Source organism: Rattus norvegicus, chromosome 19 (assembly GCF_036323735.1).
Source record: "Rattus norvegicus strain BN/NHsdMcwi chromosome 19, GRCr8, whole genome shotgun sequence".
Lineage (NCBI taxonomy): Eukaryota > Metazoa > Chordata > Mammalia > Rodentia > Muridae > Rattus > Rattus norvegicus.
Window position 1 is genome coordinate 42301876 of NC_086037.1, and position 72089 is coordinate 42373964.

The following is a 72089-nucleotide window of genomic DNA, read 5'->3' on the forward strand; positions in this document are numbered from 1 at the left end:
CAGGGCTGTGTGTATGCTAACCTTATCCCCCACTAAATGAGCTACACTGCAAACACCAGAGAGGATTTTAAAAATCATTTAAAAATGTAAAAATCATCTTCAGCTCATGGGACAATGGGAGCGAATGGTAGCCACCAACTCTTTGGAGACCTTTGTTGTAATCCTAGACCCCAACACTAGAAGACAAACTAAAGTAGCCCACAGTTGAAAAAGGAATGTTCTAGGCACACAGCACGTGTTTATGGCTTCAACTTTTCTTGACATTATATATTTTCAGAAATATTAGCATATGCCTACACATGATCATACCTATCATATTGAAAACTAGGTGTGTGAGCCTCATGTGCTGCACAGGAACCTGGCACCTATGGCATGAATATAGCCTTAGATACACACAGGGTCACATAGGACAGATGATTGCACACATAGGTGGTTTGATTGCATAGGCCAGTGTTTCTCCCTGCAGGACACTTAGTACCCGGGATAAATGTCTTGCTTAAATAGGTGAGTCTCTGGGTTGTTTGTATAGTTTAGGATGAGCTAAAGAGAATTCTCTAGAGGGAGTTACTGGCTGCCTGCCAGTGCGGTTATATTGATTCAAGCCAACCATATTTATAATAGGTGCTGATGAATAATGTCACATCTGTTATGCTTAAGCTATTTCTTTAGTCCCCAAGAACCTCATAGCATGGCATACCCTGAGAGCTTAGTAAATAATTGGTGAGTTTGCATAAACATAAGCCACTGTCCCTTGACCAATATTTTGTTAAGAATTTATTGATTTTTTTCTCATATGTTTATTATGTGTGGATGTAGGACTGTGACTGTTGGAGGGACAGAGGATAACTTGCAGGAGTTAGTTCCCTCTTCCCAGCATTGATATTCTAAGGATTGAACTCAGGTTCTCAGGCTTAGTGGCAAGTGCCTTTACCCACTGAACTCTCTCTCTCTCTCTCTAGCCCCTTATTCAGAACTTTGAGGTTGAAAGGAAAGGATCGAACATTGAACAATGATATCTAGGCATGGCACTGCAGGTCAGGTCCTGGATTGTCTGCATTTTTCTTTCCTGGAAGGTAGCTCTCTTCATTTGCAAATTGATAAGTTACCCACCCAGTGCCTTATAAGGGCTGATGGGAAGCACCAAAGCCCAGAGCCGATGCTTGCCCAAGCTCAATGAGTACCGCCTTCACCACATACACAGGAGTGGGGGAGGGGGGAAAGAGAGAAAGAAGGAGAGAAGGAGAGATGGAGGGACAGGGAGGGAGAAGGGGATGGAAGAGGAGAGGGGGGGGAGAGAGAGAGAGAGAGAGACAGAGACAGAGACAGAGACAGAGACAGAGAGAGAGAGAGGGCTGGGGGAGAAGAGTTCTACACAGACTGCACATGTACACAGAAGGGGCACCATCATAGGTCCTGGCAGGGACCTGGCACAAATGTTTTAATGCACTGCCCATATTCAGGACTTTCCAACTCATCCCCAGTCCATGTTAAGGAAATGGAAGGACACCATGAAGAATACCTCAAAGAAATCATACAACTCTAATGATAACTAATTAGTATAGACAGATGGCTGACACAGTTCCAACTTGCTTAAGAACATTTAGAGGAGTTCCTTCTGTAGCCTGTGAGGGCATCGCTGGTGGCAGGAGCTAGCCATCATCACTTCGCGTGTGTCTAATAGTCTGAGGTAGAGAAGAAGGGGCGCTGACATTTGATTTTGTCATTTTCTTATTAAGGTGCCACGCATACCTTTTAAGAGCAGGCTTTAAAGGTTTCAAAGGACACTTATCAGCTCTCATCTCTGAGCTGCTGGCACCTTCAGTCTGAGTACAGCAAGGTGCCACGTCTTGATCCACTGATGGCTCCGTGGAAGGAAGGATGCTGTCCTTTACAGAGGATATTTAGGGTGAAATGTGGATCTTGCTTGTGTTTTCTAAAAGGAGAGAGCTGAGGTTATGTTGCCTAATTTATAAACCAAGGCCCAAGGGAGCAGGCCCAGCTGTGTAACTCGCACAGCAGCAGGAGCCAAAGTAATTTCTTGGTAAATTGTTTTCCTATTAGAAAAAAGAATTCTGGGAAATGCTTCAGTGTCAAGGAAAAGAAAAGTATTGGGTGGAAGGAAATTCTGGAAGAAGCTGGCTAAGTTCTGAAGGTCTCACCAGTACATCCTATGGTGCTTTTGTTATTGAGGACTTTTACAAACACATGTGGGGAAGACGTTTATTTAAAGACAAATATAAGGAACAAAGATGAAGAATGGGGAACAAGAAACCGAATAAGAGTAACTTAGAGTTGTAACTAAAATAATCTTAAGGGGGAAATTAATCTCCCACATATATAAGTACCTGACAGGCTGAGAGAACAGGTAGGTTGGGTTTGCTGACAAAAGGCCAAGATGAGACGGTAAATTTAGGAGGAAAATATTCTGAGAATAAGTCCTCAAGGAGGAACTGGCAAGCTCCAACTTAATATTAATGGTGCAGAAGACCTGAAATCAAGAAGAATAGATGCCTAGAGCATACTTTTGTGGGTCCTTTTCTACTAAGGAAGAGGTGTCAACAACAGGAGGGCTGCTTTGAAGTTAACATCTGAGAAGAACCAAACAGCCCATCTGACCCCACTTTCTGCTAGCACTAAGTGCTTTGACTTATACATATGTTCACAGTTTCTGAGACACAAACGCTCCATTTCAGGAGATATTATAGAACTCCAAGTTAGAAAGTAGTAGAAAATAAAGTCACAAGTGCACACTTTCAAATTGTATGTCTAAATTCAGGATCACATATTTCTGATAAGATATAAACAGTGGTTTTCAACTTAATAAATGGGATACTTCTTTAAATAGCAAGGATAGTATACAAACCATTTATTGAAATAAAGCATTTGAAAAATCATAGGAATCAATCCAGAAATATATCTTATCTCCTAGAACTAGGGTAAACCACAGGTTACTATGTATGTATATATGTATGTATGTATGTATGTATGTATGTATGTATGTATCCATCCACCCACCTACCCATCCATCCAGCTATCTATCTATCTATCTATCTATCTATCTATCTATCTATCTATCTATCTATCTATCTATCTATCTCTGTGTACATGTGTATGTATGTATATATGTGTAAACTGTGGCACATTTGTGTGTATGTGTGCATATGTGTACATACCACACACGTGTCTGGAGGTTAGAGGACAAGTTGAAGTTGGTTCTTTCCTTCTACCTTGTGGGTCTCTGGGGTCATTCTCAGGTCACCAGGCTTCATGACAGGCACTTACCTGCTAAACCACATTCATGACCCAGATTATTTTTTCTGAGCTTCAAACATGTTCCTTGTGCCTGATTTTTCAATTAAAGTTATGTTTTGCTTAGCATTCTATCTAAGCATTCATTTCTTCTCTTTAGCCAAATCATTAAGTGACACTCTAATAATTTATTTTCATAATCTTATGTGGATGAAATAATAGAAACTAAAAGCCGGAATGTGAAATCCATCTTTATCAATGGTATCCTTCTTAATGCAGTCTGGCTAAAGTTATATGCAATATGAAATGATACAGTATTTAGGCACATTCAATAAGATAATATGTAGAGAGGGTTTCTGTTGCAAAGAACCTTGGGATTCACCTGCCCTCAGTTCTTTATCTACCAGCTCAGCCCTACTCAATGAGAGCTGACCAACTCCAGATTGTTACTGGAATGACCCAACCCTGGAAAATGAAACAGTTAATATGATTAATTCTTTTTTTTTCAATAGTACATTTTTTATTGGATTCTTTTATTTATTTACATTTCAGATGTTATCCCCTTACCTGGTTTCCTATCCATAAACCTCCTATCCCATCCCCCCCTGCTTCTATAAGGGTGTTCCCTTACCCATCAACCCACCCCTTCCTGCCTTCCCACCCTGGCATTCCCCTACACTGGGGGGGGGGCGGGGGTGTCAAGCCTTGGCAGGACCAAGGGCTTCTCCTCCCATTGACACCCAACAAGGCTATCCTCTGCTACAAAAGCAGCTGGAGCCATGGGTCAGTTCATGTGTGGTCTTTGAGTAGTGGTTTAGTCCCTGGGAGCTCTGGTTAGTAGGTATTGTTGTTTTTATGGGGTTGCAAACCCCTTCAGTTCCTTCAGTCCTTTTCTTAACTCCTCCAATGGGCTAGAAAGATGGCAAAGACAAGTTCTCAAAACCCAAGGAATGAGAAGACAAAATGTAGCTTTTGAATTAAAAAGAGAGTCGAAAATTCTATAATGGGAAAAGAAGAGACCAAGTAGCAGAAAACCTCGAGGATGAGTTTGTTTACTTCTGAGAATTAGAAACTTTTGAAAAAATTGATGCAAAAGAGATTTGTACATGAAACTTCCAAATGCTTGTCCAATTTCTAAGAACGTTGGCATTGTTTCCTATTCCTCCCTTGGTGTTACACTTCATATTTGCAAGTTCCTTATCTCTTAGAATTCCTGAAGGCAAAAGTTGCTCTCCGTGGACAGCCCCTCCATGTATACAGCGTTCATGGTATCTCTGGACACATAGTCAACTCAGTAAATATTTCATGAATGAATACAGAAATGAATAAAAGAAGGCAGAGGTTGGGGAGAATGAAAGTCTGTGTTTGGCTATGTTGTGCATCTTTTACCTAATCAGAGATGCCCATAGAAGTTGATTATGCAAATGCAGACCTCGGAGAATGGAAAACACAAGAAATAAATTTTAAAATACTCTCAGAAATTCTTGGGACATAGAGAGAGAGAAATGAAAGAATTGAAGGAATAATTCAGACAATATTTAACAAGTGCCATGACATGTCAGAAAACTTTCTACAAGCCAAGGCTCGTCCCTTGGATTTTAACTGGATCTCTCTTCTCATTTTCTTTTTTTTTTTAAATTACAAATATATTTTATTGTAGTGTTTACATCAAGTGCATAATTTTGCATAAATATGATATAATCCTAATCCTGTCAGTTAGCTAAAATATGTATGAATGTACTTTATAATTTCAATATAATTTGTATATGGGAAGTCAAATGCAGAGGGATTATTAAATAGCAGTGCAACCCTTAAATCCATCAAATTAAATACACTGTATGAGAAGGGTAACATTCTTTATCAAACTCCAAAACCCGTGGTGGAAGCTTGCTAGTGAAAAAAAAAAAAAACAAATTGCTTTGAGATTACCAAAGAGTTTTAGTAGCTCTTGACCACGTAGACTGAAAGAGGACTATCAGGTGCAGTGCAGGATAAACCATCCTGAATTATAGCTGCGAGGAAGAATACAGCAAGGAAGAATGGTTTGGAGCAAGAAAGGAATTCTTTGGAATTCACCTAATTGCTCACTTGGAGCATCTTCTTAATTAGATACACTTGCAGGCTGTCAATTTATTGGTGAACCCAACTTCTTTTTTTTTTCCTTATTTAGAGAATACTTTATTAGTTTTTGTAATCAAACCCACGTATATAAGACCTTACATAGTTAATACAGTGTGTTACCCCTGTACAAATGGAAAAAACTTAAGTTCAACATTTCTAGACCAATATGGCTGTTAATTTCTGTACAGTGCCAACTCAACACAGTAAACGGGGATACTTTTTTCGAAAGTTGACAGCACAGGTAAAGTTTCAAAAAATTCAAATTATATATCTGTATATATATATTTATATTTATATAAAAAGACCAATAATAGCAGTGTGTTATGCATCAACAGCAGCAACAGCTTTTCCAGGTTCTGCAGTCATCTGAACAAAACTGTAGAGACATCCAGCACACTCCATTAAAAAAAAAAAGTAAAAAAAACAAAACCCGAGGAAACAGCACAGTTCTGTTACTCTTGTGGTACCTGGCACCATTTTTTTTTTAAATTAGCTTCTCAATCATCATCTGGAAAGAAAACATTCTGAGCAACATCATTAAAAACAGCTCTGATAAAGCACGGTCACTACTACGTATCATAAAGCAGGTACAAGCTATTTTACATCCACAGAGGTATGATACAGTACTGTCCTACATCTATAATACTAGAGGATACAATTTAAAAGGCATTATTTGAGACTTGATTCTACTTTTCCAGCAGAGGGCCCAAAGGATGGTGTGACACAGCTTTGTAAAGAAACATACTCTAGACAGGATTTCCTTTCACTAGTGGCACAGTTCTAAGGATTCATTCTCTCCATGAATGTCAGCTAAAACCGTTATTAAAAAATGAAATATCCCGAGAACAAAACCGTATAACCACCAGATTCACATGAAGATGACCTAGTGGAGACAAGCTGGACCTCACCTTACCAACAAGCTATCAAATCTGTTATGTTTAAACAGTGAGACCTCCAAGGAAAGGAGATGCCAAGTAGTGCTTCAAAGCTTCGGACCACAATCAAACACAGCATCCTTTTCAACAGAAGCAGAAGCTCATCTGAATATGCTCATGGATGCTGACATCAACATTTAATCATCTCCTCACTCATCCAGGAAGAGGGGGAGATCAGTTACTACTGTACTTTATTGTGTTCAACCAAATCACCATGTTACAAAAATAGCAAGCTGCCATAATAAAAAATAAGGCTCCTCTATCCAGCACCAGATAGCATCATTTTACTTTCAAGCCTAGAAATTGCACACTTGTACATAAACCAATCGAAGATGAGGATTGAGAGTTCATCTTGGTGGATTTTTCCTTTGATGAATATGAAGTGTCCTTCCTTATCTTTTTTGATGACTTTTAATTGAAAATTGATTTTATTTGATATTAGAATGGCTACTCCAGCTTGCTTCTTCTGACCATTTGCTTGGAAAGTTGTTTTCCAGCCTTTCACTCTGAGGTAGTGTCTGTCTTTGTCTCTGAGGTGTGTTTCCTGTAGGCAGCAGAATGCAGGGTCCTCATTGCGTATCCAGTTTGTTAATCTATGTCTTTTTATTGGGGAGTTGAGGCCATTGATGTTGAGAGATATTAAGGAATAGTGATTATTGCTTCCTGTTATATTCATATTTGGATGTGAGGTTATGTTTGTGTGCTTTCATTCTCTTTGTTTTGTTGCCAAGATGATTAGTTTCTTGCTTCTTCTAGGGTATAGCTTGCCTCCTTATGTTGGGCTTTACCCTTTATTATCCTTTGTAGTGCTGGATTTGTAGAAAGATATTGTGTAAATTTGGTTTTGTCATGGAATATCTTGGTTTCTCCATCTATGTTAATTGAGAGTTTTTTAGGATACAGTAACCTGGGCTGGCATTTGTGTTCTCTTAGGGTCTGTATGACATCTGTCCAGGATCTTCTGGCCTTCATAGTTTCTGGCGAAAAGTCTGGTGTGATTCTGATAGGTCTGCCTTTATATGTTACTTGACCTTTTTCCCTTACTGCTTTTAATATTCTTTCTTTATTTTGTGCGTTTGGTGTTTTGACTATTATGTGACGGGAGGTGTTTCTTTCTGGTCCAATCTATTTGGAGTTCTGTAGGCTTCTTGTATGCCTATGGGTATCTCTTTTTTTAGGTTAGGGAAGTTTTCTTCTATGATTTTGTTGAAGATATTTACTGGTCCTTTGAGCTGGGAGTCTTCACTCTCTTCTATACCTATTATCCTTAGGTTTGATCTTCTCATTGAGTCCTGGATTTCCTGTATGTTTTGGACCAGTAGCTTTTTCTGCTTTACATTATCTTTGACAGTTGAGTCAATGATTTCTATGGAATCTTCTGCTCCCGAGATTCTCTCTTCCATCTCTTGTATTCTGTTGGTGAAGCTTGTATCTACAGCTCCTTGTCTTTTCTTTTGATTTTCTATGTCCAGGGTTGTTTCCATGTGTTCTTTCTTGATTGCTTCTATTTCCATTTTTAATTCCTTCAACTGTTTGATTGTGTTTTCCTGGAATTCTTTCAGGGATTTTTGCGATTCCTCTCTGTAGGCTTCTACTTGTTCTCTAAGGGAGTTCTTTATGTCTTTCTTGAAGTCCTCCAGCATCATGATCAAATATGATTTTGAAACTAGATCTTGCTTTTCTGGTGTGTTTGGATATTCCGTGTTTGCTTTGGTGGGAGAATTGGGCTCCGATGATGCCATGTAGTCTTGGTTTCTGTTGCTTGGGTTCCTGCGCTTGCCTCTCGCCATCAGATTATCTCTAGTGTTACTTTGTTCTGCTATTTCTGACCGTGGCTAGACTGTCCTATAAGCCTGTGTGTCAGGAGTGCTGTAGACCTGTTTTCCTGTTTTCTTTCAGCCAGTAATGGGGACAGAGTGTTCTGCTTTCGGGCGTGTAGTTTTTCCTCTCTACAGGTCTTCAGCTGTTCCTGTGGGCCTGTGTCTTGAGTTCACCAGGCAGGTTTCTTGCAGGGGAAAAGTTGGTCCTACCTGTGGTTCCAAGGCTCAAGTTTGCTCGTGGGGTACTGCCTAAGTCCTCTCCGCGGCGGCAGCAACTGGGAAGATCTGCGCCGCTCTTTCCGGGAGCCTCCGTGCACCAGGGTTCCAGATGGCGTTTGGTGTTTTCCTCTGGCATCTGGATGTGCACAGAGTGCAGTCTCTTCTGGTTTCCCAGGCGTGTCCGCCTCTCTGAAGGTTTAGCTCTCCCTCCCACGGGATTTGGGTGCAGAGAACTCAAAGTCGTTGTTTTTGATAGCTGAGTAATATTCCATTGTGTAGATGTACCACATTTTCTGTTTCCATTCCTCTGTTGAAGGGCATCTGGGTTCTTTCCAGCTTCTGGCTATTATAAATAAGGCTGCAATGAACATAGTGGAGCACGTGTCTTTTTTATATATTGGGGCATCTTTTGGGTATATGCCCAAGAGAGGTATAGCTGGATCCTCAGGCAGTTCAATGTCCAATTTTCTGAGGATCCTCCAGACTGATTTCTAGAATGGTTGTACCAGTTTGCAATCCCACCAACAATGGAGGAGTGTTCCTCTTTCTCCACATCCTTGCCAGCATCTGTTGTCCCCTGAGTTTTTGATCATAGCCATTCTCACTGGTGTGAGGTGAAATCTCAGGGTTGTTTTGATTTGCATTTCCCTTAAGACTAACGATGTTGAACATTTCTTTAGGTGTTTCTCAGCCATTTGGCATTCCTCAGCTGTGAATTCTTTGTTTAGCTCTGAACCCCATTTTTAATAGGGTTATTTGTATCCCTGCGATCTAACTTCTTGAGTTCTTTGTATATTTTGGATATAAGGCCTCTATCTGTTGTAGGATTGGTAAAGATCTTTTCCCAATCTGTTGGTTACCGTTTTGTCCTAACCACAGTGTCCTTTGCCTTACAGAAGCTTTGCAGTTTTATGAGATCCCATTTGTCGATTCTTGATCTTAGAGCGTAAGCCATTGGTGTTTTGTTTAGGAAATTTTTTCCAGTGCCCATGTGTTCCAGATGCTTCCCTAGTTTTTCTTCTATTAGTTTGAGTGTGTCTGGTTTGATGAGTCCTTGATCCACTTGGACTTAAGCTTTGTACAGGGTGATAAGCATGGATCGATCTGCATTCTTCTACATGTTGCCCTCCAGTTGAACCAGCACCATTTGCTGAAAATGCTATCTTTTTTCCATTGGATGGTTTTGGCTCCTTTGTCAAAAATCAAGTGACCATAGGTGTGTGGGTTCATTTCTGGGTCTTCAATTCTATTCCATTGGTCTATCTGTCTGTCTCTGTACCAATACCATGCAGTTTTTATCACTATTGCTCTGTAATACTGCTTGAGTTCAGGGATAGTGATTCCCCCTGAAGTCCTTTTATTGTTGAGGATAGCTTTAGCTATCCTGGGTTTTTTGTTATTCCAGATGAATTTGCAAATTGTTCTGTCTAACTATTTGAAGAATTGGATTGATATTTTGATGGGGATTGCATTGAATCTGTAGATTGCTTTTGGTAAAATGGCCATTTTTACTATATTAATCCTGCCAATCCATGAGCATGGGAGATCTTTCCATCTTCTGAGGTCTTCTTCAATTTCTTTCCTCAGTGTCTTGAAGTTCTTATTGTACAGATCTTTTACTTGCTTGGATAAAGTCACACCGAGGTACTTTATATTATTTGGGTCTATTATGAAGGGTGTCGTTTCCCTAATTTCTTTCTCGGCTTGTTTCTCTTTTGTATAGAGGAAGGCAACTGATTTATTTGAGTTAATTTTATACCCAGCCACTTTGCTGAAGTTGTCTATCAGCTTTAGTAGTTCTCTGGTGGAACGTTTGGGATCACTTAAATATACTATCATATCATCTGCAAATAGTGATATTTTGACTTCTTCTTTTCCGATCTGTATCCCCTTGACCTCCTTTTGTTGTCTGATTGCTCTGGCTAGAACTTCAAGAACTATATTGAATAAGTAGGGAGAGAGTGGGCAGCCTTGTCTAGTCCCTGATTTTAGTGAGATTGCTTCAAGTTTCTCTCCATTTAGTTTAATGTTAGCAACTGGTTTGCTGTATATGGCTTTTACTATGTTCAGGTATGGGCCTTGAATTCCTATTCTTTCCAGGACTTTTATCATGAAGGCGTGTTGAATTTTGTCAAATGCTTTCTCAGCATCTAATGAAATGATCATGTGGTTCTGTTCTTTCAGTTTGTTTATATAATGGATCACGTTGATGTTTTTCCGTATATTAAACCATCCCTGCATGCCTGGGATGAAGCCTACATGGTCATGGTGGATGATTGTTTTGATGTGCTCTTGGATTCAGTTTGCCAGAATTTTATTGAGTATTTTTGCGTCGATATTCATAAGGGAAATTGGTCTGAAGTTCTCTTTCTTTGTTGGGTCTTTGTGTGGTTTAGGTATAAGAGTAATTGTGGCTTCATAGAAGGAATTCGGTAGGGCTCCATCTGTTTCAATTTTGTGGAATAGTTTGGATAATATTGGTATCAGGTCTTCTATGAAAGTTTGATAGAATTCTGCACTAAACCCGTCTGGACCTGGGCTCTTTTTGGTTGGGAGACCTTTAATGACTGCTTCTATTTCCTTAGGAGTTATTGGGTTGTTTAACTGGTTTATCTGTTCCTGATTTAACTTCGGTACCTGGTATCTGTCTAGGAAATTGTCCATTTCCTGAAGATTTTCAAGTTTTGTTGAATATAGGTTTTTATAGTAAGATCTGATGATTTTTTGAATTTCCTCTGAATCTGTAGTTATGTCTCCCTTTTCATTTCTGATTTTGTTAATTTGGACGCACTCTCTGTGTCCTCTTGTTAGTCTGGCTAAGGGTTTATCTATCTTGTTGATTTTCTCATAGAACCAACTTTTGGTTCTGTTGATTCCTTCTACGGTCCTTTTTGTTTCTACTTGGTTGATTTCAGCTCTGAGTTTGATTATTTCCTGCCTTCTACTCCTCCTGGGTGTATTTGCTTCTTTTTGTTCTAGAGCTTTTAGGTGTGCTGTCAAGCTGGTGACATATGCTCTTTCCTGTTTCTTTCTGCAGGCACTCAGCGCTATGAGTTTTCCTCTTAGCACAGCTTTCATTGTGTCCCATAAGTTTGGGTATGTTGTACCTTCATTTTCATTAAATTCTAAAAAGTTTTTAATTTCTTTCTTTATTTCTTCCTTGACCAGGTTATCATTGAGTAGAGCATTGTTCAATTTCCACGTATATGTGGGCATTCTTCCCTTATTGTTATTGAAGACCAGTTTTAGGCCGTGGTGGTCCGATAGTACGCATGGGATTATTTCTATCTTTCTGTACCTGTTGAGGCTCGTTTTTTGACCAATTATATGGTCAATTTTGGAGAAAGTACCATGAGGAGGTGAGAAGAAGGTATATCCTTTTGCTTTAGGATAGAATGTTCTATAAATATCCGTTAAGTCCATTTGGCTCATGACTTCTCTTATTCTGTCTACGTCTCTGTTTAATTTCTGTTTCCATGATCTGTCCATTGATGAGAGTGGGCTGTTGAAATCTCCTACTATTATTGTGTGAGGTGCAATGTGTGTTTTGAGCTTTAGTAAGGTTTCTTTTACGTATGTAGGTGCCCTTGTATTTGGGGCATATATATTTAGGATTGAGAGTTCATCTTGGTGGATTTTTCCTTTGATGAATATGAAGTGTCCTTCCTTATCTTTTTTGATGACTTTTAGTTGGAAATTGATTTTATTTGATATTAGAATGGCTACTCCAGCTTGCTTCTTCTGACCATTTGCTTGGAAAGTTGTTTTCCAGCCTTTCACTCTGAGGTAGTGTCTGTCTTTGTCTCTGAGGTGTGTTTCCTGTAGGCAGCAGAATGCAGGGTCCTCGTTGCGTATCCAGTTTGTTAATCTATGTCTTTTTATTGGGGAGTTGAGGCCATTGATGTTGAGAGATATTAAGGAATAGTGATTATTGCTTCCCGTTATATTCATATTTGGATGTGAGGTTATGTTTGTGTGCTTTCATTCTCTTTGTTTTGTTGCCAAGATGATTAGTTTCTTGCTTCTTCTAGGGTATAGCTTGCCTCCTTATGTTGGGCTTTACCATTTATTATCCTTTGTAGTGCTGGATTTGTAGAAAGATATTGTGTAAATTTGGTTTTGTCATGGAATATCTTGGTTTCTCCATCTATGTTAATTGAGAGTTTTGCAGGATACAGTAACCTGGGCTGGCATTTGTGTTCTCTTAGGGTCTGTATGACATCTGTCCAGGATCTTCTGGCCTTCATAGTTTCTGGCGAGAAGTCTGGTGTGATTCTGATAGGTCTGCCTTTACATGTTACTTGACCTTTTTCCCTTACTGCTTTTAATATTCTTTCTTTATTTTGTGCGTTTGGTGTTTTGACAATTATGTGATGGGAGGTGTTTCTTTTCTGGTCCAATCTATTTGGAGTTCTGTAGGCTTCTTGTATGTCTATGGGTATCTCTTTTTTTAGGTTAGGGAAGCTTTCTTCTATGATTTTGTTGAAGATATTTACTGGTCCTTTGAGGTGGGAGTCTTCACTCTCTTCTATACCTATTATCCTTAGGTTTGATCTTCTCATTGAGTCCTGGATTTCCTGTATGTTTTGGACCAGTAGCTTTTTCTGCTTTACATTATCTTTGACAGTTGAGTCAATGATTTCTATGGAATCTTCTGCTCCTGAGATTCTCTCTTCCATCTCTTGTATTCTGTTGGTGAAGCTTGTATCTACAGCTCTTTGTCTCTTCTTTTGGTTTTCTATATCCAGGGTTGTTTCCATGTGTTCTTTCTTGATTGCTTCTATTTCCATTTTTAATTCCTTCAACTGTTTGATTGTGTTTTCCTGGAATTCTTTTAGGGATTTTTGTGTCTCCTCTCTATGGGCTTCTACTTGTTTATTTATGTTTTCCTGGAATTCTTTCAGGCATTTTTGTGATTCCTCTCTGTAGGCTTCTACTTGTTCTCTAAGGGAGTTCTTCACGTCTTTCTCGAAGTCCTCCAGCATCATGATCAAAAATGATTTTGAAACTAGATCTTGCTTTTCTGGTGTGTTTGGATATTCCATGTTTGTTTTGATGGGAGAATTGGGGTCCGATGGTGCCATGTAGTCTTGGTTTCTGTTGCTTGGGTTCCTGCGCTTGCCTCTCGCCATCAGATTATCTCTAGTGTTACTTTGTTCTGCTATTTCTGACAGTGGCTAGACTGTCCTATAAGCCTGTGTGTTAGGAGTGCTGTAGACCTGTTTTCCTCTCTTTCAGTCAGTTATGGGGACAGAGTGTTCTGCTTTCGGGCGTGTAGTTTTTCCTCTCTACAGGTCTTCAGCTGTTCCTGTGGGCCTGTGTCTTGAGTTCACCAGGCAGCTTTCTTGCAGCAGAAAATTTGGTCTTACCTGTGCCCCGAGGCTCAAGTTCGCTCGTGGGGTGCTGCCCACGGGCTTTCTGCAGCGGCAGCAACCAGGAAGACCTGTGCTGCCCCTTCTGGGAGCTTCAGTGCACCAGGGTTCCAGATGGTCTTTGGCTTTTTCCTCTGGCGTCCGAGATGTGTGTGCAGAGAGCAGTCTCTTCTGGTTTCCCAGGCTTGTCTGCCTCTCTGAAGGTTCAGCTCTCCCTCCCACGGGATTTGGGTGCAGAGAACTGTTTATCCGGTCTGTTTCCTTCAGGTTCCAGCGGTGTCTCAGGCAGGGGTCCTGCCGCTCCTGGGCCCTCCCCCACGGGAGCCCCGAGGCCTTATACAGTTTCCTCTTGGCCAGGGATGTGGGCAGGGGTGAGCAGTGTTGGTGGTCTCTTCTGCTCTGCAGCCTCAGGAGTGCCCACCTGACCAGGCGGTTGGGTCTCTCTCTCACGGGGTCTCTCGATTTCTTATCTTTATCTCTAAGTGTGTGTGAGTACATGGTAACTAATAATGATTTATACTAACACATGTTCCTCTGAATTCTAGAACATTCTCCAAGTGATACTCTATAAATCTTCCAAGCAGCCTTTGACATAAATAGGAAAATGAATGTGCTTTCTAAGACCCATAAACAGCATGAATGCACTTAATAAACTCAATTTCATTGAAATTGTATTGGTGACTCCTCAACACTGGCAAAGCCAGAGAAATGAGTTCACACTGAGGCAAGTAGAATGCAAAGAGAAAACTTAATGCATGTAAACTTCCTACCTGGTGCCTCCTAACCATATTTACACATACATGGTTACCTTAAACATATATATATATATATATCATATTTATATCACAGAATAACTCATGCATATGAGTAATTCTTATTTCTATGAAAATTCTGTCTTAACACTAAAAATTCTTATAAAAGAAATATACTGTGCATTATTATACATTTAAAACGGACTTATGTGTCTAAAATATACTATGAAAACCTCTCCCAAGATCACTCATTTTCATCCCCTAGAAGTAACGACTGTTAACACATTGTATATACTTTCTTTTTTTTAAAATATCCCAGAAATTTATTTGATATTTGCTTGAATACATTTTATATAGACATATTGGAATTGTTTGTGTTTGGAGCCCCTGGTAAATCTCTAAACCATAAGGGTGCCAATCCAGAGACATCAGAAATGAAAGCCGCAAGCCCAATTTTAGGACTGCTGTTTGTCAAATCAAGCCACTCCCTTAAAAATGCTTGAGGTGTTAGAGCCACTATGTGAAAGCAACTGACATGAAGGAGGGCATTTAGATTCTGGCTTGTCGAATACTTAAATACTTGGAAATAAAAATATTCAGCTTTAATGTTTTCAATACTGGAAAACTTTCAAGTCTAGGGTTTACAGCCAGAAAGGGCTGCTTCATACTGCTTCAATTGGACTGTTTTCCAAAAGGTTAATCTTCAGCTTTGGCTTCCATTTCTTCTGCATCATCATCTCCATCCACCTCTGCATTTTCTCTCTCAAGCCGTTCCTGCTGCCTTGCAAGTTCAGTCTCATCTGTCTGTGACCACTTTGGGCTCCATCTGAACATTGAATACTCCCCTCTTCTCCTCAATCTTCTCTTTGATGACTGCCATAGCCTGATTGGAGGACAGAGAGTCCTTCTGTCCTCTCTAGGGTCGTTGTCATCACATACCTGGGTGGAGCTATTAGATTAATCTTGATGGGTGTGGTTTCTGTAGAATAATTCAAACCTGCTCTCAGGGCTTCTTTTACGGTATCAATGCCTTTGTAACCATAGCAAGCTACTTTAATATCTGCTCAAATCTTGACAGCTTGTGGGGTCGAACGCCTATTAATATTGTTAATGAGTACTTCTCTGTCATCTTCATTCAAATCTAAACTATCCAAGATAGATGGGTCCGAGACTGCATGCTTAAAGGCATCATAGGCACCATATCCAGGTCTCTTGTACTTGTCATCAAAGACCCAGGCAGTCTTCTGGAATAGGCTTTCCAGCTGCTCATCCTTGGTATACTCTAATACCTCAGCAACATGGCGAAGAATGTTATAAACAGTTTTGGACTTTGTGAATTTGTCTTCACATATGATTTCTTCCTCTGGAGAAACTCTTCTTTTTGACAAATCTATATATCCTTTTTCTTTATCCACTCTAATGACAACTACACATTCATTTCTGCCAATTCGGATCAGTTTGTTTATAGAATGGATATATCGTCTGGATAGTTCACTAAGAAGAATCATGCCTTCAATGTTATTATATTCCAACAAGCTCACATAGGCCCCCATTTCAGCAATGGATCTTACATTCACCATCACTACATCTTTCACCTCAGGAAATTTGTGTTGATAAAATCTACAACTTAGACCCGGTATTCTGAAGTGTATGTGTGAATCCCGAAATAGGGTCCCACGCCGGGCTCCTTAATGGCAATGATGAGACTCGGAACATCGACACCGGACTCTCTGTATATACTTTCATACATTATTTCTACACCCAGGTATATTTACAACAGATAAATGTCTGTATGTTAGTGTGTGGCTCTTTTATATCATGTAGTGAGACAGGTTGTGGTAATATAAAATTGTAAAACAAACTCATGATATTTAATTGCTACATTTTTAGCTCTAAAGGTTTTTGACTCATCTTTCATTGATGATGATTTTTATGGTTTCCAATTATTTTCTTATTGTGAACAGTGACACAATAAATATTCCCATGAGTAGGAATGTCATGATATATATTTTTGTAGAATTGTTCACAATTAGGTAAGTGCTATGGCTTTTCTTGGGCAAGGTAAGCATGTCTTTAATACAAATCCCTAAAGAAGAATTACTTTTCAGATGGCAATTTCACATATCAGTTCTGTAGGACAGCTTTAGAAAATCACGTATCCGTAGGATGACATGTTGTTTTCAGACTTAGCTATACTGAATAACATTTTTTTTTATGTGTGAGGTCATAGAAAATGTCAGCAATATGATAGGTCTAAGCTCCCCACAAGTTTAATGAGGGTTCACAGGAAGCTCTCCTTGAGTGTGTTCATGAGGTGAGATGCAGGTTATAGAGAGGAAGTGAAAACATGCAAATGTCCCACCTCAAGTCAAGTCTGCTACTACTTCCATAGTGAAAAGCAGCTATAAGGTAAGTCTAGACTGGTGGGGAAATAGTAGCCAAATGCGAATTAGGATAACCTGTGTCATCAATCAACATCTATATCTTAAAGAGACCAAGGGGTGGCTCGGTGGGAAATGTGCCCTGAAGTGGGAAAAGTACAAACATGAAGACCTGCATTGAATCCCAGGATCCCTGTAAAAGCAGGGCATGGCATAAGCTATGTACTGGCTAGTTTTAAGTCAACTTGACACAAGCTAGTGTCATTAAAAAGGAGGGAGAAGTTGAGAAAATTACTCCAAAAGATATAGCTGTGAGACATTTTCTTTCTTTCTTTTCTCCATCTTTATTAAATTGGGTATTTCTTATTTACAGTTCAAATGTTATCCCCTTTCCCGTTTTCCAGGCCAACATCCCCCTAACCTCTTCCCCTCCCTTTCTATGTGGGTGTTTCCCTCCCCATCCTCCCCCCATTACCGCCCTCCCCACAACAATCCCGTTCACTGGGGGTCCAACCTTGGCAACTAGTGATGCATGGGTGAGGGCCCAGCCCTGGTCTAGTGGTCCTGAATTCTATAAGAAAGCAGGCTGAGCAAGCCAAGAAGAGCAAGCCAGTAAGCAGTGATCCTCTGTGGCCTCTGCATCAGCTCCTGCATCCAGGTTCCTGCCCTGTGTGAGTTCCTGTCCTGATTGATTTTTTTTTTTTTTATGATGAACAATGGTGTGGAATTGTAAGCCAAATAAACCTCTTTTATCCCCCAGGTTGCCTTGGTCATGGTGTTTCATCATGGTAATTGTAACCTTAACTAAGACAGCCTAAAAGCATAGTTGGGGATTTGCCCTTGCCAGAAGACTAGTCAAAACAAAAGTGGGCTCCAGGTTCAGCAGGAGACCATTGTTGTGGTTTGCCCTGAGGCTACTGTATTTTGATGCTAATTCCACTGCTCCAAGGACAGCTGCCTAGTCAAGGACTCAGAACTCAGGTGACTTCACCAGAACCACCTCTTCATTGAATTTGTAAAGTACTGGTGGGGGGGGGCAGGTAAAGGATAGAAGGAGGCCTGTCATTGGAGGAGAAGGAAGGATGGGCGGAAGAGAAGTTTGAAGGAAGAGGAGACTAAGGGAGAGAGGAAGAGACTGGAGGGAGAGAGGGGCAGAGGAGCTGTGGCAGGACAAGATGGCAGGTGATGTTAAGATTCTGCTCTGTGTATTTACAGGTGTTATTAATGTTCTCAAGGGATGGATGGTACTGGGCTTTGTATGTTTAAGTGGGCAATTATATCTTACCAATTGGGTCAAAGATGAAGACATTATGTACGTTAATACTTCTAACACTTCTTGGGGCCAGGACTGACAGGCCATAAAGATAAAGAAAAGGAATACAGGAACCAGCCCAGGCTTCTAAAATCCTGAACGCCCCAGTCAGCACGTACTCTTCTGCTGTGCTGTAATCTCACTGCTATGTTTGAATGAGTCAATCACTTATAGCCGCGTCAACTCTCCCCCTCCCCCTGTTCCTCACCCTATAAAAACCCCTTGCTTCTAAAAGTCCGGGTCGACACCTCTGTCTCCTGCGTGGGATACGTGTCGGTCTGGAGATCACCGTAATAGATCTCTGTAATAAACCTCGCCTTTGCTTATTACATCCAAAATGGTCTCTCTGTGTCTGGGGTCCGCGATTTCCCGAGACTTGAGTAAAGGTCTCTCTCTGACTGGGATCTTTCATTTGGGGGCTCGTCCGGGATCGGTGTTTCCTGGGGCGCCCCATCCTGAGACTCGAGCTAGGATCTTTCAGTTGTGTGTTCTTTTATGTGAGGGTTTGAGTGTAGGAAAGTGTGCGGTTGGGATGTGTTTCCACCAAGATATCTATCTTGGGGCACCGCAGTGCAGACCAAGTGGGGTAAAAGACACCGTTACTTTTTTTATTTTTATATTTTTACAACAACAGGCCATGACAAAACCAAGAGAAAATACATGAAGAAATGATTCAAGAAGATATTCTGATATTAATCTCTAATCTATACATGCACCTGCATGGATTAACAAACTGTGTGAACTACAAACACATATGTACATACATGATCAGCTACACAATTAAAAAATAATGGAGTGTCTGTTACTTGGATCTTAACTGTTGTCCCAAGATCTTAATACTTAAAGCTTGGTCATCATCTGATAGCTCTTACTGATGTGGATGGAACCTCCAGGATATGGGGACTGCTGGAGGGAACTGAGGTTCCCAGGGATGTGACCTTGGATGTGGTGTTGGGACTTTGACATTCTCGTCTCTGTCATGGAAACTGTGAAGTAGTTTCTGCGATTGCAGTCTCTGATGATTTGCCTTACAACAGGTCCAAAGCAATGGGATCAACCAGCTTTGATCTGAAAGGTCCACGACTGACTGTGAAGAAGACAAATCCTCCTTTGGAGCTATCATACAAGTGTGTCTGCATATCAGCAACATTAACACATCGCTAAGTTGCTCTGTCATGGGATAAGGAACACTGGTTGTATCAGTGCCTTACAAATGGATTTCAGAAACAGAACCCAATTTCCTAGTGTGAGAAGTTAAGAGCACAGCCCAGTATTACTGCTGTGACCTTTGTCATTTCCTTCTTATTTTTGCCATTATGCTCTAAGACTCATGGCCAGTTTCATTATGTTTGTCATTTGGGGATTGTATAATTTTCTCAACTATTCATAACACTTGGGTTCTTTTTATAACTTTAATTAAAGCAACTTTAGTAGTTTGTGTGTGTGTGTGTGTGTGTGTGTGTGTGTGTGTGTGTGTATACTTACTGTAATCATATTTTGTGATTTATGTCTACTGATTTAGTCCATGAGTTAAAGATATATAGTTTTGGGGCTTTGTCTTATATTTGCCCATATTTATCCATTATCTCTCTCCTCTAATTGAATGCTGCTATTGAGAGCTTTGAGGGAGATAATCTTATTCCTCATCCATTCATTTAAATAGTTTAGAGCTTCTGTACCAGGTAGCAGGAATACAGAAGCAAATAATAATGTATACCCAAATACTCCTTCTTGGGTTTGAATTTGGTGGGAGGCCATCACTAACCCACACAGAGTTGGTGGATGTGGTGTGGTCTTCAGAAGACAGTCTTGCAGAAGATGGCTTCATCACAACAACACTGGGAATCCACAAGTGCTGGGTTTGCCAACCATGAGAGTGAGCCTCAAGCATCCCAAGGCTGTGAGGGTATAGAAGATGGTGGTTTGGGAATAGTGTATGAAGCAGGACCAGAACATGAGATTCACCGGATGTTTTCAGATGTGATGTGAGAACTGTGTTGGCTTGGTAGAACTAAGTATTTATATGGCTAAGTCCAGTTATAAATTACTTGGTATGAGGGCAGTTAGTCATCTGCTGAGTGTTCACATGGCAGAACGTGAGGCAGCCTGGGTGGGAGAGAAGAGCAAACTCACCATCACAAGCACTGCTCTCAGAATTGCACTTCTGAGCGCCTAAATCACAGAGTGAAATCCAAGAGAGCAACTTCTCAGAAGTCTAAATCAAAAATATGCCAACCCCAAGAGAGCAAACCCTCAATAGAGACATTCTAGAATCTTAACTTCTTGGAAACCACAGTTCTACTCCCTGCCCCCTCCTTCGTTTGAAAGGTTACACAGGAGGATTAGGAATCTGAATTCTGGGGAAGGGGCTGGTAGATTTTTGGTTTTTATATGATGATGACATTATGTTAAGTAGAAGGATTGCCTGAGAAGCTGGGATGGGTGTTATTGAGGATGGGCCTGAGGTTTTTGCTAGAAGGTATTAATGTGTGGTGGGATGGGTGGGGATGATCCTGTTTAGTGTGGGTGCCACCACACAACAGGTCTGGGCCTGTAGATTTGCAGGGATCTATTTTCTTCTCTCATTATGTATGATTGGCGCCTTCAGATGTAGATTGTCAGGGTCAGCAGCAAAGATTTTTACTTGCTGAGCCATCTCACTGGCCCATACTGTAGGGTTATATGTTGCTGTCTTTGACATAGGAAGTCCTGGCCTTTATTCTCCAAAACATACATCAGTGGCTTGGGGGGACCTCAGACAGTCAGTGTCAGATTGAGAGGGATATGGTTAGTTCTTAGTTTCTAATGGAAACACATCCTTAAAGACTGCAGATTAAACCACTCTTCAAGTGAAGCTGCAGTCGCTCAAGGTCCAAGAAAAGGAAAGGCTGACTAAGAACTTCTCTGTCCTTCTCTGCCTTTTGTTGTTACCCCAAGCAGTATCTTCTGCTTTCTTTTGCCCCTTTCCTGTACAATCAGACCTCTTCCTCCCCTCTCATAGCTCCCTTCGTACTTTATGTGTGTGTATAATTTATATATATATAAATTATATATTATATATATATATATATATATATATATATATATATATATTGTGTGTTCATGTGGCTGAATTTGTGGGTTGTTTAAATTTGGTTTCTGTCTTATAGTATCTTGTTTTCTCCATCTATGGTGATTGAGAGTTTTGCTGGGTATAGTAGTCTAGGTTGGTATCTGAGCTTTCTTAGATGCTGTAAGACACCTGTCCAGGCCCTTCTGGCTTTCATAGTCTCTGAGGAGAAGTTGGGTGTAATTCTGATAGGTATGCTTTTGTATGTTACTTGGCCTTTCCCCCTTGCAGCTTTTAATATTCTTTCTCTGTCGTGTAGATTTTGTGTTTTGATTATGATTTTTATGTGGAAGGAGGATTTTTCTTGTAAAATCTAATTGGTGTTCTGTAAGCTTCTTGTATGCTTACAGGTATCTCTTTCTTTTAGGTTGAGGACTTTTTTTTCTATGATTTTGTTGAACATATTTTCTGGTCTTTGGATCTGAGTCTCTTTACCTTCTTCTATTCCTATTGTGCTTAGGTTAGGTCTTTTCATGGAATCCTAAATTTCCTGGATTTTTTGTGTCAAGAATATTTTAGATTTAACATTTTCTTTGACTGATGTATCTGTTTCTTCTGTTATATCTTTTACTCTTGAGATTCTCTCTTCCATTTCTTGTATTCTGTTGATGATGCTGGGGTTGGTGGTTTCTCTTCTCTTTCCTAAGGTTTTCATCTTCAGAATTCCCTCAGATTATGTTTTCTTTATTGCTTCTATTCCAATTTTCAGGTCTTGAACTGTTCTATTCATTTTCCTCACCTGTTTGATTTATTGTATTCTCCTGAATTTCTGAGAGATTTATCCATTTCTTCTTTAAGGGCACCAATCATCTCTAGAAGGTGGAATTTAAGGTCATACCCCAAACAATACAGAGGTATGCACAGAGCAAATTATTTCTACCTTATTTCTTTTTTTATTAGATATTTCCTGGTTTCCTGTCCCTAACTTCCTGAACCCATACCCCATACCCCTTCTTCTATGAGGGTGTTCCTCCTCCCCAACCGCCCAACCCTTCCTGCCTCCCCACCCTGACATTTGCCTACACTGGGAGTCTACCCTTGGAAGGACCAAGGGCTTCTCCCCCTGTGCATGCCCACAAGGCCATCATCTGCCATATATGCAGCTACAGCCATGGATCTGTCCATGTGTAGTCTTTGGGTAGTGGTTAAAGTACCTAGGAGCTCTGGTTGGTGGCACTGTTGTTGTTAAGGGGTTGAAGCCCCTTCAGATCTTTCAATCCTTTCTCTAATTCCTCCAATTGGGACCCCATTCTCAGTTCAGTGGTTTGCTGCTAGCATTTGCCTCTGTATTTGCTATGCTGTAGCTGAGGATCTCAGGAGACAGCTCTATCAGGCTCCTGGAAGCATGCACTTCTTGGCTTCATCAATATTGTCTAGGTTTTGTGATTGTATGTATATGGGCTGGATCCCCAGGTGGGGCAGGCTCTGAATGGTCATTCCTTCAGTCTCTGCTCCAAACTTTGCCTGCATATCTCCTCCTATGAATATTTTTGTTCCCTCTTTTAAGAAGAACTGAAGCACACACACTTTGTTCATCCTTCTTGAGCTTCATGTGGTCTGAGGATTATATCATGGGTAATTTGAGCTTTGGGGCTAATATCTACTTATCAGTGAGTGTAGACCATGTTTTTTTTTTTTTTTTTTTTTTTTTTTTTTTTTGTGATTGGGTTACCTAACACAGGATGATATTTTCTAGTTCCATTCATTTGCCTATGAATTTCATGATGTCATTGTTTTTAATAATTGAGTAGTACTCCATTGCATAGATGTACCATATTTTCTGTATCCATTTCTCTGTTGAAGCACATCTGGGTTCTTTCCAACTTCTGGCTATTATAAATAAGGGTGCTATGAATATAGTGGATCATGGGTCCTTGTTATATGTTGGAGCATCTTTTGGGTATATGCCCAGGAGTGGTATAGTTAGGTCCTCAAGTAGTACTATGTCCAATTTTCTGAGGAACCCCCAGACTGATTTTCAGAGTGGTTGTACCAGCTTGCAATCCCATCAGCAATGGAGGAGTGTTCCTCTTTCTCCACATCCTTGCCAGCATCTGTTGTCACTTGAGGTTTTGATCTTAGTCATTTTGACTGATGTGAGGTGGAATCTCAGGGTTCTTTTGATTTGCATTTCCCTGATGACTAAGGATGTTGAACATTTCTTTAGGTACTTCTCAGCCATTTGATATTCTTCAGCTGATAATTCTTTGTATAGCTCTGCATCCCATTTTTTTATAGAGTAAAATGATTTTTATTTGCTCAACAAGTCTGATTTTAGGTTTCTTTAGCATATTTCAATTATTAAAAGCAAAGGCCAATTAGTCCTCAGACTCTGAACCATCTTCATCTTGACTAATTTGGAAATAATGAAGTTCGTAAGTCTCCTTGTCAGATGCGACCACATGAAGCCAATCACAGAGATTATTCTTCCTAAGGTATTTCTTGGTAAGATATTTCAAATACCTTTTCGAGAGCTGTTTCTCAGAAACAACTGTGATTTTATTCTTCAGGCATTCAATGTGAACAACATTTCCAAGATTTCCAGTTTTTCCATTGACTTTAACCTTCTCCTGTAGAAACTGTTCAAAATTTTCAGAATCAAAAATTTCATCTTCTACTGGATGTGTAAGGTCCAAATGAAACCTCCAGGTTGACTTCTTAGGCTTCTTGTCTTTCCGTGGTGCCATGTTGAGCAGCAGCCGTGGGAAGAGCTGTATCTTATTTTTAATTGGGTTATTTGATTCTCTGGAGTCTAACTTCTTGAGTTCTTTGTATCTATTGTATATTAGTTCTCTATCAGATGTAGGATTGGTAAAGAGCTTTTTCCAATCTGTTGGTTGCTGTTTTGTCCTAATGACAGTGTCCTTTGCCTTACAGATCCTTTGCAATTTTATGAGGTAGTGTTTGTCCTTGTCACTGAGGCTTGTTTCCTGTTTGCAGCAAAATGCTGGGTCCTCTTTACATATCCAGTCTGTTAGTCTATGTGTTTTTATTGGGGAATTGAGTCTGTTGATGTTAAGAGATATTAAGGAATAGTGATTGTTGTTTCCTGTTGTTTTTGTTGTTAGAGATGAAATTATGTTTATGTGGCTGTCTTCTTTTGGTTTAGTTTCAAGGAGATTACTTTCTTGCTTTTTCTAGGGTATAGTTTCCTTCCTTTTCTTTGAGTTTTCCATCTATTATCCTTTGTAGGACTGGATTTGTGGAAAGATATTGTGTAAATTTGTTTTTGTCATGGAATATCTTGGTTTCTCCTTCTATGTTAATTGAGAGTTTTGATATAGTAGCCTGGGCTGGCATTTGTATTCTCTTAGGGTTTGTATGGTATCTGCCGTGGATCTTCTGGCTTTCATAGTCTTTGGAGAGAAGTTTGGCCAATTCTATTAGGTCTGCCTTGTATGTTACTTGACCTTTGCCTCTTACTGCTTTTATTACTCCTGCTTTTGTTTTGTGCATTTGGTGTTTTGAGTATTATGTGACAGGAGGAATTTATCTTCTGGTCCAATCTATTTGGATTCCTGTAGGCTTTTTGTACGTTTATGGGCATCTCTTTCTTTAGGTTAGGAAAGTTTTCTTCTAGAATTTTGTTGAATATGTTTACTGGCCCTTTAATGTTGGTGTCTTTGCTCTCCTCTATACCTATTATCTTTAGGTATTATCCTTAGGTAGTCTGATGATGCCAGGTAGTCTTGTTTCCTGTTGCTTAGGTTCCTGTGCTTGCCTCTTGCCATCAGGTTGTCTCTGGTGTTGGCTGGTCTTGCTGTCTCTGACAGTGGCTTGACCCTCCTGTAGGCCTGTGTGTCAACACTCCTGTAGATCTGTTTTCTCCCAGTTGGATCTGGGTACAGAGAACTGTGGGACTGGGTTGGTTCTAGGTGCAGGCAGAAACTGGAAGGATCCTCTTCCTGACTTCTCCTAGGTTCCTGTGTCCAGAGAGCTCTAGGCATGTTCCTCTTGACCAGGAATGTAAGCAGAAGTAGTGGTCTAACCTGAGCTCTCAGGATTGTCAGTATTTCTGAGAATCTAGCTCTCTCCCCCACGGGATTTGGGTACAGAGAGTTGTGGGCCTGGGTCAGCCCTTGGTGCAGGCAGAAACTGGAAGTGTCCTGTCCCAGACTCCTCCTGGGTTTGTGTATCTTGAGGGCTCCAGGCAGGTCGATTGGAGCAGAAGAGTTGGTCTTACCTATGCTCCCAGGTGTGTCAGTGCTCCCGGCATCTGGCTTTCTGATCTGGGCTTAGACAGAGACTGGAAGGATCCTCTCCCTGAGTGCGAAGAGCAAATTTTTAATAGTGCTTATGTTGTGATCAATGAATGATAGAAGAATTTCATAAGTATAGCCTGTGTAGAAAATGAGGGTGAATATGTTCTCCAGGAAGAAACGGATGTGTCTAAGATGACACAGGTAGGAATCCATCTTGATGTAGGACTTTGCATGTGGTAAGTGGCTGTGAACTGCATGTCCCATTTCACCCGCTGCGTTTTCATATGCTTTTATATACAGCTGATATTGAACACAGGCTGGACTACAGCCCCAGCCTTGGTTGTGTGGTTAAGTCGGGTTCTTGCTCCTTGAGCTTTTAATCCTTCTGCATCAGCCTTCCAAGTAGCTCTGATTATGCTCTTGGCCAACAGGCCTGGCGGCATCTTCTTTTACTTTTTTCTACTATTTTAAATGGTCAACATTTTGTCATGATTCATCTTTTGAATAAATGACATAAAAATCTTTCCATCACTCTATTATGTTCTATGCAGTTTGGAAACGTGGTTATGTCAAGTGATTTTACAAAGCCCACTCAGTTCATTGGTGTTTGGCTTACATAAAAAACTCTGAAACTTACTAAAGGAAGGATGTCCCTTTTATACTTCCACATTTGTGAGACTTAAAGATGTCTGATTTCTGTCCTATTCTTTGAGCACCAGAGCATGGGATACTGACCTAGCAGTGTGTGATCTATTTCCTCGATGGGTCTTGGCTGTCTTCCATTGTATTTCACATGGCTATAGTCACAAAGCTGGTCATATAGGATTATCATTCACTATGATTTGTGTTAAAGCATGCATGCATGTGTGTGTGTGTGTGTGTGTGTGTGTGTGTGTGTGTGTGTGTTGTATGGGTTGAACTCAAAGCCTTGGCGATGTGGGGCAAACACTCTGTCAGTGAGATATATCTTCAGCCCAACATTTTACCTTTTGTTATTTTGTCTTTTTTTTTTTCAGAGCTGAGGACTGAACCCAGGGCCTTGCGCTTCCTAGGCAAGCGCTCTACCACTGAGCTAAATCCCCAACCCCAACATTTTAACTTTTAATGTATATTCTGCAAGTGTGTTTTGGATTTTTGATTCATGGTCTTGCTGTGTTCCCTAGGCTGGCTTCTGGTCCTGTATCCTCCTGCCTCTGCCTCCAGACTGCTGGGATTATAAACATATGCCACATTGTCTGGTGATACACATGACTATATAAAAATATTTCTCAAACTCTCTTCATTTATCTATTAAATATATTATCAGTTTTGAGTAATTATAATTACCTACTTTACTATGTAGAGTGGTCCAAATTTCCTTTTAAAAATATAAATAAGTGTTCGTGATGAAAAAATAATATTTACATAGTGCAGATAGAGACACACATAAGGATGACAAGAAAAGTGAGCAGTGACAGATGAGGGTCAACTTAAGTTGACTTGTCAGGAAATACTGCACGAGAAGGTGGCATGTAAGTAGACCCCTAAGTAGGGCTTGCAGATATTTGGGACTAGAGCTTCCAGTCATGGAAAAAATCAAGTATAAAGGCCCCTGGAAGAGGACATGGCAGGTACATGTGGAAAGGAACAAAGAGCAAAGGGAAGCTGGCAGATGAGTCTAGTAGAACAAGGGACGGCAAGATGTGGTGGGACCTTGTGGGTCAACTTAAGATGCTGGTGTCCCTTGGATGAAGGCGATCTGGCTGGAGCTTAATAATTTAGTGTCTTAATATAGCTATTCTGGTTCCTTACTGGAGCCTTTTTGTTTTTCCTCCATGGATCCTTGGATGTTTAGGCACTCTCCTCTCATTGGCACTTGAAACCACAGATTCTAGTGTGGAGAACAAGATAGACTTCTGTGACTCATGGCTCGTGCTTGGAGTTCTTCGCAAAGCTCCACAGCTCCTGAGAGAATCCTATCTAAAAGAGGAATTAATTTAATTTTTTTTACTCAGTCCATTCACCTAAATGATTTGACTCTATTTGGGAGAATGAAGATTATTGTCCATTAGTTAAATGAGAGCTTCTTACTCACTTGAACCTCAGAAACCTCTTGGGAGAAGTTATGACCCACACGCTAGCTGCTTTCTGACTTTGAACTGGCTTCCACTGTTTGGCTGAGATTTGAGTATTAGAATGAAACACTGATGTGCTAGTTGGGTTTTTTATTCAGTGATTGGAAGGAATCAAGTGGGCAGTGGTGGGACACCCTTGTTTGTACTTTAGAAGGAGAAAAAAATAGAGGCTCAGGCACGAACTCTAGGTTGCTAAGGAAATTGTTCTCTATTGAATAGAGGAGAAACTCTCCACTCCTGTTGACATGCTACAGGTTGATACCAATGGCCCCAAATACTTTGACCACAGCAGTGACTGCTGTCCTTTGTGCAGATGGGAACTTTCTACTACATTAAAATTCAGTGGTTCCTGATTTGTTTCTTCTGGAGTGTCATCTTGCCCCATAGCGTTTAATATTACCAGAGCATACCTCCTATGTCTTTTCACTGCTGAAGACTCCTAGAACCATGCTGACTTGGATTAGCACAGTTCAAAAGCAAGTGACAGAGGGCTGCAGAGAAAGTTCAGGGGATAAAATACTGAGCAAGAAGGCTGGATTCTGCATCTCTGGAACCTATATGTCTTGGGTGGGCACAGCAACCTGCTTGTAATCCTGTTGCATGGAGAAAAGAGACAGGGATCCCTAGGTCAAGCTGGCCAATAAGAAACTTGGAAAGCTCCAAGTTTAGTGACAGTCCTTATACTAATATATGAAGAAGGCAGCAATAAAGGAAAGCATCAAATCTCACATGAACTTATGTGCATCTATGCATATACACATGCCCACACACATGCCAACATGTATGCACACAGACACGCAGAACCCACAAACATATACCCACAAAGAAAGTACATACTAACATTTCATTCTTCTGGTTTTTGAGCAGCTTTTGGCTTTAGAGACACTAAAATTGCAATCTCATATCGACAGCCCTCCCTGATTAATTGCTTCACAATAGAGAGAGAGAGAGAGAGAGAGAGAGAGAGAGAGAACACCCAGTTTGTTGTCCCTGTACAATTAAGAAGATCACTTAGATCACTTATCTGGGCAGTCAGTAGACATAAGAACGAGGACCCACCTGCTGAAGAAGTAGCTCAGTGGTCAGTGGTACGGTGCTTGCCTAGTGTGTGAGGCCCTGCCTTCAATTCATAGTACCATCAAAACCCCCAGATACTCAAACCAAGAAAAGCATTCTCTTGAAGGTTGCATGTTCTAAGTACTGTACATTAGACTTGAACTGAGGCAGCAATAATAAGTGGGGGTTGTCTTATAAAGTGGTTCTCTATTGCTTTTCCAAATACAGCCCGTTTTGAAGGCACTAAAGGAAAGGCATCCACACCCTGGTTGTTTCTCTATGTGCTGCTACCATCCAGTGTTGATTTAGCAGTGGAAGTCTGGGCAGCTGTCTTTGGAGGACATTGGGGGCTTGGGCAACACTGAGACTATTGTTTAGACAACAGAAGAAAGTCTCAGGAAGCAATGTAAAAAGTGGCCTTTAATATGACCTTTCTGGCATCTTGTACAGTGCTGATTATGTTAGATACTCAGTAAATATTCAATTAACGATTTTATGGCAATGGCACTGTAACATCATTAGGCATGGATGTTCACTGGGGAAGGAGGTAGAATTAAGAGGAAAAGGCAAACAGCTGGGTATAAAAAAGTCTGTGTGGAAGTGTAGAGAGAGCCTTCTATACTCTGTGGAAGTGCCACCTGTCAGTAAAAGTCTGACGGACAATGAATTGAGGCAGATTAGAAGGTGGGACATCCAGCAAAGAAAGAAAGGGGGAGGGGGAGGGAGAGAAGGATGGGGAGAGGAATTCTGGGAAAGAGTCCAGAGTGGGAGACTTTGCCCTGCACTCAGAGGAGATGGATGAATGAAACTGACGGGGTAGCTAGCCACGTGGCTAACATAGACTAGAATAAACAGGTTATATAAGTTAACACGCTAGTCAGGGAATGCGCCAAAGTTTATGGCCTAGGCATTTATTCATAAATAATTGTCAGAGTCATTATTCTGGGAACAAAGGGGCCTGAAAGGAAGAGCTCATGGCTACATAGAGGTCTTAAGTAAATCCCATTTTCTTTAAGGAACCAAGGTGAAGGTTCCAAATGCTCAGGACTCCTAAGTACTGCCATGAACATGAAAAGCTAGGGCATTACACTATTGATCACCGAGGTCTTTGGTTTTCCTGTAGGATCTTTCTTCATTGATCATTTTAATTTCCCTGTGAAAGTTGTGCTTGTAGATGACAATGGTATTCATCCTAGGCAAAGAACACCATACTCAGACCAGGGGTGGGGGGGTCATCACTTCACTGATCACTTAATTCTCTTGAGGCTCGAAGAGTGCAGGGTCCAGCAATAGCAGTGTGGGGCATTGGGTTTGCTTCTCCACCTGCTCCCATCTATGCCTTCATCACAGTAATTTATCACCTCCCCAACAGTTGTCCTAAGATCAGCAACTCTCTGGATGTCCTAGAAACCTTGCCTTCATCCTCTAAGTCTTCGCAAATACTTTCATAAAATGGTAGGCTATCCATCACAGTGACATTAGATTAAAACCGAAGGCAAATCTGAGATCTCATAGAGTGTGATGCCATTGAGAAGGCTTTGAATGTATCTGTTCAAGACCAGTGTGGCCCCCATGAGAAGCAGAGAGGATGGGTCTGTGCTGTTCCATTAAGCGAGGGTGTTGGTAATGATCGTATCCTCTTCCTTCTTTTCTCTTCTAGAATTTCAAGTGCATTAACATTTTAGCTAATGTATGATAGCACAAACATAGTAAATGTGTTTGAGATTGCCTAAAATCTGAAAGAGGTTGGAAAAAAGATGGGCTGAGATGAACATCTGCTACATTGCTGAGACATTAGTGATGATGTTTGGGTTTGGCACCGGAAGGGTGATGAGAACTGTGCTTGTCTTGAACATCTGTGTAGCAGACTCCTAGTGACATAATTTAATAGAGCAATGGATTTGCCCACTCGATTTGTCTAGTGGTAAGTTGTCACTATTGGTTTTTTGGAGGTCAAACAAGATAGTGACAATTTCAAATGGACCATCATACGTGTGTGTGTGTGTGTGTGTGTGTGTGTGTGTGTGTGTGTGTATGCCTTACTGGATAGTGTGCCCATGTATGAGGCATGTGGAGGCCAGAGGCTGGTGTCTGATGTCTTCCTCTACCACTTTTACCCTTAGTTTTGTTAAGACACACTCGCTCATTGAATGCTGAGCCACCCATTTTTGGCTAGAGTGGATAGCTTGCAATCTCTGTGTTCCGTTTACCCCTGTCTCCCCAGCACTGAGATTCCAGGTATGTACCACAGTACCCAGCTTTTACATGGGGATCCAAACTCAATGCTTATGCTTTAGAAGCACTATGCCACATAATTCATGTAGAAAACAGACACGCACACACACACACACACACACACACACACACACACGCACACAAGTACAGACATGCAAGCACCATGTATACACATCTACAACTACCCACCCACATGCTCAAATGCACTCACTCATGCACACACACAGAGACACATATGCTCATGCGTGTACAAACACATGCACACTCACAGCACACACATACACACAGACATTTGTGCATACATGTATGCACTCACCCACATATGGATGTGCTGCCTGGAGGTTTGATTTCACAGACATTTGTTTGAGGTATGTTTGAGGTAGACATTTGTCTTTGAACAGAGCTGAAAGGAGAAGAGGGGAAGGCAAGTGTCTTCTGGGTTAGTTGAGAAACAAACAAGGAAAAGAAAATGCTAGAAGCATAGGGAGAAAACACCCATTGTTTGGGTGGTGAAAATTAGAACATGGACAAGTCTCGCTCCTCCTGGGACCAGGGAATGGGTACCAGATGTTAGAGGAGGAGGGAGTACCACAAGAAAAACACTCAATCCCTAGCAGGCATCAGCAGGGATGGCAGCCTCATTGCCATAGGAGTCAATCTCCAGCTGCTGGCCCACTGCTCCTGGGGGATACTGCCCATCTATCTAAAAGTTTTAGCAGATCTTCCTTTAGTCTATGCAGTTACTTGCTAGCTTACCACGTGTTAACAGAAAGATTTTTAAGACTGTTTTCTCAGGGCTAGAAGAATGAGCTAATGGTGAAGAACACTTACTGCTCTTTCTGAGGACTCTGGTTGGATCTCCAGCTCACTCATGGGGCTCACAAAGACCCATAATTCTAGTACCAGGAGATCTGACACCTCTTTCTTACATCCATGGGCACTAGATGTGCATGATGTGCTGTTGAGGGTTGAGGTTGGTCTGATGCTGTTGTGCATCAAGTGATAAATACTGGCCCCTTAGATCTGGCTGTCTCCATGGAGAATCCTCAGGTGTAACAGCTTTTTGTTGTGTAAGCCGCCGCTCCAAGTTATTTCTGATTGGTTAATAAAGATGCATACAGCCTGGAGCTGGGCAAAAGAGAGAGAGCAGAAGGGAGGTTCCTGGGCTTGGAGGTCTCAGGTATGGTCAAGAGAGGAAGAAAGGAAGGGGGGTCGCCATGGGGTGGCGTGGATCATGGACACAGGGCCATGAGGGCTGCCATGATGGAGCAGGAGTAGCCCTGCGGCAGATAGTAGCCTGGAGATTTTGAGAAAACAGCATAAAGGGTTGATATCTGCCAGCCCTAATACTTTAAGGATACAAATCTGAAGGTCTCTGTGTCAGTTATTTGGGACATTTAAAGGCGACAGGTGGGTGAACAAACCCTTGAAATAATTTTAACCACTACAGTGTGCATAGAATGCATGCAGACAAAATAAAAATAAAATTAAAACTAAAAAAATCTTAAAATTTAAATAAATGTAGTGCTTTCTCATGGCATAAATAAACCGGTCTTTATAAATTTGGGCATTTTCTAATGCATAATATTTTAATAATGACATACTTAATAAAGAAATGGTTATTGAGTTTCATCTACTGAGAATTTGGATTATGACAAAACCTAGGAAATCAGGCTTGAAGATGCTTCTTCGTCTTGGACAGGCACTAAAGTGCACACAGATGATGCTGCACTTATGATAGCCAAGGAGATTGACAGACAGCACAGGTTGAACCTGAGCTCCCACTGAGGCTGTGTCCTGTGACTGGGATGTGGTCCAGCAGCTCCCAGGTAAGGACCAGGGGCAAATCAAGGTTGTTCATGTACAACATGGGCACATGCTCAGATGTCCAGGTTCTGATTTTGTCACCTTATAAACATGGCTTGAGCACAAGACCAGGTAAGATTTATTACTCCAGTGAGACACCCAAAAGCATAGCCTCAAAAGTCAAGGGGCTCATTGATCAGCAACAGCCAAGTTGTGAAATGTGAACTATTAATGTATTAATTAATATTTTATATTTATTATATGCTACTATATATTAAATTATATTTTATTTATTATGTTTACCTATTTTATTTTATATATATATATTTAAATTATTAATTGATATTGTAATACTATAATGATTAAATATTTACTTTGGGTACTTTTATAGCAATAGAATCCATTCCATCGATCAGTGAATTGATGAATTTATTGGAGTTACTTTCATAGATTTGGTTGATGGTTGCTTACAGAAGTGTGTGAGACCCCAAGCTAGCTGCATCACAGAACAGTCTACTCCAGTATGGGTGATGACAGAAGCTGTGTTCCTGCTGCTTCCTGAAGAACATGTGGGACGTTCAGCAGACTGGAGAATCTCACCCTGGCCCCAGAAAGTCTTATTGCTTTAGTAACCTTGGGGACAGCCTTTTGCATCGTGCAACTCTTGGGGCTTCTGGGGCCTTCTAACTTTCATCAATTTTCTGAATCTTATGATCCCCTCCTTCCTCCAGAAGGAGACCTTTCTAATAGGAGGAGAAAGGTACACCACAGTGGATGTGGAAGCCTTTCCCTGCATGGAAGAACAGGGAATGAATGACACAACGCTGTACTATTTAAGTCAGAAGCTTAATTTCTCTAACTGCTAATGTGCTATTTTAGATGTTCCTTCACATCAGTTCATATTTAAATAGCATTTGAAAATTTAAAAGCATAAAAACATTGGTGTGCTTGCGATGGCATAATTGAGTTTAATGAACTGGAAACCTAGATCCACTTACTGTGATATGTTTGCCTCTGTACAGGTTGGTTGATTGTGGAATAGCAGTGGATCTCACATAAGAGACACGTTCGGTAGGAAACTACCTCAGTGGAGCCCGTGTAGTTAGGGTAAAACTAGAACAGGTTCTGGAGCAGTCAATTCACTCATTCAAGAGTGTCAAAGTCATGATCCATTTCAGTATTCTATGGTTCAATTCATGTCCTGTATAAGAAAATTCTTGGGTCAGAGCAGACAGCAGTATGAGTCATATTGCTATCCAAAATCAAGCTTCTTAGGATTCTGGTTGCCCTCCCTTGGGATGTAACCTGGAAAAAAGGAGTAGATGGGGCTGAGACCTCCATGTACCTTTGGAGCACTAGCTTATGATCATGAGCCTTAAAAAATAAATATATAAGGGATTGAACTTCAGAGATAGAGAATATACTTTCTTTGAGGGTCCTAAATGTTGTGTAGGATGTATTCACAGTAAAGCAAATATGGTTCAGGTGCATTTCAAGCAAGCAGACCCCCTATGTTGTGTCTGACAATATTTACATATTTAGAATGTGGACAGAGGGCGTTGCCATTTAAAAATAGTCAAGAGTTTTGCTGTAGATGATTTTCATAGGAGATATTTTTAATTGCTTGAGCAATGCTACTCCTCTCAGAACCCCTTATTAAGAGAAGGTACCTCATGGGAAGTATACTGTGGCCCCATTTACTGCAAGCCACTCAACTACTGTCTCCTGAGAGGAGAGGGATTTGGATGCCTCAACAAGTTACGTGGAGAATTTCACGTAATGAAGTTTGATCAAGGGATTGAGAAGGCTTTGATGACAGGTATCTTTTTGTCAATGATGATACCTGAGGTCTTTGTTGGAAGAGGATGAACATGAAAGCAAGAGACTGGGCTGATGGCTTAGATGGGCTGCAGAAGTCTGTCTAGCATGTGGCAAGGCCTAAAGATGTCCTTGTCTAGTCTTCCTGGCAAAGCATGTGCTACAATAGTGATGATAAATGTGTGTGAACAATCATGGAATAAAGCAGTCTGTTCTCTAGGACTTGGAGAGGTTTGTACCATTTTGTATCCAAGTACTCCTGAGGGCAGAAGATATTTCTGTTCACAATTATAGCTTCCTGAGAATGGATAAGAGATGAATGTGTTAAAGTCTGGTGATGTCGGATGTGAAAAAGCACCCATAATCTTACACACTGCTCACCTGCTGTCGGCTGACCTGCTTCTTAGCCTCTTTCCCCCACAGTGATGGTTCTTTTAGAAACCCCCATTCCTTTGCACTGCTTGCTACCGTTTCACCTTAGCAATGTTCAAGCATACACTTGGAGTGTTTCACCAATTCTTCCTCCTGGAGGCAACTTAGTAAGAACTTGAAGTGTGGGAGAGAGTTAAGTGACTCTGTGGGGTGGGGTAGCCATGTTACATAACTTTTACATAACTGGTACTAGGAACTGAATTTTGGCCTCATCTCGAGCCACTCTGGTTCACTATAACTAAAATGGCTATCACCACGCACACCGAGACATAGATAATAATAGATAACCTCTCTAGTAGCAGCTTCCCTAGAGCCACCCGCCAGCCACCTTTTTGTCTAGGGAAGAGAGGTGAGGAGAGGGACCTGATAGAACTGTTTCCTTCTTTTTTGGCTTCTGACTGCATTGCCAACATCTTAGGTAGGAGGAGTATGAGTTGATCAGACTTAAAAACTTTTAGGGACTGTGATGACTATCCTTGGTCATCAACTTGACTACATCTGGAATTAACTTAAATCTAAAAATTACTGGACACACCGGTGAGAAAATTTTGCTTATGATCATTTGAAGTGGGAAGATCCACTTCTAACTCAGATCCTGGATGTATGAAGACCCATCCCTAATCCAGACCACAGCTTCTGCTAGAAGATATATAAAGTGCATGGGAGAAGCAAGTTCTCCCTTTGCATGCTTTCTCCCTCCCTCCTTAGCAAGTCTTTCCTTCACTGGCCTTAGATCTCACTTCTAAGTGAGATTCTGGGATATACTGAAGATCAGCTGACACATTAGACTCATGGACTGAACAACTACTGGATTCTTGGACCTTCTCATGGTAGACAGTCATTGCTGGACTAGTTGGATCACAGCCTGTAAGTCATTCAAATCTCTCTCTCTCTCTCTCTCTCTCTCTCTCTCTCTCTCTCTCTCTCTGTTTGTCTGTCTATATCTATCATCTATCTATCTATCTATCTATCTATCTATCTATCTATCTATCTATCTATCTATCTATCATCTCCATCTATCCACCATCTGTCTGTCTGTCTGTCTGTCTGTCTGTCTATCTATCTATCTATCTATCTATCTATCTATCTATCTATCTATCATCTATCATTTATTTATTTATATGGAGAGAGTGACAGAGAGAGGCAGAGAGATTCATTGTCTAAGTTCTCTTACTCTAAAGAACCCTGACTAATAGACGGAGCTTCCCTTTTCCTTTCAACCAGAAAAGACATTTGGAATGAATCAACGGTTCATGACCCTGGTTACATTTTGCTCTTCTGGAAAGTGTCCAGAGAAATGTAGTTCTTATGCCAGTAAAACAAGAAATTTATCATTTAAACTAGGACCCTCAGAGGGAAAGGATGTGCTAACAAGAATTAACAGATAGCAGTATCCCACAGCAATGGCACATACCACTCTTCTCAGGGACAATGGGACACAATTTCCCCCTATGAATTCCTGGAAACTATGTCTGAATTGCTCCAGGTTTAGAGGGAAAGGATGATTTTGTAATCTTTTATTTGTTTATTTTTATTTATTTGTTTGTTTGTTTTCTAGGGCAGAGTTTCTCTGGGCATCTCCAGTTATCCTGGAACTCACTCTGAAGACCAGGCTGGCCTTGAACTTGGAGATCTGCCTGCCTCTGCCTCCCAGTACTAGGATTAAAGGCAAGCACCACCATCACCTGGTTTTGAAATCTTATAACAGCAACTCACTCAGTTGTAAACCGGTGAGGGCTTCCAAATTTTTAAGACTTTCATTCTGTTTCTAACTGGGTCACACATCTTGCATGCCCAGAAGCCAATGGCTGTGGGAAGACACTTACCTCTCCAGTATTAGTGATTTGTCCTCAGTTAGCTTTCTTTAGTGTTCTTTCTGCACCCTCTTTTTTTCTTCCTCTTTCTTCCTTTTATCTGTAGAGACTGAAGAGAAATGGGAGAATAGTTAGAGGAATGTCCTGAGAGCCCTTCAGCTTCTTTTTTCTATGTAAGAAACTCAATTCTAAAGAAATCCCTCAGGAACAAAGGCCTACCACAGAGAAAGTAGATTAAAAATTATTGTGCCCACAAGGAAGAACATGTTTACGATTCCTGAATTCAGGTCATATTAGCAAGCAAGGATTAATGGTAGATCCAATTAAGCTGAGCACTGGGGACTGCAGGGGAAGCATTGTCCTGACAGTTACAGCCATAGCATCCTAGCATCTCAGGGAGGCACTGTGCAATCAGTTCTTTCTAGTGACCAAAAAGCTTCCCTAATTCCTTAACTGGATTCACTCTGGTCATGCAGACTTTATTGCTCTTCCTTATCCATTCATAAAGAATTGTGCTCATTTTAAGCACTGAAGATTATGTGCCACCTATGTGTTGATGGCTCATCTGTGGGCTCGGAAAGGTCTCCTTAGTCACCTGGTCTCATACCAGGTGACTTGCTTATTTAGAGGGCACACGACAAAGCTAGACAGAGGCCATCACCAGGGAGGATGACTTGAGATCATGTCTTTTCCTTTTTCTGTACTTAAGGTACAAAGGGTAGATAATCCCTAGGTGGGACCAGGGGAATTTAAAGACTGAAGTAGAAAGAATTAGAGAATCTCACTTTAAACATACACATACATGTAACTAAGGAGAAGCAGGGGCAGGACTGCTAGACAGTGGCAGGATCGTTGATCTACTTGTGAACTGTTAGTTACTGGCTCATAAGGAGGGGAGGGGACAGAGGGAGAAGGAGTGGGAAGAAATGAGAGAGAAGCACCAACACTGTGACAGACATTCAAATAAATGATCTCAAGTTGTCTACACTTCCTGACCCAGATAGATCCAGATGTAGCAGACAGATGTTTCCCTGTCAGAGAAGTGATGGATTAGAGAAGGGTAAAGCACTGGAGAGAAAAGAATGAAGGATCCACAAAAAGGTGTCATAGTAAAGCTGACTTTCAAGGAAGGCCTGAGAATAGCATTGCTGGATCCTGGCTTACCTTGACCCCTGAACCTACCTGTCATCCTGTTCTTTTGTGGAAGTGTTTCTGTCATTTAGGTAACTATCTGTTTTTGGCAAATACTCATTAGTACTTACATAGTTGTGTTTTCTTGCAAAGGATGAAAGTGGAAAGTGAATATAATGAGTTGTGTTATGCCCTAATATACTGTTAGGCTGGCTATTATTTTTCTCTATTTTGTGATAATAGGTTGTTATATCATTTTAATTAAAATAGATGATGTAAACTGTATTTATTTTTTGACAGATATGGCATATGGACCATTGAGACTAAGGATAAGCAAGATTTGACAGGAGAACAGATCACAGGCCCCAAAGGGAAAAGAAACCCAACTATGAAGTTAAAAATTAACAGGATAAAAAAGTAACCCAGGGAATGAAGCAGGATATGCAAAATTATATATGTAACAAGTGGCTGTTGTAGAAGTTCGTAGCACCCAAAGAGATGAGCTAATTTAAAGCTGAGAAGATGACTCGATAATTCCTCAGAGAATACCTAAAATCCCCAACAGTCCCTGGAAAACAGAACTCAGCAGTATGAAGCAACAGAGAATTCATATGAAACCATGAAACATACGTCAGACCTACTATGATGGATGCTATCAAAGGAACAACAGTGTCACTAAGGATACAGAGAAACTAGAAACCTTGTGTACTGTGACTGGGTATGTGAAATTCATAGAACTGTTACAGTCTGAGGCATGCCTCAGTCATGTCAACAGTCTGAGGTTTTGGCCATGCTAACTATGCAGATAACAGCACAAGCTCTAGAAGGAAACTACATTCAGCTGCTCAGCAAATGAAAGCGTCTGGGACATTAACAAAGACCTGGTAATAAAGATGGACTAACAGCCTGTCGTTTTTCAGGTGCTGCTCCCAGACTACTTGATTTATGATTGCATTTAATCCAGGCAGCATTGAGTCTCGTAGATGGTTGCTTGGAGGAACACATAGCATGTAGACTTACCAAGATGGAGGGGAGACAGTGAGTTTATTTGTGGTGTGAAGATAATAGTAGCAAGACTGATCGGGACCTTGAGGACTGCAGAGGCCAAACTCAAACATCTGAATCCATCATGAGGTCCAGGAGAGGTCCAGGAGGGGCGTGGGGAGGGATGGCATAGCTTAGAGCTTCATTTGAACTTTATGTGCAGGGTAGTTTGGGGTTAGCCAAAGGCATGAAGTCCTGTAAAAAAGTTAAAAAAAAATTAATGGGAGCTTTGATCATGGGAGGGCAGATACAGAAACACTAAAAACTGAGTGTGAGGGACATGAAGAAAATCAATGTCGGTAAGCTGGGAGACTGATTAGAGAACGGAGTCACTTCAAACTCTTGTATTTACTTTAATGCCTATGTACAACACATATCGAACTACGATTCGATACGTCAATACAAGGACTTACTTAAGAAAACCTTAGCACACACCTCGCTGTTGACGCAGAATAGACAATCATATAACATAAGTGTATAGAACAAGCTTTGTAAAACTCATTGACTTAAGAAAAATAAAGACTGGAGAAAAATAAAAAAACCAGCCTCACAGGACACAGGCTTCCAAACCTCTTCAAGGAATGCGGTTTCACAGTGAAGCTTATGTAGGGCTTGATACTCTACCCTAATTGATTACATTTTACATAGTTAACATGCTTCTTCATATGCCAATGCAAAGCATTCCTAATTTCTTTTAGTGTTTTCTTTTTTGCCAGAATATTTTTATTGATTTTTGGGGGGAACTTCACAGTGTGAGCCCTGAGCACCCTCATGGCCCAGTCCTCCCATGTCTGCACCTCTACCCTTGGGGCCTCCCCCTTCCAACAAAAAGAAGAAAAAGAAAAAGGAAAATAAATCCAACTTGTGTTGCCTCTATACTCACTGGAGCATGGGCAAAGGGCCAGTGGCCACCTCGCTGAAGGAAACTGTGTCCTTCCCCACCTGCACCTTCCCCAGAGCCGTCAGTTGGGGAGAGCTACATTTCAGCATTCTTACCACAATTTTTTTAAGAGTTTTCTTCAAAGGTTCTCTGTCTAGGCTGTTACATTTTAGGGTGTGTGTGTGTGTGTGTGTGTGTGTGTGTGTGTGTGTGTGTGTGTTCAGAGCTTGTCACAGAAGCCTTCTATGTCCCTCTTTCTCAACTGTGGGTCTGAAGTCATCAGTGCCATGGCCAATTAGCTTCCTTGCATTGCCCTTTACAGTCAGTGGAACATGGACCGTGGACCTTGTACCACTGACCTCAGCATACTTCGATGGCAGTACAGACTAGACATCGGTATGGCCCTCTACAACTGCATGGGCCACAAACACCCTCACAGCTATGGCAGTGGCACAGGCCAAGGACATCAACATGGCCTCAGATGGCAGTCCAGGCCACTCACATCAACATGGCCTTTGGTGACAGCACAGCCCACGGATATTAACACAGACCTGGGGTGTAGTGGGGTTGTAGACCTAGACATGGTCCCCGTAGCAGCATGGACCTGGATATCAGCGTGGCCTCAGGTGGCAATTCAGGCCATTCAGATCTATATGGCTCCTGGCAGCACAGCCAGTGGTCATCAACATGACTTCAGGCTGCAGCAGAGACCACAGACATCTGCGTGGCCTTCGGTGGTAGCATGCGCCACAGGCATTAACACGACCCCAGCTGCAGTCTAACCCCAGACCCAGACATTGGTTCTTGGTGGCAGCACAGATTCAGACATCATCATGGCCTGAGGTGGCAGAGCAGACTACATATATTAGTATGTCCCTTGGATGTAGCCTGTGCCGTGGACATCGATGTGACTTTATGCTGCAGCCCTTACCGCATAGCCTTCTAATTAATTATTTTAGTCGCCATTTGATGAACTAGAGTTTCTCAATTGAATAGAAAGTAGTTTGAGTTATAGGTAAGACTGAATTGAAAAAGGATGTTCCCATAGAGGATCGGAGAGACGGCTCAGTGACCAAGTGCACGCACTGCTCTCTCAGAGGACTGAGTTCCCTTCTCAGTACCCACTGCTGGTAGTTAGCAATCACCCATAATTCCAAGTCCAGGGGATGCAAGGTCCTCTCCTGCTTCCACGAACCCTCGAACTCATGTGCACATATTCAAACAGATGCAAATACACATAAACGTAATTTTTAAAGCAAATTAAAAAGGAAAAGTCATCATGGTTATGTGACGTTAGTGTAAGACAGTACAGAAACTTGAAAGACAAAATCTGATCCCAGAATCTAAACATTCCTCAGTATTGCAAAGGTTTCTGGCCAGGAAGAGACATTCGAGGTGCTCCTGCTGTTACACAGAGGAAAAAGGCATGCAGTCCTGGGCCTTTGGCTGTTCTGTGTTTGTTAAGGGTTGAATCATATGCCCTCCAAATTACTGTGTAAAGCTCGAATATCAAGTGTGTTTGGAGATAAGACTTTTAAGGAGATAACCAAGGCTGAATGGGATTGTAAAGTGGTGGGCACTAACTGAAGAGAACTATTATTCTCCTAAGAAGAGGAACACAGGACTCTGGATCCTCACATCCTGTTCTGAGAGGGAATTGAGGAAAGGAAGGAGGAATGGCCACACAGAGACTCAGGAGGCAGCTGTTGCATACCAGATCTGTTATGAATGAAGGACTGGGGTCATTTGGGATTCTCTCTTTGCCAAATGACCTCTTGGTTGGATTTATGTCATACCGTTAATTGTACATATTGATCTTATTCTATAATTGAAAACACAATGAATTCTAGCTATTTTTCCAGACACTTCTCACATGTTCTCTTACCACACGGATTTTGTTAGCAGAATTAAGACAATAAAATGGTGAGCCATCCAGAGACCTTAACATTTCTTCCTTATTCTTCTTTCTCTTTTATTCAGTCTGTGTATTAAGAGAAAATCTACTTATAGACCTAAAGAGAATGAGACAGAGAGTAAAATTATTGAATGAAGCATATGTCCTAAGAGAAGATCTGTTATATGATTTGCAATCATCTTTTATATCTATTTTTTTTATGTCTTTGTGGGTGTGGAATGAGACCCTGGCTCTTCAGAGAAAATGCTTTAAATGGAGTGATTTTACCGCAGTTAGTTGACTTAAAGGGCAGCTCTTAACTTCCCTGAGCCTGTCAAACAGGAAGTCATTATCTATGTTTCTTTGAAAAGTAAATTTTAATTTTAATTACTGCTTATCATTTGGGAAAACAAATCTCGTGGAGGAAGTGTGCTTGCTTTGTATAGTAACATTTCTGACCATTGTTCGGCCTGTTCTCACACACCTTCTAGAAGGCCAACCAAGTTAAAAGGCAAGAATTGGGAATTACTTCTTAAAGAGCAATCAATCAGAAAATATTGCCTGGATAAAATGTTCTTAGAACATAGTTCAATAAATTAATTGCTTATTCAGTAATTTTAGCATTTGCTAATTAAGTACCTTCATAATACATAGAATTAGAAAAAATGTTATATATATAATAGTTTTAATATAAGTTACTTTCATTTCAATATTTTTAGGGGGAATGGGTGAATTTTTACCTGTTTTTGGTTCCAAGAACTTTCTTTTAAAATGTTAGTGAGTCTCATAAGCTTTTGACTCTTGTCCTCAAAGGCATATTACTTTGGATTGGAATTTAAGCCTATAAAATAAAACATTGTTTCCTAGCTTCATAAGAAACTAAGCACTCCATTTCCAAAAAAGTCATTCAGTCTAGTCATAGGTACCTCTGTTTCAGTTCCCAGAAATTCTTGTAAATATGTCTGCCTCATGGCCCTTTTGAATGGTACTAGCAGGACCACCACTGTGGGATAGTGGGCCCTGCCAGGAAACGTGGTAAGGTTGAACTGATTCACCCAGGCACCCATCCCAAATGGTAGGTGGCTTCCTGCTCCCTACCAGATTCCAGTGCCACACTTCCCACATAGGAAACATGACTTGTGATCAGGTAGCCCAGAACAAAGTTCTCCATTCTAGATGCCCTGAGGGTTTAGCCAATAAGCTTCTCTTCCTGGACATTCCTCCCTGCAAAAGTATTTACCCTCTGTTTCACGCTGAGGTGGTAGTAAGCACCCGTTTTCCACAATGAACAATTAATAAAAAGTTTGGAACCAAGGACTGTCTTGCCATGGGGAGCATGGAGAAGGCCTTTGTCTACAGAGCCACACTGCCAAGGCTCCCCTAGAAGGCTTCTCTGTGCTCCCAGCCAACCCCAGCTAAGCTAAGGACTTTCACTGATGAGCTAAGCAGGAGGAACTCCCCCAGGCTCCAGCCTCATCACAGGCTCATGAACCTCCAATTTAGTTTCCAATTCTCAGTGACCCAGTGTGCCTTGATGTCCAGGAGTTTGGGAGACACTCCAGCAGACCCCCATACCACACTACCCGAGGTGGGCCTCCTGGAGGAATTTGAGGAAGTTCATGTGAGAGAAATATAGACGTTTGCATTCGAACTCATCCTAACCACTTCCAAGTATTTTTGTAAGCCGATAAGAAACTCAACTGCATTGGGAAAGGCTGTCCTTTTTGACTTAGCTTTGCAGGCAGTTCTAGTGAATAATGCAAACTTAACACCATTTGACTTGGTGGTACAGCCTGTGCTTTTTTTAGAGGATATTCATTTAAGCTGAAATTTAAAAAATAATAGATGTGCCATTTTTCTCCATTCTATGACCAATCATTTCAAAGAGTATGAAATTCCAAGTTGATTTTGCTTTATTCTCCAGGTGACCCTTGGCTTACAGCAGGGCTGCACCTAGATAAGTGTATCATCAGTTGAGAATATTGTCAGTCACACAAATATTTGCTATATCTAACTGATCAACATTTGACTCTCCAACATGGTGCACTAGAGAGCACCAGCTGTTTCCGTTCATGACTTCATGGCATGTGGGAAACACAGTTCTTCGCTGCATCCCTTCAGTTGTCCTGTGTATCAGTATATTGGGAAAAGGTTAAAGTTCAAGCTGAAAGTATGGTTTGCATTGAATGCGTATTGGTTTCAAAACTCAAAATGTTGGAAAACTGTAAATCGTCATCAATCATCATCAATCAGGAACTATCTGGATTACATATGTCTGTCTCAGGAATATCATCATATAGAGAAATATAAAAATACAGTAAATGTTTTGCAAGAGAAGAGGATCAGAAACATGACTGGGCTTACAGTTTAATCTGAAGATTAGATATGAGTACTTATTGATAAAATCTCAACTAAAGAGAATAAAAACATTGGGTTCCAATGCCAAGATCCCAAGGAAGAAATTCTGGCAGATATAAGAGCAGAACGGAATGAACTAGAAGGTCACTGTTTCCACACAGAGGAAAATCAGAGGCAGCAGAACTCTGTGTTACCACATTCCTCAGAAGGAAAAGTTAGGGGCTGAGGGGAACTGAGAACCTTGCTACAAGTTCGATGGTTTCCCACAGTGCCATTCAGATACTTGGCAAGTCTTACTAGCAACTTCTCCCTCAAAACACTGTACATTCTTAACCTTCCTAATGTTGCAACCCTTAATATAGTTCCTCATACCATGATGAACCCCAACCATAAAATTATTTCATTTCTACTTTATAACTGTACTTTTACTACTGTTATGAATTGTAATTTAAGTATGTGGTATGCAGGTTATCTGATATGTGACCCCTGAGAAAGGGTCGTTTGATTCCCCAAAGCTAGACTTCCTGGAGAAGCTAGGACTTTGCTTCCTGGAAAAATCAAACCAAAGAAATCTTGCTTTTGAGGACACCTGAGACAACAGAGTGAAAGTAGGGTAAATGGGGATAAAAGAGACATAAGTGGAGTTCTAAATGCTACATGTTAGTACCCCTGACACCTCAACATATGGTGGTAAGCTCCTGTTGAGCCTTATGTGTAATGGATGCTATGTTGGCAAAACTCTCTCTCAAATAGTTGACTCTAAAGATAGAACTTTGCATTTCGGTATTCATGGGTCCTTATTATGCTGAATAGAAATCTATCAATTAGAATGTTCTGCCTCACCATCAATACTACACATGTAAGTTAACAACCCAGGGTGTGGAGCCCTAGGTAGGTGAAGAAAATACCTCATTTGAAAGTCTGATATAAAACCCTGATGGAAGGAAATTGGGGGGAGTAAAGGCATTTTGCAAACAGATGAAAAATTATATAATGAGTATCTCTGGGGTCAGAGAAAGTGCATCTTCTATTCGTCTATTCTCAGAACATTGTAAGAGGGATATGCTTTGCTAAAGAGAGGGAGAAAATGAGGGAAGGGAAGGAGGGCATCTGAACTCAAGCTGAAAGACAGACACAACCCATGGCAGTAGAGATGCTCTTATAAGCAGATCAGAGAACATCAGACTAGATGATCAAAACCGTCCTGGAGCTTTTCAAGGTGTGAGCTTCCAAGCCTCAAGCTGAATGAACTCATTACTGGGTCAGTGCCTTTCATAGCTAAAAGAAACTGGCTTCAGTGAACTCAGACAACAGATGTAATCAAAACACTGTGTTTGACTTCAGTTGTCCATGTGTTATTGGCCCCCTTCCTTCTCACAGATTAATTCTTCAGAAGTCTGTAGTTTATTGTAAGACAAGAATCCGTGGAGACAGAAACAGGCCGGATGTTTTTCTGACCATGTCTTCTTTGGTGCAAAGATTGCGTTTCCTGGCCTTGCAGTTAGGTGCGGCAGTGCAAACTGGTTCTGGCCCACAGGACATAAGAGGGAAAGGGTCATGAAGTTTCAGAGTCTTGATCAAAAGCATCCCTGGTGTAAAGTGCTTCATGTTCATCCTCTTTCTTTCTCCTAGACGTGAACTTTCTGACCCAGGAGCATACACGTGAAGCATGGAGGGACCATGTAGTAAAATGGTAATCCAAGTGGGTGTCTTATTTATTGGTGGATACTTGGAGCATAGCCATCTGCTAATCAGGATCAGACGTCTCATAGGGAGAAGAAAGTCAATCTTTAAAAAAAAAAACTTTGTAATGCCATAGCCAAAACATTTAGAAAACTGTTAGAAAACTCGAGGGGGATAGGCAGAAATATTCCTAGTCATCCTGTAGCTTTGGGAGAGGGTTTGGACTGGCAAAAACAAGAGCAAGAACAATACCTCATGGCTTTAGAAAAAGCTTTTTAGATGGGGCTGTGTATGACGAATTGGTTACTTGAAAGTATAAATGAAAAAGAAGAGATAGAAGGTGGGCATATGACTCTGTGACTAACGGTGTTGGCTGCCAAGCCTACAACTGGATTTCCATCTCCAGAACTCACATGGTAGAAGGTGAGAATTGACTCCTGAAAGATGCCCTCTCATCTCCACAGATGCACTGTGCATGTGTGCGTGTGTGTGTGTGTACACACACACGCACACACACACACAAACACACACATACACACACACAAACACACACATACACACACAAACACACACACACATACACACCCATACCCATACACACACACAAACACACCCACACACATAAACACACACACACAAACACACACACATACACATCCATACCCATACACACACACACAAACACACACAAACACACACACATACACACCCATACCCATACACACACACATAAACACACACACACAAACACACACACACAAACACACACACATACACACCCATACCCATACACACACACAAACACACACACAAACACACACATACACACACACAAACACACACATACACACACACAAACACACACATACACACACAAACACACACATACACACACACAAACACACACACACACACCCATACCCATACACACACACATAAACACACACACAAACACACACACACATGCACACCCATACCCATACACACACACACATAAACACACACACAAACACACACTCACAAACACACCCATACCCATACACACAAGCACACACAAACACACACACACAAACAGACACACATACACACCCATACCCATACACACACACACAAACACAAACACACACACACATACACATCCATACACACACACACACACACACACACACACACACACACACAGACACCATAAACCTATAAAGCATGCACTTGCAAATTTAAAACATGAGGAATACAGAGCAAGAACTTAGACTTTAGAATTTGAGGTTTTCAATCGTAAAAACTCTGTCAATGTATAAATGAAGATATTTAGTCCCAAACACAACTCTACCTAAGGGCTAGTCTCCACCCCCATGTTACCCCACACCTGCTATCTGAAAGCTGTTAGCACAGATGCTGTGGGAATGGAGCTCCCAGTGAGGAGAGGGAAAAGGAGCATGGGGGTTCTACTGGCTCTCATGCCGCTGAGATGGGCAGATGTGTGGAGCTTGCTTTCTTCCTAGCAGTGCACTGGTAGCTCCATAGCAGCTTCCCTGCAGGGCTCATCTGACAGCCACCATCTGCAGAGTAGGCGTGCTTCTCCATTGTACAAACAGCTTACTAACTGGTCCTCCTGCTTCCCACTAAACCTGTCAGATACCAGCCATCCCATCACTCAAGTACCAGGGGATCTAGGCTCTTCAGGCTGTTCCAGTGAAGTTCATTTGGAAAAGCTATCCCCCTATCCCATCATTTGAGAAGATGAAACGGCTTAGTGTGATATGCTTACACCAGAACACACACACACACACACACACACACACACACACGCCCATACCCATGTACATACACACATATACACACCCATACCCATACCCATACACACACACACACACACACACACGCCCATACCCATGTACATACACACATATACACACCCATACCCATACCCATACACACACACACACACACACACACACACACACACACACACACAGAGAGAGAGAGAGAGAGAGAGAGAGAGAGAGAGAGAGAGAGAGAGAGAGTCAATACCTCTTTCTTCCCAAGTTCTATTTTCATTTCAAATCTCCTGACAATCAAATACTCATTTAAGCCTTTGGGGATCCCTGCCTGGTTCATGAATAACTCCATTAAAATGATCTGATTTGCTTCGTTAATTCTCTTCCTGTTTTCATACTTAGTGAATTGCATCATCAGATGAATTTTTCAAGTTATTTAAAGGGAAATAATCATTGTTTTCCTCAAAGTCAATGGATTCTTTACTGCCTGCATAAGGCTTTTTACACACCTACCAATGTGTGCCCTACATATCAGTTCTGATTTCCAGTACTGAGGGTTCATGCTTTCCTAAAGGCTGAATGTTCGAACCCACAAAAGAATCCCAGATATTCATAATTTCTGATTACTTTGGCTACAAGCTGGATTTAACAGTGTTCTGCTAATGCTTGATAATTTTCTTACTCTCAGGACTCTGGGAAGCATAAATGTTTGTGTTTGGTAGAGTTTATGCTAAAGGATGTGACAAGGCACTCAAGGTAAACATCCAGAAGGAGCAGTACCTATGGACAGACCTAGAGTCCTACAGGGAAAGCTTTCACGTTCCTGCCAGTTAGGATGTGTATCCCTTCTGACATGCGTATAGGCTCCACTCAAATGAAGGCTTACTAATGTCCCTTTTTTAGGATTTTTTTTATGTTTTGTTACATATATGAAACCAATTTAAAACTGAAACTTTCTCTCCCTGATCCTCTAAAGGAAATGTAATTGGGGTTATAAATTCTAACCATGACCTGGTATTTCAGGAAACCAACTCCGAGACCCCAAGAGAATAGAGGAGCACAGCAAGACTTCCAAGACTTGAATCCTTAGAATAAAGGCTCTGGCCATTCAAGAAATTGCAAAGGATTTAGGAGCTGGTTGTGAGCAACTGAGGTCAGAGGTTGCTTACTTGTTCTCTGCCAAAGACGTCTTGTTACATTGTATCAGAAAGCATTCTCATGAGTATGCTGGAAGACCAGGGAAGGGAATAAGTTATGGGTGCAAATAAATTGTGTGATAGAAGTAATAATAATTAAGCAATTTAAGATTAAACATGAAATGGAAAGTGGTATAAAAAGAAATGAATTGCCTTCTTCCCATCTTCTCTTAAATTCCATACACTGCTCCATGACGTACAATTCACAGAATGCAAGGACAAAGGCCGCTTAGCCCTGAATTGTGCCAGGAGTTCAATGTCCTCTGCTGGGAAGAAACAATGAGGCCAAGACTTTGTTTATGCCAGCATACCCATTCCAAAAAATACTAAACACGTCTATAGAAATACATTCTGCTATGTCAATTGTAACTTTATCCTGACAGGAAAGATTAGGTATGAATTTTGTTCAACTAGAAACTTCTATTTCAATCCTGAGTTTTCTCTGTGACGAATTCTTCTTCACATCTTGTTCTCTAAGCACTGTGAATCTTTCCTGGTTCCCTACCGGCATTCTAACAAGCAACAACGAATAAAGGAATCCTTTATAAACCAAACAGGGAGGAAAATGGAGCATACTCACAAGGCTGGGGCGTGGTGTTCCCACCCTTATTTACTGAGAAGGTCATTCTCTAGGACAGCATTATTACTAGCTAGATAAAAAAGAACTTGTGCTACTGATCATACCAATTCACACAGTCCTATTTGCCTGCCACGGCTAGCCAATGCTATATTGTCATTGACTTGCTTATGGCATGCCTCTTAGTATTACAGAAGTCCTTGGGGTTGAAGCCCTTATACATCTCTGTTCTGTAGGTCTCAGAACAAGGCTGACACAAGAGTTGTCATGTATGTTGAATGGATTAAAATATGGATCAAATTAAACTCCAGTAAACTCAAATATAATTTGCATTTGCCAGGGTCTCGAATCTTCTTATTGGTTCTCTTTCTTTGTTTCTCCTCTTCCTCCTCCTCCTCCTCTTCTTCCTCTACCTCCTCTTCCGCCTCCAACTCCTCCTCTTCCTCCTTGACTCTGAGTGCCAGCATGAATCTTACCTAGTTTATTTCCAATATTCTCAGCAGTTTGCATCATGCCTACTGTCAGAAATGCACTGATTTCTCAGTTGGTATTTACGAAATGAAATAGACTGTGCAAAAATAACATGTTTGGGGTCAGGCTGGGTGTGTATCTACTCAGGAGGCTGAGTCATGAGGATCATGAGTGCCTGGGCTAGAGTGAGTTCAAGGACAGCCTAGGCAACTTAATGAGACTCTATTTCAAAATTATAAATATAAAGAGGACCGGATATAAAACAAAGTGGTTCAAAACCCAGTCCAAACCTACCTTTCCCACCTTTAAGAAAATATATTGCCCAGGGTGGATTTGTGTATCTCATGCTTTCTTTTTCCTTTTGAAAGTGAATTAAAAAGCAAATAATGTTTAAAGCAGTATTGATAATATAATACAATAAATATAATACCAAATACACCAGTATAGGACCAAAAAAACAAAAAAAGAAAAAGAAGAAGACGTCCAAGAAACTGATATAGACACAGAGACCCACTTGTTTACACATTAAGGAATCTCGTAAAAACACAAAACTAAAAGCCATAATAAATATACAAAGGACCTGTAGGATAAGAAAAGAGAGAGACAAAAAATAAAATAAAATAAACATAAATATAAAATTAAGAAGAGAAGAGACAAAAGAAAAAGGTTAAAAAGATAACTCCAGAAGATGACATTACGAGTCAAGGACCCTCCAACAATGACATTGAGTTTGTTTTGTGTTGGCCACCTACAGTTGGGCATGCAGACTACCCTTAGGTTTCTGTAGTGAATTTCTCTGAGAGGAAACTCAAGTTTTCTTTGCAAGTGGTTGTTAATTGGAAACAGCTTCTGGGTAGGGCTGGGACCATGTGTCCACTGCACTTCTTGTATGCACAGATCCTGTTGTGTGGAGAAGGTCTGTTTCCTTGGTGTCCTCCCTCTCCCTTTGGTTCTTCCATTCTTTGTACCTTCTCATTCACAGGTTCCCTGAGCTCTAAGGAGAGGGGTGTGATGGAAACACCTGCTTAGGGCTGAGATTTCCAAAGTCTCACTGTTGGAACATTGACTGGCTGTGGGTCTCTATATTTGTTCCCTTCTGCTGTAAGAGGAAGCCTTTCTGATGATGGCTGAGCAAGACACTGATTACTGAACACAGAAGAATGCCACGAGGAGTCATGTTTTCATTATAACATTCCTACACTCACTTTTAGTGACTTTAAAATGCAGTTAAAATATAAAGCATAATCGTTGAAGAGCAATTGCTCTCCTACTATCTTCATTTTCTTAGGAAGCAGCAGTTTCTCCTTTTAAGGGAAGAACAGTAGCTTGCCTTTTCTTTCTTCGAAGGGAAACTCACCCTTGAAGACCATGTTTTACAAATGCACTTTAGGATGAATCTTTTATAGATCCCATATTTTAGTTTAGAATCCAGGCTTCTTTGTTCGGTCAGTGCTGATGACGCAAGCTGACTTAATGAAAATACCTGCTGCTTATAGATAAAAAGGCCTCCTGGAGCAAGGGATTAAGTGGTTTCCTTCCTTCCCGAATAATACCTATTTCTGAATGTCCCTGGCACCAAGGAAAAATAGATAAAATGTGGGTTTTACTTTTTCAAAATCTTCTATCCTATAGGTGTGCTACTCTTATTTTAACTCTGATTTCAAGTACTAGCATCAAGAGTACATCAAATGACCATTTATCAGCAAAAAGAACAAATTGTCCTTCCCCATTCCCAAAGCAGAGAGTGTCCAAATATCAGCTCTTTGCTGCAAACTGTTAGACCCATAGACGTCTTCCCTGTGCAAAAGACAAGACATGGGGAAGATGAATTTTAAAAGGGAGCTTGTTATAGGTAGCTGGGAAGTTAGGCTACCCTCAGCCCAAATGGAAGAAAGAATTTACATTGCAAAGCAGGAGAAAAGGGAAATTTTGGCTTATGAAAACTGGCTGAATCTGCCATGTCCAATTGTGCAATGGAACAAAATGATAGGAATGTATTAGTGACAATTTCGAAAAATGGCTCTCCAGAACCGTTTTTTTTTTTTTTTGTTTTGTTTTTTTGTTTTTTTTTTGTTTTAATGAGGGTAATTTAGGAAGTGCAGTCATTAGGTACAAAATACCATAAACATCAGAGTGAGCTGTAGTCTGCTTTTGTTTGGTTCACTGGGCAACACAATGTACCTTAAATCTGATGAGGAAGCCTTTTCAAAAGCCATAAAGGGAGAGTCATTAAAGTTTCTTCTTGGAGCAGCAGTGGTTTCTCAGGGAAAGAGGGTCCCGGAAGGACATCTGACTTCCTCTCTGGGAGGGAAGAGCCATTCACACTCCCGCTCCTAGCTTGTCAGCAAAGCAACCCCCAAGCCCTCTCTTCACACTGCTCAAAGTCTCTATTGTACAGTTTTTAAGTGAAGGAATTGGCGTGTTTTTCATCTCGTAAGCACTACGTGAGCAGCAACTACCTTTCAGGAATCAGGCACGATGCTTACTTAATAGGTGAAGGGAGCTTAATACAGTTTTGCATGCGGCTGAAGCGGAGGAAACGGCATGTAAAAGGAAGATTCATAATGCAGAGGAGTGGAAATGACGTTTGTAGTTTTCACTTGCATACTTGACAGGTTCAGAAGCTTTTGTGCTAGGCTTCTTTGAGACGTAGGGCACAGAGATAGAAGTACATAAGATCTTTCACCTCGTGGGGTCTCTTGAATGCCATTAGAAGATGGACGACAGTAAAGCATGAACTAGCCATTGAAACAATCGCGCGGGAATGGTGGGAACAGAAGACAGCTGCAATTAAAGTTTTTTTTTTTGTTTTGTTTTGTTTTGTTTTGTTTTTTTTTGGACAACAACCCCCTCTTGGCTGGAAACAAGCAAAGGAATGTGGTCAGGAACAGGGAGCTTTGCTGAGATGACCTAGAGCAGGAAGTGGGAGGGAAGGGTGAAGCTGGAGTCATCAGGCTGAAAGGATAGGAAGAAAATGTACAGTAAAGTTAAGCACAACAGTGGAGACTCTTCTACACCACACTACCCCTGCTCCACCCCCAACCCCTGCCTCCAACTCCTAACCCCGCCCTCAGATCCCCTGCCCCACCCGCCCTACCCTGCCCCGCCCCTGACCGGCGGAGCCCCTGCCCTGCACTAAGCACATTACCTATGCTGTTACTATGAGATGATAAGGAGAAAGAGACACACCTTTCCCTAGCCTGAAAGTGATGGATGGATAGAGTGTGATCCCATGTAAATATTCACCTGAAGGTCTGTCTCGTCACCTCTTAGTGGGTTCTTGATAGGAAAAAACAAGGCATAACGCCAGCAAGACAAAAAAAGGTGATTCTTTTTCACGAGTTCATGATTATTGACTGGGTCCCGAGTCTGGAATAGGGTGACCCAATTAGCTACGTCTGGACACTCCCAGTTATTTCACTCCCATGCCTTCCGCCTGGTTGGCACCGCGAACCGGGATGTGAGTGAGAATGAAGCCGCACCCTCCGTGGCTGTTGCGCCCCAGCCTTTCCTCACCATTACTGCTCTGTCTAGACCACAGCTTTTCCACAGAAGTTTTGTATCCAGATGTAGCTTCTGAGACTTGGCTGTGGTTGACAACGCCCTACATCTTTGCTGGATTCTCATTTGGTCTCAGGAGTAGGTTTGGATTTGGAGTTCTGCCTTTAGGTGAAGTCACCTTCTCCCATGGTCTTCCTCATGTTCCAATATCTAAATCTGTAGCCTTTAATTGCACTTGAGGTAGCCCTGTGCATATGTCTCTCATACGTGCCTAAATCCTTTCATGTTTCCTTTATGCTTGCTGAGGTCTTTTCAATTACATCTGCGTTCTTTGAAGCAGACTGTGCTGTGTTCATCATGGTTTCCAAAGGGCTTTCCACATGCTGGTTACGACGCCTTGGCATCCCCTCCCCTACTCTTCCGTGTTGTGAGCTGGCTAAAAAGATTCCTTTTTCATTTATTATTTTGCCTTTGCAAAGCCTGCTTGTCTACTCGCTCACCCAGTCTTGGCAAAAACATCAGCGAGCCACCAATACCATGTAGGGATATTAAAAGGCCCCAAGACCCTAGTTTTGCACCATTCAAGGATTGGGGCTCCTCTGCTTGCATGGTCTTGGTTCAGCTGTGGACACAGATAACTCAGCAGGAGAATGATCTACACACAGGGTCAGTGTTCCCTGCTCTAGGGTAGAAGGGAGCAGAGGAATTGTTCCCAGTTAGGAAAGCGGATGCTGATAATCCAGCATTCTTACGTAACGAGGTAAGAGCCATTTGAGCAGAGCATCTGGCTTACTTGGTATTGTTTTCACTTATTCACACACTCGGCTATTAGTCAGGAATCCTGCATTAATCTATTATATAGTAAGGCCTATGGTGTGTGAATGAATTCCCCAGGGATGTGTTTTGTCTGCCCATTGCCACAGTAAGGCTGGAGAACAAACACCCAGACAACTTCAGTAAGGTGTGTAACAATGAACATTCATTAATGCATGAGCCTGTGAATCAAACGGGTGGTTTTTCCTGTCTGGGCAAGGCTTACCTGATGTCAGTGGCACTTCCCGGTTCCTCTCTTGTCAATCAGTAGAGGGGAACCGTTAGGGGTCTTGGGTTAGGACAGCGCTAGAATAACTTCAGTCTGTCACACGGCCTTCCAATCCCCAGCAGCCATCTTGGGTTTTATGGAAAGTTGAGACCCAGATAGCAGGAGGAATGAATAAGACCCCTTGAGAGATTGCCTCAGAATTGGCAGTCACTCCTGGCATGTCGTGCTTAAAAAAAATGTCAAAGTGCCAGCCCAGCTGCAAAGTAGGGTTGAATGGCTGATTAAAAAATTCAGTCTTTGTAAGGAGGGAGTGGGAAAAGCAAGATTGTTCAGGGAGGCCTTTTAGGCCACTGATGTGTACTGGGAGGGAAGAGCTAAGATAGATTATATTGTTTCAAGGACTTTTTTAGAAAAAGTGGATGTACACGATGGTAAGTGAAGACTAATTTTACAGGACTATTCAACATTCATTAAGCTGCTTTGAAAAGGAAAAGAGGATATGCATCTTTCCTGCTAATACAGAGAGGGTGGCTGGAGGAGGCCTCACGGGTGTTCAAATCTCTAATCATTTGAGGCCGAGGAGCTTGGGAAGGTTCCCATCCCAGAGATTGTGTAAACACAAGAAATTGCTTCTCTTACAGAGAGGATCCTATTGGGTAATAGGTCTGCATTTAAAGAAGGATATGCAGAATAAAACAAACACAAACAACAAAAACAAATAAAAAGCACACACACACATCACACACACATCACATACATTACACACATCACACATATCACACACATCACACATGCACACACCACACACACACATCACACACATCGCACGCACATATCACAGGTACACATGCATCACACACACATCACACACACATCACACATACACATGCATCACACACATCACACACACATCACACATACACATGCATCACACACATCACACATATATCACACATACACATGCATCACACACACATCACACACACATATCACACATACACATACATCACACACACACCACACACATCACACATACACATACATCACACACACATCACACACACATATCACACATACACATACATCACACAAATCACACACACACACCACACATATACATGCATCACACACATATCACACACATCACACACACATCACACACACATACTATATCACTCACACATCACACACACACACACCACACATATACATGGATCACATACACATCACACACACATCACACACACATCACACATCACACACACATCACACACATCAGACATCACACACACATATCACACTCACATCACACAAACACACACACTATATCATACACACATCATACACACATCACATAAACATCACACACACACACACACACACATCACACACACACACCATAAAAACAAAAAGAAATCAGAAACCGTAACATAAGCAAAAGACCAGTAAGGTAAAGCTCACACACCCTAACAAAGCATTGTGAAATGAAATATCTGCCAAAATGGCTCTGAGTTTGTTTTGGGTTGGCCGTTTGCTGCTAGGCACTGAATGTGGATGGCATATCCAGTGAGCCACCACTGAACGAAAGTCATTCCTCACCCGTATCAGCTGTCAGTTGGAGGTAGCTTTTGGGTTTGGAATTGTCCAGTTCTACTCTCAGCACTGAGACCTCATCCGGTTTGGACCTGGGCAGGCCCTGCACATGCTACCACAGTCTCTTTGAGTTCCTATGTAAGCCTTTGCAATAGTCTTAAAATATCTTTGTGGATGAGAACTGGTGAACTCCAATTTCTTACTGATATGAAAGCTTAAGGAAATGCCTTGTCTATATTTACTTAATTATTTGTACAGCAATTTGTATCTTGACATTTTGACTCCTGTATTTATAAGAAGCAAATACTATCATATCTGTAAATATCACCAAATTTATTCCAAGAATAGTTATAATACTTTATGAACATTGTTTCAGCATTCAATCTTACTGATTCTCAAGCTTGATGCACAGTGCACTCCCTTAATTTCACTGTGATCCCATTAATACTTAACTTTTATTTAAATGAGGCTTTGTGGAAGCAATGCTTTATTCCAGATTTTAAAAAACATTATTTAAAAACTAAAGTATGATATTCTTCCTGGGGGCAGGGAGTGGACCCAAGGAAGGCTTTTCTGGCTTACATTTTCTTTCTGAAAGAATTGGAGATGAAGTTTCATTTCAGTCTCTCACCCTGCTTGTCACCTGCTGTCCTTAGATGTCTAGGTCTCACCTGTCCCCCTTACTTGAACTTCTGTTGATTCCCAAGGCAGAGAAGGCTGCCCGCAATGCTTTCCAGGACTTAGTAAATGGTGTCTGTGGCTTACATGAATCACCTCAGACTTTTTCATCCTGAAACTCAGAAATTCCAGAACAGCATCAATGACTTATCTGGAAGGTGATGCTGTTTCCTTCTGGGTACTCTTACAGGGAAAGAACCAGTTAGCACTCCTTCACGAGTGCCTTATGGGCATCACCACAACCCTTAGCAATGGAGACTTTCTGGCTGTAGGATCTCTTGATATCAGAATGACAGCGCAGCAGCCTTTACCCTAGAAATATTTGAGAAGAAGATCTCTAAACTTGATTTGATGAAGTCTATGGTTTCTATGAGGTCATGGAACAGAAATTATGCTTGAGGTTATCAACATTCCTTATGTCTTTGATTTTGACACATATCCCGAGTCCAGTTTACTTTCACCGCAATGTGGATATGAATTTGCACACTTTCATGTGATAGTCAAATGAAGAATATTGAGTTGAAAGAGATTCTGAAAACTTGTGGTTCAAATCCTCTGTCGTACAGGTATATAAATAGAACTACACAGGTAGAAACTATTTATCTTGTCTAATATCCAGCCAGTTGATACTTGCATGGTAGAAGTGTCCTGATGCTCGTGCATTCGTGCTGCATAATTTGTAGTAATTTGTCTTTAACATGAAATAGATCCGGGGGTGGAGAGATCAGCAAGATGCAGAAGTCAGTCTAGTGGTGACAGAATGGTGTTGTAGCCAAGCACCAAGAGCACCCATGCAGAGTCAGCTCTAGTGGGAGCGCATCACGTACCGTTACCTGCTTTGCCTCAGAACTGTGAGATGTTTTCTTCTCTATCGTAGCATGCCTGGGATGACTCTGTTTTATACCTGCTCTTCTGATACGATATAATTATTATTTACAATTTTAACACTGACCCTATTTTGACTGTTTCATAATTGCTTTGCCTAGTTTTCAATCTAGTGGATGCACAATCCTTTTTTTTTTAACATCATGGATGTTTTTCACCTGTCAATTTTGTTTTACTTACTTTCTACAAGAAGGGGTGCAATAACCCAAACTTTTAAAAAAATGTCAAATTTTGAAAGCAATCAACAAGATAGTATTTGACAAGTAGGAAGGAGATGGGAAAGGAGGCTATCTAAAGAAGTCAAAGGTGGAAACCATTCATCTTACTTGTGACAGAAACAATGTCCAGTGTAAAGACTGGTCACCTCACAAGCGGTGCTGGGGTCAACAGAATGCTTATCGATCAACTGCTTCAAAAAGTAAAGCCTCATTTTTTCCCCACTTTCTATGTTTAAAAGGCTATGTGAGTTGAAAAGTAAAATAAGGGCCTTACAAGCCTTTTTTGTTTTTATAATTTCTAAGTGTTCTTTGGCAATTCCATATATGTATTCAGTGTATTTAGGTTACAGTCACTCCCTCACAGGCACTCCTGCACCTAACTCCTCTTGAATTCCCCCATATCATTTCTTCTCTTTTCTTCAACTTCTTTCTCCTTTCTATAACCCACTCAGTCCAATCATTGCTGCCAGTAAATGGACTCAGGGCATCAACCATTATAGCACGAGTAAGCTACCTTGAGCTGTGTCACTGAAGAAGGCTGACTCTCTTCCTCAGTGGACACCAACTACTAATAATTCCTGAGCTAGGTATGTGGCCTTAGGAGCTCTCTTCTCTCCATGGCTGTATTTTTCTTGTGCAGCTCTTGTGCCAGCCATCCCAGCTACTGTGAGTTCACAAGAACAGTGCCCATGCACATACAAAAGGCTTCTTTCACAGTAATCTTTACAATCTCTGGCCTTAAAACTTTTCCAACTCTTCTTCCTAGTGAGGAGGAATATAATATAGAGGTTTTTTAAAAATTCTATTAATGTATTGCACATTTGAAGCATTGGCTTTTATAATGACTTTTTGTGCATCCAACTTTTAAATTTGTTTGATAGTTTCTTCCACCCGTGTTCTTATTTTTTTTCTTTACATTTATAGTGAAAAACCTTATATATTTGACTTGGAATCTTCACTCAGTATATATCCATTTAACTCTACCTGAAGACTTCCTGCAAACTGGCACCTGGTTTAAAGATCTGATCAGAGTTTAGGGGTGGTTTTTTGTCCCTTCACTAAGATAAAAGACAACATTTGGTGGACTCTTATTTTGTGACATTAGCAGCTATGGGTGCTTAGTACTTTATTCAGAGGTTAGTGACTGGTAATACCATTCCGTAGGCCACACCAGGTCCTGCCACAGAACTGAGTAGAGTACTCCTTTCATGGCTTCAGAATAGTATGTTGACCAATGAACTACCTGATGTATTTATAAAAAGGTAAAGAGAGTGGGGATGTGTTCTATGGGGGTGCAGTCAGGTATGGGGGAAGGTGTGCCTCAGCGTCAATAGTAGAAAACAGAGTTTATTCAGGGCATGGGGAGAGGAGTTAAGAGGGTAGTAGAGGCAGAGAAAGGGAGAGAGAGAGAGGGAGGGGAGAGGAGAGAGAGAGAGAGAGGTAGATAAGTGGAGGAGTAGAGTCCAGCCATGGGCATGTGGAGAGAGAGGGGGAAGGGAATGGGGAGAGAGGGGGGAAAGGGAAGGCAAGAACAAAAGCAAAAGAGAAGCAAAGGGGGGGCAAGCAGCCCTTTTTATAGTAAGTCAAGCCTACTTGATTGTTGCCAGGTAACTAGAACTTAGAATGCTAACACTACCCATTCTATTACATATAATATTTTAAGACATTGTAGTATCTTCTGAATGAATAAATGGTATTCAGACTCTAATTTGGGATTTTTGAATTTTCCCTTAAACTGGTCTATTTCTGTATATTCTTTAACAACACAAATTCTATTTATCAATGATAAAATAATTACTTAACCTCTTAGTTTTACATACTATTGAAGTCCAGTAATGTGCATATTAATACAATCACAACCAAATAAGATTGTAAAAACAGTTGAAATTGTTTCTTAGTGGTTTCCTGAATCTTGTACATGATTTATTCTCCAATCCTTTTTCACATTAATTTTCCTACAGTTTTGTATTCTCATTTGTGTGCATATGCGTATGCGTATGCGTGTGCGTGTGTGTGTGTGCGTGTGTGTTTGCACGCATGTGCACATGTATCCCTGAGCATGCATGGGCCAAGCATCCATGCATCTTGGCACGTGATTGGAGTGCAGTGGAAAACTTTCAGGAGTTGGTTCTCTCCTTCTGCCCTATGGGTCCCAGGGATAAATCACTGTGGAGCAATGATTGCTTGATGGCAGGTGCCTGTCTCTGGAGCGTCCAGTACGTCTCAAGTTCAGCTCTGTATTTGCTGATTTTCTGCTTCTTGAACGCATCTGCTTATTGTAGGCGAGTGTGGTGTCCACTGGTGTGCAGCATCTATTCATCCTTACACTTCTGCTTACAGTTTGCTTCGCATTTGATATTCTGTTGTCACCGGACCTTAAGTTTGCCATGCCTTCTGAGAGTATTGATCTCTTTGTCATTATGTGAGTCTATTTTTGTCCTTGGCGATGTCCTTTGCTCTAATGTCTGTTTTGCTTGGGCTTAAAGGATCTATACCCACTTGAAAAAATGTTTTCAATACATATCTTTCTTATCTGTTTACTTTTAAATGATATGCGATTTTGTATTTTAATTGAGTTTCTTATAGGCAAGCTTCATCAGCTGTCACTATCTGTCTTTTAATTAATGAGTTTGATCATTGGTATTTAAAGTGGTTCTAATCAGGATGTCTGTGGTACAAATCAAGCAGCCAGGCTTTGAGCTTGTGGGGGTTGTCTTGTGTTCTGTTCTGAGATGGTGTGCAATCACAGAAGGATATGGGTTATCTCCACTCATTCATCCATTATGAATTTACTAAATGTATCATAGAAGATGCACAAAATATATCAAGATGAAGTGCAGATTTATGGCCTTTTACTGTAGATAACATACAGGGTACTGGGACCGGTGAGGGGTAGGAAATAAGACAGTGTTAGGGGTTGCTGATTGAGCATAAAAGATGGGGTTGAATTAGGCAAGAACCAGAATTGTGTGGCCATAAGTGAGGTGGTAAAAGCTAATGCAGGAGTCTGATTGGGTCCGTAATAGTGTAATCTTCCACAAACTTAGAAAAGGGTGCTTCCGTGGATTAGTCCTGACTATCTCTGGGGCACTAGGAAGCATATGGAGGCCTTCAGACAGATGCACACAGATGCATACACACACACATATACAGAAAGATACATATACACAGACACACACACGCAAACACATATACACAGACACAGACACAGACACACATATACACAGACACAGACACAGACACAGACACACACACACACACACAGACACACACACACACACACACACACACACACTCCTTTGCACTCTTCTATATTTTAGCTCCCATCATTCAACTTGTTTATCTGTCCTTTAGCCTTTCGTTGGTTAGAAGATGGAACCCCTGGGACACGGCTTCCCTGAACAAGGATTATAGCGCAGTGGACTGTGCCATCAGACAGAAAGCCTGATAAGGTCGAGCGGACTCAGGAACCCCAGCAATTCTCATAATTGAGAACAGTAGGTATTCAAAAGTACTCCCAACCAGGTTCTTGTCCTGGAACACGTGACCATGACACCCCATTGAGAGGACTTTGACAATTAGTTTTGTAGGACAATACTTGGAGTCTTTCCACAGGCAGATGAGGCAACCCTAACATCTCAAACCAAGCCAATTGAAAGCCTCTTCCTGTAGATCCCAACCTAACCCCAAATGTTTACAACGTCCTATACACAAGGAATAAAATGACCGGCTTATTTCAGCGAAGATCTTCTGAGAGAACCTATCTTACTGAGCTGTAACCCTCAGGAAGCAGTTTTCTCTCCCAAATCTTTCCTTGCTGGACCTCGACCCAGCCCAATCAGCAGGTGAGCATGCTTGACGGCAGACACTTCCTGCTCTTTGGCCATGACCTTGGTCCCTAGCTACCCCACTGTGTCTTGTTGTCTGCTACCAACTCAGGGACAGAAGTGGCTGTGGAAGAGGCCCAGCAGCCCGCCTTGCTGACAGCAGTGGGTACACCGACCAGCAAAGGATGAGTAAGAACCAAGTAAAATAGCCCTGAGCCTGGTCTTCACTCCACTCTGTCAAGTACGTATAGATCAAGCAGATAGTCTACTTATAGAAGGGACAAGGGGTAGGTATTGCCTCAGGAGCACTGCGACAAATGGTCTCGAACAAAGTGGGAGAAATAGTCTTTTCTTTTGCCTCATAAACTCTGCATTCTATCCATGGTTTTAAATGGTATGCAGAAAACCCAGCACTCCCAAGGGGGCCAGAAAGACAAAAGATGAGCATTAGTAGACGGACAGCTATTTGCTCTTCCCTAAAGCCATCTCTTTCTCTCTGGATGTAGTCTCCATTCCAGCATCTCGTGATGAAAGATCACTGGGACTGCACCACTGGTGGGTGAAGTGATTGTGAAGTCCTTCCTCTCTCAAGCAGGCAATAACAACAGGGAAGGCCTCAAACATAGACTCAGGAAATTCGGCCTAACTGGCAGAGGCAGAGGTGAACTGTAAACGTCTGCCTAGTATATTTCTGCCCATAGGCCTAATTTTGTGTGAATCTTTTATGGAAATTGTCTTCCTCTCAACTGCCATTTTAGATCTGAATTGCACATTACCCAAACTGCTCTTATAAAGCCAAATAAAACTAAGTTTTTTAAAGGAAAATATACTCAAAGAAAAGTGCCCTTTTCAATAAAAAAATCCAATGCACTTCTCAAGTCCCATTAACCACCAGCAGAAGATCAATATTTTATTTTTAAGTTATCTATTTTCAACTCCCAAAGTGTTTCAACCATTTAAAGCAATTTTATTTAATTGAGGTTAATTCTTAATACAGACTCTTCAGTATTTGTGAAAAGTTCTGGGATCAATCATTGTTTCTGTAAACTTTAAATGTTAAATTTGATAAGGATTGATTTGCTGAAGCTGTTTGGAAAGTGGCTCGGCAGGTGAAAATGTTTGTTTTCATGTCCCAAGCCCATGATCCCTGGGCTCATGTGGTCAAAGGAGAGAGTGGATTCTTTAAAGTTGTCTTCTGGTCCCCAATTATGCATGTACCCACATGCATAGCCACAAACACGTAAGCATGAGAAACAAATGCAATATAAAATATTAATTTACTTAATGCTTTTGATAATAAAACACATCACAAAAGGTAAAGCAAAGCTTAAAAAAAAGGCAGAAAATTGCCTAGCTTTAACATTGGTATGTAAATGGTATTTCCAGTGATTGGGTTCAGAGCTGAACATTTCATTATTGGCCTTTTTTTCAAATTATCATAGTAAAGGTTCACAGCGACTGCAAAGTCACAAGGGAACTTTACTTAAAGACTTAGACTTAGTTTGTGTGGTCGTGGGGCAGAAAGAAGAACATTGCCAAGTGATAAGGAGGCCTCAGGCACACGAGTGAGGAAATTCCGAAATCTAGATTACTATTTGGCACTTCCTTTCATGGGGCTGAAGAGAAGGAGGAGTTTGGTTTTTAAAAGATATAACATGGGTAGTTTTCTCTTTTGATTGACAGGCTTAGACCATGTAGCCTTTGATCGACAGGCTTAGACCATGTAGCCTTTGATTGACAGGCTTAGACCATGTAGCCTTTGATTGACAGGCTTAGACCATGTAGCCGTTGCTTATTGCTTATGTTCTTTCCCATGATGCATCTGAATATAGTCATATGCGTTGGTAAATAGGGTATTCTCCTTCACAGGAAGATCAGATTATCTCTCATTGTTCCTTGCATTTGTATTTGTAAATAACATACAGTTTCATGTGTACTGTCTATGTTGATGGTCAGTAACAGGACACAATAACGTCCTATTGTTATAACCACACCCAGAAGATCTAGATGCCTGCAATACAATAGTTTTTTGCTGGAGAGGTACATCCCCAATGTCCTTTTACCCACAGAACAACGTGATATCGCTGAAGTAATTTTGAATAAAGGTTAAAACGTATGAAGATCCAAGGCAGTAGGAGTAGCATTCCAGTCGTCCATGGTAGCAAAGCATGCTGGCAGAGAGACCTCTCGTCTGATGTCTGTGGAAAGGTATTCTACCTGAACATACAGGAAGGTGACATTGTTCTGAAACTTGGCTACCACATCATCACTGTAGACTTCCAAGCTAGTTGACAGCAAATCATGGGTTAATCAGGATGGTTATCAAGAGGAAATAGGGCATTATGTTATATAATAAATAGTTTCTAAAAACCCAGTGATGTCTCTGTGTTCAGTAATAGCTACAAAAGCCCTTTGCAGAAACCAGGATCTGATGGTGCATAGAAACCGTGAGCTCAGACTTCTTGACAATAGACACCTTGGCTACTCCATCAGCTAAGAAAGAGACCAATCAGTGTAACCATCAAAGCTGAACTGGAGAAATGGTTACTATTAGGGTATCTGCAGCATTGCAATGGAAGCTTCTCCCATTGACCTTTCTGAATTTGTTCAAGGCATTAATTTAGGAACTGTGAGGGGTGATCCCACTGAAATATAGAGTGTTCTTTTTAATCTGTCAGGCAACATGGACCTCTGCAAGGTAAAGAATGGATTTATGAAAACATCAGCAACTTCTACTTATGCCTTCCGGATCTCAACCATTTAAATATCTCTAGGGGCCCGTGATAGTATTTGTATTTAAACGTGTAAGGATATTTTGTGGAACCACCACAGGCTTCTCTATCTTTATGTATGGCAGGTATATATTGCTAAGGATACATCATCCTGCACCCTAAAAACAGTTTTCCATTAGTCTCCCTAGGGAATTGCAAAAAAGTACCCTACTTCCTGCATTTTGCTCCATTTCCTGGGGCTGTTCTTAAAGGATGAGACTTCCGAAGTCCACTGGCTGTAGTTGTTAGTATAACACACTCTTATTGGCTTACTTCCTTTCTTTGTATCTATTCCCAAACAAACCCTTACGCACCCCACAGTCTGTTTCTATGGCAATCCAGGTAACAAGATTAAAACAATTTTTTTGAAGTTTTTCTTTTCACCCCGAGCCCAAATTGTATATAATTTTGTAAGTGAACAAAAGCTTTTGGCTTCTAATTTTCTGGAGATGTTAAGTGCGGCTGAGTCTATCTCACTACTGAGCAGTTGCTATTTATAAAGTGTTTAGAACATTCTATGACATAGATGTCAGTTGTCTAAATTGAAAAATATTCTACGTTTTTATTTGGAGGAGGCAAAGTTACATTTTTTCCTTGTCTCCCATTATTTCTCAACGAGAAAGTAATATTTTCCTGACGTGACAAGGTCATGGACTTTTTCAATCACACAGATAGTGTTGGAAATTATTTGACCTAAATGTGTACACGTTAAAACAAACATGGGGATTTTTATCTTTTACCTTCCCCATACCCTATGTAGTGAGGAAAATACAATTCTGACTCCTCTGCGTGAAAACTATAAAATAAATTATGGAATTATGAAATAGATTATTGTGCTGTATTAGATCAAGCTGCAATTCATTCCTAGAGATCCGAGCTGCTGAAAATTGCACAGTGATTTTAAGATCTATGTTGTTTGTTTGTGTGTGTGTGTGTGTGTGTGTGTGTGTGTGTGTGTGTGTGTGTGTGTGTGTGTGTGTGTATGGACGTAAATATGTGGGCACCTGTGCAGGACAGAAGAAAGTGTTAGATTCCCTGGAGCTCAAGTTACAAGCAGTTGTGAGTCCCCCAAAATAGATCCTGGGAACTGAACTCAGGTCCTCTAGATAAGTAGCAAACATTCCTAACCATTGAGCCACCCTTTTATCCCCAGCAATGTTTTTCAACATTCTGGGGCATTGGTAGATACCTGTCTTGCTTTTTCTCTATAGGCGCATTGGTAACGTGTCCCTCATAATAAGAAGTGACTGTATATTGCTAGTATGACATCCTCGAAACTCTAAATTTTAGAAACTGTTCTCTAGAAGGTGGAAGGATTCTTTCTATACCAGCAGTTCTTAACCTGTGGGCAAGCTCACTGGAAAACACAGATATTTGCATCATGACTCATAGCAGTAGAAAACTACAGTTATGAAGTTGCAACAAAACAATTTTATGGTTTGGGGGTTATCACAACATGAGGAGCTGTATTAAAGGGTCACAACAGTGGGAAGGGTGAGAACCACTGCTCTATACCAATGTGCCTGAGACTTGGGTAAGGACATAGCGGGAAATCCTCCTTCACATGGGTCCAAATGATAGAAAAATCCACTCCACAGTGTTAGTTCTAGAGTTGTAAGAATATTCTAGAACACAGCTCAGGATTATTAATTCAGACTTACAGATGAATCGTGCTGCTTTAAGCTGGCTTGTGTTTAACTCTGTGACTTCATCATATCGTTGATAGGCTAGTTGACTCTAGTGCGACAGGCTGGCCTCCGGTTGGTTTATTGTGTGAACCAGGTTTCTTGTGTGGAGGACGTTTGATTTGACTTGCTTTGGTTGCCTCCTGACAAGGTTTTCCTAACATCCTTCTTGCTAGGCATCTGAGCCACTTTCCTTACCCACTTCTTCACAGGCGTGCCTGACAGCCTGATCCATATGTCTCTTGCCTATTGTTATTGTTTCCCTTAAGAAGAAGCCAGAGATACAAGGGTGATGAATAGAACGGGGATGGGGTGGGACAGGGGGAGTCCAGAAAGGAAAGGGCCAGGGGAGGGGCCCAAACATTCACTCTGGCTGACCTCTGGGCCTGTGTGCAGCTGCTAAGCTGAAGGGAAGACTCTGAAGAGAGCCAGGAGATCTTCCCCAGATCTGTTTCTGCTGTCAGCTTAGCTCAAATAATATTGCTCAAATATTGCTGTTAAAACAGAATAAACAATGTACACTGGGGGGAATGTCTTAAGAATCTCTACACTTTTACCTTCATGATAGCCAGGACAAAATCTGAAATGAACAAAATTACAGCTCCCAAGAGAACAGAACCCATTCCCAGAGAAAGAGAAAATCAAATGGCTAGTTCCACTCCTGTGGAACTAGCAGGGAAGGAGATTTTAGAGTTACAGGCATCCTTAGTGAGGCAAAGTGAAAATATGCTCACTGCGAATGAAAACATTTGAGATTTTCATCTTAAATGGAAATGGTACAAAAGCTTCAAAAGAGAGACATTTTAGAACTGAAAATTGCACGAGCAGAGCACATCTTATCCCCACATCAGAAAGATGGAATGCAAACTTCGTAAATAACCAGCACAATGCCTGAGAGAGATGTCTTGTCCTCTACCCTGTTCTCCTTCTCGTGCTCAGCCATACTCATATGAGAGCCGTCATTTTGCGTCCAACTTGGTTTTCCAGGTCAATTCTTCAACTTGAAGCATAGACTTACCACTATGATGTTTTGGGTGGCTCAGATAGAAAGCTGGTATGATTTTTCAGTTTTATAAGCCAGACATCTAACCCTGGGCTACAATCAAGTTGTTAATGGGCTTCATTCTGTTTGGAAACTCTTGGGGAGAGAGTTTCTTGGCTTTTCCTAGCCCTCAGAGCTCCCTTCCACCCCAGGCCTGGGGAACCCCCTCTCTCCATCTCTAAATCCAGTTAGAACTGCTTTTCATATTGTTCTCTCTCCTGTTTTTGCCCCCATAGGGGGTCCTCTGTTTTTTGAAAATGTAGAATGTTATTATTAAGGAACTTACCAATAAAAAATATGCCAAAATGAATCAGACTCAAGGTCTATACATTTCCATGGACTTCTATATAGTCAGAATGGCCGTTCTGAAGCTGTGTGGCTTTGCATTAGATGTTACACTCTTCCTGTTGAATACGTTTGTGAACTCTTATCCACTACCAAAACCAAAAGGTTCATGGGAGAGTCAGAAATAGAAAAAAGCATCGTTTTATATATGCTATCATAACTCATGCCTATTACCTCCAGTCAGTCATTTCTCCTCCTCTGATATGTGGCCTTTCCTGACCTCTTGTCTTCATATGCAGTGACCACATCTGTTGTTGTAAAAATACAAAAAATAAAAAAAAGTATTGTTGTCTCCCCACCCCAACCCCCACTAGGTTCAGTACCATGGTGCCCCAAGATACCCGCTAGATATCTTAGCAGAAACACATCCCAGCAGCACACTTTCCTATACTCAAACCCTCACATAAAAGAACACACAACACAATAATCTTAGATCCAATTGATAAGATATAATTGCCCACTTAAACATACAGAGCCCGGTACCATCCATCCCTTAGGAACATTAATAACAACCTGTAAATACACAGAGCAGAATCTTTATATCACCTGCCATGGCTTCCCACCCTCTCCTCCTCCTCTTGTCTCTCTCTGTTCTAGTCTCCTCCTCCTCCTTCAAACTTCTCTCCCTCCCATCCTTCCTTCTCCTCCAATGACAGGCCTCCTTCTATCCTGTACCTGCCCCTCACCTGTACTTTAAAATACAATGGGGAGGTGGTTCTGGTGAAATCATCTGAGTTCTGAGTACTGACTAGGCAGCTGTCCTTGGGGCAGTGGAATTAGCATCAAAATACAGATAACTTCAGGGCAAACTGAAATAGGCATCTGTATTTGTTTACATGTAAGTTCTGCTTTTAAAGACCGGAGAAAATTGCCTAGACTTCTTCTAGTTGCTCACCAGGATAATTTTCTTATTTCAAGGTCATTAACCTTAATCGTATATACAAGGTCTTTTTTGTTTTTTTCACATAAAATAATGTGTTCACAGTTCTGGGACTAGGACTTGGATATTAGAAGCTATTATATATTTCTTCTTTGCATTTCCTCAATACACTGAAATTTTTTTAAAAATTATAAACTTTATTATAAAGTATGCAAATAAGAAAATCACACAGTAAATTTAACCAGACCCAAAGTCTATACAGCTCAATGAGCATTTTATTTTTAATTAAAACATAATTCTATCACTTATCTCTTTCAATTTTCTTCTTCTAGCTGCTTCCAAGTCCCCATACCCTCCCTCCAAGTCCTTCCATATCGCTCTTCACTCTCAAACTGATAGCCCCTTCACTGATAATATATAATATATACAATTGTTGTATACATTTTATACACACATATGCAGAAATATATAAATACACACTACAGAGCCTGTTTGCTGCTTGTGTGCATTTGGTTCAGGGATAACTGCTTTGACTAGGACAACCATTTAGAGGGGTCATTCCTGAGAAATTCTAATTCTCTCTCTACAGTCATCAGTTCTTGTCCAGAGCTGTGACCTCTTGAGATTTTCCTCCCTTCCATGTCAGAATGTCTACTGATATCCACATTGTTCAGATTCCACTTATGCATTCATTTCTATGAAGGACTGGTTCACAGGAGACTTCCTGTTATTCTGGCTTTTACAGTATTCCCACCCTTTCTTCCAAGATGTCCCTTGAGTCATGGATGCAGAAGTTATGATGTGGATATATCCACAGGGCCTGGATTCTGTCAAATCCACTGACCTGTGCATTGTGTCCAGTTGTGGTTTTCTATAATGGTATCATTTTGTTATAAAAGGAAGCTTCTTTGATGAGAAATGATAAGCATATGCAATGTGTGGGTGTAGGGTTAATATTCAGATAAGTTAGGGCTTAGACTGGTCTAGGAAAGTTGTAGTAGTAGATTCCCTTAAACTCTGTAATGTCACAAGTTGTGGTAAATTGGATAGGCTCCCAGTACAAGGCATGGCCTCCATCCTCTTGAGCGAACCATAATTCCAGACAGCTTTTGGTTTGCACTACATGAGTGTGTCGTTTCTTCTGCAATAGGAACTTACTTTTAACCCCAAAAGGTTTTACACGACAGAAGCCATAGTCTATATTCTTTTGGGAGTCACTTAGACTATGCTAACCAACCACTCTTAAGGAAATTTTTCATTCCTAGTTCTGGAGGGTTTGTTAGTCTATGGTTTTGTGGGAAACATTGTCAGCTCAAGTCTATAATTCCTGTGTATTGCGTATGACTTACGTTCTTGACTGTTGGAATAGCTGTGGGCCTTCACACTGGGTTTTGTACTTTCACTAATTTGTTTTTATGTCTCTTTACAATACTTTCATGTTACCCTTGTCTTTTTCCTTTCTTTGTTGCATGTTCAGTTTTAAACTACAGAACCATTGAGACATGTCTAGATTTACAACAATTACAAAGACATCCTAGATACACACTCTGTTTCTGGCTTCTTCTGTTGGTGACAGCATACACCATTGTGGTACACTTGTGGAACTCTGTATTTTGTTCAGATTTGTTTGTTTCTTTCTAACTTTTTCTACTATACTGTCAAAATTATTAAAATACATTTAACTACATGTCTCTTTAAACTTCTCTTGACTGTAAGAGTTTTACATTTTCCTTAGTTTGGGTGATTTTAAGAATTTGCCTTAGGGCACAGATGTCTTCTACAATGCTCATCAATGGATATTTTCCAAACATTTTTTTTCTCTTAAATTGACTGAGAAATGGAGTTGTTAAGTAGGAACATGAAGATGAAATACTATTCTCATCAAGTCTTATGTATACATACATACCCTCTTTCCCTTGCTCTGCCCCTCATTATCTGTCTGTCTGTCTATCCATCTGTCCACCCATCCATCTGTCTGTCTGTCTCTCTAAAATTTTATTTGAACATATCACTGTTAGTGTTGTCCATGATGCTATGATAACATGGACAAAGGTTACTATGTCATGCTTATCCCTTTACCACCCTTTTTATATTTTTTTTGAAGGATGATACCATGGGTTTACCATGCTTAAAAGGTTAGAGAGTTTATATCTTGAGAGGCAGGGTAACTACATAAATTAGTTGAATCTTTTTGCAAATCCTTTTTCCACTTCATTTACTCAATTCTCTATACCAGCATTCACCAATATTTATTTTGTACATAATGTTACAACTCAATACTATTTTATTTATTTTTCCATCTCGTCTTTCCTACCTTTGATCTTTGGATGTTATTTCACTTGACTTCCTGTAATATGGTTACATGAGGGGTGTTTTGTGTGTGTGTGTGTGTGTGTGTGTGTGTGTGTGTGTGTGTGTGTGCATGTGAGTATATGTATGTGTGAGTTTATGGGTGTATGTGTATGTGTGAGTGTGTATATATGTGAAAATGTGTGTATGTATGTGTATGTGCTTGTGTGTGCAACTGATTTATGGAAGCCCTTTCTTGTTTCCTGGTACTGTTATGATGCTGCAGGTTCATTCACTACAGTTTACATCTATTCTGAGATTCAGCCATTTCTTTACAGTGTTCCCGCTCCTTTTGCTTGAAAAATGATATAGAAACAATTATATTTGTACTCTGTGCTCATTGTTGTTGGTGTGTTGTCCATTCTTTCTCCTATCAGGTCATAGAACACAGAAATATTTGCTGTATACTCGTACCTGTACTTGATATATCTATTTATATAGACAGACACCTGTAAATAATATATCAGCTAAGTTTTAATGAATATCCCTTTCCAAGTAGTTCAGATCTTTTGAACCTCTACCAGGCAGCTTGGTTGGAATGATCATCTTCTAGGTACCTGGTGTGGTCTCAGGGTACATTTGAAGCTTGGATCTTCTGAGAATGAATTTGGTCAGTTTCAGGTACTTTCTGATACTATTTTGTATTGTTTACTTCCTGTCCTAATGGAACTTCTCGGCAAGATGGAGGCTTTACCTCCTTGGAAATATCCTGTCCTAACCTATCATGTGGTTTCACTTTCCCTTTGCTTATCATGCCTTACATTTTCATCCAAGATGGAAGGCTTTAACCTCAGAGGAAATTTGTGCCATATGTTTTGTTCACTGATAATCTTCCAATTTTCCTGTGTGAGTCACCCTTTTTGTATCACCAGTTTATGTAGTTAGTGGAGTTGATACTATTCACTAGAGCAGTGGCCATATTGACTTTCTTGGCCCAGAGTAATTGCCGCCTCTGTTTCCATTGATTATGGGTACTCATTCTGGGATCTGGGACTTCGGTTGGAATTGAGAAAAGCGAGAAGTTCTCTTCTTGCTCGCCTCGGAGCAATGATAATGCAAGTCTAATTCTGCAGAGGAATGTCTGAAAGAAGGTTAGCTTGGGAAAGATTAAATCTAATGAACAAGTGGACAGAGCTGGGTAGAGACACTTTCCTGGTGCTTTCTTGTTTCCTATAACTGGTTCTTCTGTGAACCAAAGAAATCCATGCTACAAAACAGAGAATGATATGTAAAACTAGAATCCTTATGCTCTTTTCTCATCTAGGTAGAATAGATTTTATTGGATTTATTAGTCTAAGGAGCTGCAATATGACAGGAAATTCGGAATGATATTCCACAGATCTCACTAACTTCAAGGTTTGTCTTTATCTTATAGAGTTATTCTATAATGGCAACACTTTATTTTGCATATAACTAAGTAAAATTTTTATGCTGACAGTGGTGATAAACTTGAAACATAAGAAAATAGAACTTTAATTGAAAGAGATTATAAATTATTTGTGTTACTTACACCT

The 72089-nt window shown here is 40.9% G+C and overlaps 1 protein-coding gene, 1 long non-coding RNA gene and 1 pseudogene across 3 annotated transcripts; 1 reads left to right on the forward strand and 2 right to left on the reverse strand.

Moving 5' to 3' along the window:
* Nucleotides 1-14917: 14917 nt before the first annotated feature.
* Eif2s1-ps2 (eukaryotic translation initiation factor 2 subunit alpha, pseudogene 2) lies at nucleotides 14918-19127 on the reverse strand (annotated as a pseudogene).
* Nucleotides 19128-20476: 1349 nt separating this feature from the next.
* On the forward strand, nucleotides 20477-38812 carry LOC108348923 (uncharacterized). Of its 2 annotated transcripts, none has more exons than XR_005496818.2 (3): nucleotides 20477-20640; nucleotides 32543-32706; nucleotides 38179-38812. It is a non-coding gene; the product is annotated as an uncharacterized LOC108348923 (long non-coding RNA). The 2 variants fall into 2 exon arrangements; XR_001842271.3 differs by lacking the exons at nucleotides 20477-20640; nucleotides 32543-32706 and adding exons at nucleotides 33072-35800; nucleotides 36492-36663.
* Rpl22l3 (ribosomal protein L22 like 3) lies at nucleotides 23498-23972 on the reverse strand. The gene has a single exon (XM_039098135.2). The coding sequence runs from the start codon at nucleotides 23955-23957 to the stop codon at nucleotides 23589-23591; it is 369 nt and encodes a 122-aa protein (XP_038954063.1). The 5' UTR covers nucleotides 23958-23972; the 3' UTR covers nucleotides 23498-23588.
* Nucleotides 38813-72089: the final 33277 nt, after the last annotated feature.

What these genes read in the sequence shown, in the direction of transcription:
- Rpl22l3 (XM_039098135.2), bottom strand. Translation starts at nt 23,957, where the DNA reads ATGGCACCACGGAAAGACAAGAAGCCTAAGAAGTCAACCTGGAGGTTT.